At 43.6% G+C, this 72,089-nt stretch overlaps 2 protein-coding genes and 3 long non-coding RNA genes across 6 annotated transcripts in view; 2 read left to right on the top strand and 3 right to left on the bottom strand.

Annotated features, from left to right (window-relative positions):
• Positions 1-425, top strand: part of LOC306941937 (chymotrypsin-C-like) — a gene marked incomplete at both ends in the record, with an annotated part of 9,590 nt that extends 9,165 nt beyond the window's left edge. Inside the window, one exon of the mRNA XM_079527575.1 lies at positions 284-425. Coding sequence (XP_079383701.1) covers positions 284-425 — 142 coding nt within the window. The remainder of the gene's footprint in view (positions 1-283) is intronic.
• A 2,823-nt stretch (positions 426-3,248) lies between these two features.
• Positions 3,249-5,320, bottom strand: LOC306941936 (transmembrane protein 51-like; the record flags this gene model as incomplete). Its single annotated transcript, XM_079527574.1, has 3 exons — positions 3,249-3,297; positions 3,406-3,819; positions 4,917-5,320. The coding sequence occupies 3 exons, from the start codon at positions 5,318-5,320 to the stop codon at positions 3,249-3,251; spliced, it is 867 nt and encodes a 288-aa protein (XP_079383700.1).
• A 22,317-nt stretch (positions 5,321-27,637) lies between these two features.
• On the top strand, positions 27,638-31,290 carry LOC306942387. Its single transcript, XR_013792286.1, has 3 exons — positions 27,638-27,794; positions 28,240-28,358; positions 31,237-31,290. It is a non-coding gene; the product is annotated as an uncharacterized lncRNA (long non-coding RNA).
• A 12,237-nt stretch (positions 31,291-43,527) lies between these two features.
• LOC306942069 lies at positions 43,528-44,596 on the bottom strand. 2 transcript variants are annotated; one of them, XR_013792232.1, is made up of 4 exons: positions 44,426-44,596; positions 44,298-44,325; positions 44,136-44,199; positions 43,528-44,040 (listed from the first exon to the last, which is right to left on the bottom strand). It is a non-coding gene; the product is annotated as an uncharacterized lncRNA (long non-coding RNA). The 2 variants fall into 2 exon arrangements; XR_013792233.1 differs by lacking the exon at positions 44,298-44,325.
• Positions 44,597-70,693: 26,097 nt separating this feature from the next.
• LOC306941667 overlaps positions 70,694-72,089 on the bottom strand; it is a 10,284-nt gene continuing 8,888 nt past the window's right edge. Inside the window, exon 3 of the long non-coding RNA XR_013792196.1 lies at positions 70,694-72,089. This exon is cut by the window's right edge and continues 2,483 nt beyond it. This is a non-coding gene — a long non-coding RNA (uncharacterized lncRNA).

Below are 72,089 nucleotides of genomic sequence, written 5' to 3'. Positions count from 1 at the left end.
AAGGTACTCATTTTACTCGGCCTTCAACTGTTGGTTCCTACATACCGTAGCTCTAGGAAGGAGCTTAGAATGATTGACACACAGGCACCCTGTGTGTTTTACAGGAAAACTTCCTGGGAATGCCCTTAAGGCAGTCTTCTCTGCATACTCAGAGTGCATAGTACTGTGTGAGTCAGCCTGTGTGGTTCAGAGAACGGTGACGAGTGAGTGAGTAATGGTTGCCCTCCTCATTCAAGCCCAGCTGCTCAGTCAAAGAGTCTTTCTGTGGCTCATCTCACACCAGTACAAAAGCATTAACACGAGAGAAGAGCACAGACTACACTGCTGCCTTCACATCCAAGCTCCCTCTCACTACTGCAGGGCAAAGGCCTCGCACTGTTCTTGAGCCCCCTTGTTTGCTAGCAACGTCCTTCAGGCTCCCTTAAACTTCCTATGTTGACCCAATCCAAAACACAGAGAACGAACTCTGGCACGGCAACGTGTTGCTGATAAGAAATTATTTTTTTGTAACGTAATGTATCACTACAGTTTGTTGACAACTAAAACACTAATGCTGCGTTCAAGACACAGAGCTTTTTGGTTTCACGATGGAAGCGATTGCTTTCAAGTGATCAAAACATAACATGAAGGCCTGTAGGAAACCTTCCTTAAACATTACATAATAATTACAGATCCTCTGTGTTAAAATATTTTAAAAAAAATTCCACCAACCACGAAGGAGACGTTTCCACCATGTGTTTGTTGCAATCATCATGATCAGGTTGAAGAAATCAGAGCGGACAGCATTTCTGTCCTAAACTTTGGATTTAGACTTAACTGCCATTCAATACAATGCAATCTTTAGGGTTATGAACCGTCTTGAACAAGCAGCATAAGGTGAAAATTGAAAACCACGAAGGGTATTGCCATTATTGTCCTCGAACTCATCATGACATGACCACCCAAGTCTTCATCACCGTTACATTATCAAGTTGCAGGGAACCCTCTTAGACAGACACACACACACACACACACACACACACACACACACACAATGTTGGTTTCGTCCCTTCATGGAACTATTGGCGCACACATGCTGTATGCATTTGCACAGCACTACATCCACACACACACAAGCAGATATTCTCACTATGGTCCTCATTCACAAAGGAGAAATGCACCGCAGTGTAACGTATGCGTAAACAGATACTAAATATCATCGTATTTCTCTGTCCGATCACGCTGCGATTTGCTCCCGTCGTATTCAGGGAAGCTGGTGTAATCACTTAATTTGTGCGGATCGCAGAGTGTAGCCTTTCCGCATTTTTCCCAAGCGATTCGCCTGGTGTCGCCTGGTTAGAACGCCCATCCCACACCATATAAGGCAACAGGAAATATCGAAATACGTCATCATAGCCTGCACCGGGCTTTAAATTATATACAACAGCCGCGATGAGCTTGTAGAGCAGTTAATTTTGACAGGCGGGTCTCTGCATGGACAGATCTTCAAGCAAACAGCGCAAGTTTTGTATATAATTATAAACGAAACTTGCCAACTTGGCACGCATTGCTTCACTCCTTGTTAAATGTCAGAACGTTAATAAGTTAACTGATGTTACAGTTACTTTCACATAATGAGAAAGAAGTTAATTTGTATTGTTCACCACACAACCAAATGCTATATTAAAACTCGGCAATGATAAAAGGCCCTATTGATTAGTCTACTGCGGTGATTGATTCCCTGCCCTGCACTGTCGGATTTGGAAAGCAAATATATGGACATGCATGGACACAGGACATATTTTCTTTCTTTTTTTTCTTGTGGGATTTGGACTTAAGGCTATATTTCATCCGACCCAACTACGTTGTATGTTTCCTCAGCTGCAGGTAAGAGTTGGCTATTCTGTGTGGCGTCCGCATGTGATCAATATACATATTATAAATTAATACCACGACGCAAATGGAGGCAGATAGGTGCTTGCAGCAAATGCATTTAGGCCTACGTGAAACTTTAATTGGCTGAGTCTCTGTCAACATGCTGATCAGCGAGTTACAGTGGTAATAATAATCATCATCAACAGCCTTTCTTGTCTGTCTGTCCGTCATGTTTGTGAACAAGCGCGAGTGGAGGTGAGCTGGCTTAAAACTATGATATGACTGGCCGACTTTCAAACACGCTGATGCCATTCATTCAAATAGGCTAATGTGGTCTTCTATTTTTTATATAGGGCTAATCCCCCCCCACACACACACACACACGCACCGACAGTCAGACTGACTCAAAGGAGCTCCATAACGAAACAATTTAAATAGGCCTATACTGCAGACATTACTACACTAAACAACGTTGGATTCGTACAGTGCAGAATGCAGATAAGTGTATGTTCTTATTATAATTGTGAGTTTGTTTTTTAACATGCAGCGCGAGTCCGCGAGACTGCGAGAGCCGATCTACAAGCTCACAGCGCGTTGCACTGCGAGTAGAAAGCTGTCAAGTGAGCAGCGCAATCGCGCATGCTAGAAATATCCTAATAAATAAATAAAAAAGGTGTCGGGCTTGCAGGGGCAGTTTCTGTATGGCACTCTAGGCTAACCTGCCTCTAGAATGCATGCATTTAGGCATACAAGTGATACTTGGCTTTTATATAGGCTATATTTTTTTAATGTGCGACCAATGTTGGGGACACATGCCTACATATTTTATCTGAGATTTGGGGACTTTTAATTGATTCAGCATGAAGACTAAAGCCTTCTTAATAAATCTACGCAAGCCGTACACGACCATGAGAGGTGGCGCAGCTTTCAGCGGAATTTCCGACCAACCCACGTCACCGTCAAGTTCACGTTCAAGTTCATGAATTCCCACGTAATGTGGGAATCCACGTAAATGCCTGTCCGCTCACGCTCCGCTCACGTAACGTCACTTTATGAGCGTAAACGCCGTTATGAATGAGGACCATTAAACCCATCTTTGCACATCATGTTGACAGCACACAACAAAGGCTGACAGGCATGTACCCTTAGACATACAGTAGGATATGACTAGATTTGGTTCTTGCTATTATCCAATGTGCTTTCTTCTGCAACAGACAAGTACTGTACATACAAACACAGTTAGTGAGTATCCACTATCCAGTAGCTATGTTCGTCCAGCAATGCTGGCGTTATCCAAGATATCCAGTGAGATCCAAAAGGAAAACAAAAGTCTCACAAAACATGTTTGCTCTACAAGACTTCAGAGAGGCACCACCTTGTCTGTGGTGGTGGAGTCAGTGGATCTTGAGGGGCAGGAGTTTGCTGCGGCCTGCTTTCGCAGACCTGTGATGGGACACGGATGCAGCAGCTGAGGCAGCACCGGGTTGCGACACTTCAGAGAGGCACCACCTTGTCTGTGGTGGTGGAGTCAGTGGCTCTATATTGACTGACCTTCTGGCCCTTCGGTCTCGTACGGGTACCCCGTCTACTGTGAACAGGTCGTCATAGGAGGGCAGCTGGACAGAGGTGTGCGGGTTGCTCTGTCGAACTGGGTACTGGGTGCCCACTGCTTCATCATAGCTGGGCAGAGCGTAGCGCTGAGCCCGTTCCTCAGGACTGATCATAGAAAGAGATATAGTAGAGGCCGCCTGCTCCTCAGCCGCCACTCCGGGTCTTCCCTGACTCTGCAACCACTCCTGCTCCTGCTGTTTGTTCCTCATACGCATTGACAGCAGCAGCATGACCACATGCTCATGGGAGGGCAGCTGGACAGAGGTGTGCGGGTTGCTCTGTCGAACTGGGTACTGGGTGCCCACTGCTTCATCATAGCTGGGCACAGCGTAGCGCTGAGCCCGTTCCTCAGGACTGATCATAGAAAGAGATATAGTAGAGACGCATGAATATTGGCAGTACCCAATTTACAATTTAGGCATTTAGCAGACGCTCTTAATCCAGAGCGACTTACATTAAGCAAGAACAAAAAGCATACATCATCACATACATAAAAAGTAGTTATCATACTCATAGGTAAGCTAAGAACAGTGGAATATCTATATAATGGAACTATGCATGTATACTTTATAGTGCCATGTCTACATAAAATGCTATCTAAGTCTACATAAAAATGTCGGAGCTAGGGCAAGTGCTACGGGCCATGATGGAGTCTGAATAGGTGGGTTTTCAGACTACGGCGGAAGGTTGGGAGTGAGGCTGCAGTTCTGATTGTAATGGGAAGTGCATTCCATACTTTTGGAGCCAGAAGGGAGAAGAGTTAGGGATGAGCTTTGTCCCAGCGTTTTTAAGTGAAGGTACTTCCAGCTTCCCTGCGTTGGCTGATCCGAGTGCGCGGGAAGGTTTGTACGGTTCGATCAGACTTGCAAGATATGGGGGAGCCATACCTTTGGTTGCTTTGAATGCCAGCATCAGAGTTTTGTATTCTGTGCGGGCAGCGACCGGGAGCCAATGGAGGGAGCGGAGAAGGGGGGAGACATGTGAGAATTTAGGCTGGTTGAAGACCAAGCGAGCTGCAGCATTTTGGATCAGTTGGAGAGGCTTAAGTGCGCATGACGGTGACCCAAGTAACCAAGAGATCGATTCCTCATCAATTCTAAGTCAAATGCATATCGTCGCTGTTGGGTGGTAAAACCTTTCATGTTCAAAACTGTTTTTGCTACTTTTACACGTCACGCTTGCATGATGAAATGATTACAGCATTAATTTATGATTAATTTATTTATTTAGAAACATGACAAGCTGAAGTATGGAGATAAAAGGTTTCTACCCAACGATATGTGAAACTGACGATGCCATCTATCAAGGTTTGAAAACTAACTAATGCAAACAAAGCTTTAGATGCCACATATAGACCAGAACTGATACCACATAACATGCTGCTGTTATACAGTTAACTCACCGATACCAAATGTTCACATAAATAACATGCCATTAGACAGTTAACTCACGTTTCTACATCCGCCTGCTCCTCAGCCGCCACTCCGGGTCTTCCCTGACTCTGCAACCACTCCTGCTCCCGCTGTTTGTTCCTCATACGAAAACACATTGACATCAGCAGCATGACCACCCCCGAGCCCATCAACACGAAGGCCACGTACATGTAGGAGGTTTTCATGCGGTTGACAGGACCACCTCCACCTCCTCCAGGCTTGCCGCCTTCGTTCCCAGGCCCCTCGGTATGGTTGGCCACACTCCACACGATCATAATGATGCCAAGGGCCACTACTCCCACCCCCAGCGCACATAGTGCGTACTGGGAACCTGAGTTTCCGCTGTCACTATTGTTGTTGTTGTTGTTCCGGGAGCCCTCGTTTCTAGTGACGTTCGGGGGCACGTCACCGCTGGAGTGCATTTTGGTGTAGTCCCAGTCAAAGACTGTGGAGAGGGAGAGAGAGAAAGCCATGTAGAATAGTACAGGATAGGTTCAAACAAAAATAAGATAATACTGCGTGCCAACTGCTTACCAGATGTGTCGATGTTTCATGCTTATTATCGTTTTGAAGCGTCTGACAGTTGAAGAAAATAAATAACCCAACAATGTATGCCAAGATCTGTAAACTGATATACAGTCTACTCTGGCACTCCCTGCTCATCCCGCCTCTAAAAGCTAGCCGTCTCCCCCAAAGGCTTGTTTATTTATTGGAGTCCAAGGCCATGTTGTCAATGTAACTACTTGGAAATTCCTAGGTGAAGGGCGTGTTTTAAATGGTATAAAAATAATTACAGCACTTAGCCCTAGACTTGGATAACCCCGTCTATTACTCAATGTCACTCTAGACGTTATGAGTTATGGTAAAATAAAATTGCGTCTGACTAGGGCGTGGCTCCGTGGACCTCGGACTTGGTGGTCGTACACCAATCGCCTGTGATGCATCTATGATGAATACTTGGGTATAGCCTATCGGGCTATACCCAAGTATAGCCCGATAGGCTAGGTCAGCCTATCGGGCTCTGTGCATACAGTCATACTGTATCATTGTAATCCCGAGTTTCTAGAAGGTGGTATAGCCGTTTCTTATTCTGGTTCAATGCCTCATAGCTTTAATTGTGGAATGCCCTACCAAAACTTCCAGAATTCCATTCTGTGAATTACACCACATGTAAAGCAATTTGTATGTAAGTGGGTGTTGTTGGTATATTATTATTACTACTAAGCACTGGCAGACACCGATGTGTGACCGTATCCTTAGGATTGTGGGCAGTGTAGTATTTCTCAATGACATTGTGAATGAAAAATATTTTTTCTTAAACCTTTTTTGAGGGACGCTAGCCCGTCCAATACATGGCTTTTGAAGATGATGTCATATGGCATCCAATCTATGGGATTTTTTTTTGGTTTGTTTGTTTTATAGCAGTTATGACGCATGTGGCCGATATAAATACATCTTGTAAGTAATTTTGTTTCATACAAGAAACAAGCCAGGAGGCCCAAGGAAACACCATACTATGTGTAGCTACTAGCTACCATATTGGTCTTTGTGCATGGCATCTCATTTCACCATCTCCTGTGTCACAAGATAAACATCATACAAGCATGACTGTAGAAACAAACAAGCATCGTTGCGGTCCGGAGGAAACCTCATAACTCCATTTGAGGTTTTTGATTTTATTCCATAAATCAGTGCTATTGAACACCCTTTATGTCTGCATTGGACAAAACCTCTTAACTCCATTGGACCCTCAAACTGTCTGCTAAAACAGCGAACTCCACCACCTCTCTCCTTCTCATGCAAGTAATTGACAATATCTAAAGTCACAACACCAACTTTGATGAGGCAGTATTGCATCGTTTAAAAAATACAAGGTTTTATTTCCTTAAAATGATGGGAAACATAAAGTTCACTATTCATTCACCCCTTTCAGATCTGCAGTGAAGAAAGACGTCTCTCATCATACCTAACCTTGCTGAAGAATGTGTGGTATGATCCCTTATTGGTCTAACTCCACCCCCTCTGTGACAACTGGACATATAACTAACTAGCCCATTTAGGCAACCGTTTAAAAACAAAGTACCGGTATCCGTACAATCTTTTACAGCAGCAAAATGTGGCAGTGGCACCTGGGAGGCGGGAGAATGGGCACGTTGGGGCTGGAGAAGACTGGGTAGTGGCCATTAGGGAAATCTGGGCACGAGGAAAGGTAGGCAAAACTGGACTCTGGGCACTAGGGAAATATGAGCACCCACCCGGAAGAGTGGGCACCATAGAGTATATATATAATAGAGACTGAACTGGCGCGAAGCTCCGCCCCCCCAGCTATTCATGTCAGTGGAAGTTGCTCAGTGGCGTTTTGAAGCACCCGGAAGACTGCCGGAAGTACCGTCTCAGAACGTCTACTTCCGCATTTGACCACCAAATTTTGGTGGTCAAATGCGGAAGTGCAACCGAGCGCTCAATGTTAAAGCCCAGCTGCACGGGGTTTCCCGGTCATGAATCCACGGGTCCGCCTGTAGTCCCTCCTCCTACCACTAGGGAGGAGAGCTTCAACGTTGGAAAGTCTGCCTGCCCCCTTGGTGGGCACTCACTGGTGCAGTGGCGATTTTATCGACGGTGCAACAGGTGCATTGCACCGGGGCCCAGCCCCCCAAGGGGCCCATGAAGGGGAAGGAAAAAAAAGAAAAGAAACAGCTGACGCCGGGCCCCTGTTTTGTGAATGAAATAGCTGTGGCCGGTCGGTAAGGGGTTAAACGCTGAGAGAGTGTCTGGGCCCGTTTAGCAGTGGGAGGAGTAATGATAATTTGTCCAATCACCTTGATACCTGAACTGTCAATCACGAGTCGTGGAAATGAATGATGTCAGTCAGTTCCCCTTTAAAAAAAAACAAAGCGCGAATGGAATGGATGTGGAAGTTAATGTTGACACAAAAAGTGCAGCCTAGGCTAGGCTGGCTAGTGTATACTGTGCTTCTTAGCTTAGCTAGTAAAGCTAGCGCCTAGCATCATCATCATGTCTAAGAAGAACGACAAGAACAACAACAAGATTCCAACACAGTCAAAAAAGCATAAAAGTGGTAATGAAAAGAGGAAGCAAAAAGAGGAGCGCGATGAGCGTATAGCTAAAATGACAAAATTAGACAAGTTTTTTACAACACAGCAGCCTACCCAGCCCCAGGCAAACGCTAGCAGCGGTGCCTCTACAAATGAAGCGCCAGCCCCACCAGAAGCTGCCCAACTTCCCGCGGCTCCCGCCTCTCCAGGCGGCCAGGAGGAGACTCCCCCCCCGGGCTCTGCTCGTTCTTCTTCCCCGCCGGCGCCACCACCCCAGCCTCAGCGGTCGGAGTGGCCAACGAGTTCGACCCAACCGCCCCGTCCGGTAACAGGTACGGACGTCACGTCGCCTAGCTGTAAATAACAAACATAATTCTGATTATATAAAAGGTATTTATCATATTAATTTATTTTATCACCCCCGTGCCCCGTCCCACTTCTCCAGGCGGTCAGAAGGAGACAGAGTCGGCGGACTCTGTGACTGTCACTGTGCCCAGTGTACCCGCCACCAGTGAACCTGTTGCAGCAGAGCCTATTGATCCCCCCCGAATGCCCAGCACAGATCGAGGACTCTACGACATCACTCGCCGGCCTCCCGACGCCAAGACAAAAAGCTATATAATAGCAACGGGTTCATGTAGGCCTACCGGACCATTTCCCAGAGACGAAAAAAAAAGGTGTTTCTCTGAAAAATACTACACCACCACTACCAAGGCAGGTATCAAAATACCGAGATCATGGCTCTGTTATTCGCCCACGTTGGACTGTGCCTATTGTGAGCCGTGCTGGTTGTTTGCTGACCGGAGTGCACCTTTCTACAGTGATGCGTGGGTCAAAGGAGTACGGGACTGGCAACATTTATCTGACAGGATTGACTCACATGCACAATCTCAGATTCATACCGGAGCGTGTATCATATATGAAAATTGGAAGAGAAACGAGAGAATTGATGCAGATATGGAGAAAGACGTGAGAAATGCTGCCAATTACTGGAGACAGGTACTTGAGCGTATTATCAATGTTACAATCACTCTGGCCACTTGTAGCTTGTCTTTTAGAGGACACAGGGAGAAAATTGGACAGCCTAACAGCGGGAACTTTCTCAGTATAATACAGCTTTTAGCATGTTATGATCCAGTTCTAAAAGAACTTATTGCGCGACCACAAGGTTCTCTTAAATACTTGAGTCATGGCATTCAAAACGAAATAATCTACATTATTGCAAAACGGGTGCAGTGCGATATTCAAGAGGAAATAAAAAGTGCTCAATTTTTCTCTGTTATTATGGACACAACCCAGGACATTTCTAAAATAGACCAGATGAGCCAGCTTTATAGGTATGTGATTATCGAGCAGGATGAAAACAACAACGCTAAAGATATCCTGATAAAGGAGGCTTTTCTAGGTTTCGAGACAACAGAGGAAACATCAGCCCATGAGCTGCAGAAGAAAATTGTGGGTGCCATACAGCGTAACGGATTTGACTTGAGCAAATGCAGGGGCCAAGGATACGACGGCGCGGCTAACATGAGTGGAGTATATTCCGGTGTGCAGGCCAGGATCATGGAGATGGAGCCGCTTGCCAAATATGTGCACTGTGCTGCACACAACTTGAATCTGACTCTAAATGACTCTGTTAAAAATGTACCAGAGATGCGTCAATTCTATGACACTGTGGAGTGTATTTATGTATTTTTTGGCCAAAGTATTAAGAGATGGTCGCTCCTTACTGGTCTAATTTCATCTGAACGCTCAGAGCATGCTAATGTTACTCTAAAACGTCTCTGCCCCACTAGGTGGTCCTCAAGGCATGATGCCCTTAATGCCCTGAGGTACCGTTATGTAGATATCATGAAAGCTTTAGCTAAAATCAACCTCGTGGGCACAAAAAAAGAGGAACGTGATGAAGCTACAGCCTTGAAAAAGAAAATGGAAAATTTCAGCTTTATTTTCCTAGTCATACAGCAAACCAAAATACTGGAAAATGTGAATGCAGTGTCTCAAATGTTGCAAGCAAAAGATGTAGACCTGCATAAAGCAGTTGTACACCTCTCCAAAATAATTCAGACCCTCTCTGAATACCGAGAGGGCTTTGACGAGGTCAAGCGCACCGCTCAAAATGTTGCAGCAAAATGGGGAGCACAGAGCGAGTTCGTGAATACACGCAATAGAAGAGTGAAACGCCACTTTGATGAACTATGTGAAGACGAAAGGCTTGCTGATGGTGAAAGCTGCTTCAGAATACATGTCTTCAACGCCAGCCTGGACATCATTATCAGCCAGCTTTCACAGAGGTTCATTTCTATGCGTGAAACTAACGAGGTGTTCCACGCTATCCACCCGGGCACACTGAACAAAGCGCAGGATGACGCACTTCACGAGGACGCACGGCGCCTCGCGGACCACTACAGCAGGGATTTATCCTCAAGTTTCCCTGATCAACTCCTTGCATTCAGAGCCTGCTTCAAGTCTGAAATAGCAAAAGAGCCAACTGTGAAGGATATGGCTAAGATGCTTATTGTGGAAAACAGCACCATGGCAGCATCATTTACTGATGTTTGCACTGCGTTAATGTTATATCTCACCATACCTGTCACTGTAGCGAGTGCAGAGCGCTCATTCTCCAAGCTCAAGTTGATAAAGACTTATTTAAGGAGCAGCATGGGACAAGAGAGACTCAGTGGACTGACTACGCTTTCTATTGAGAACTGCAGAGCGAGGGCTTTGGACCTGAGCAGCCTCATCAATGACTTTGCTGAGTACAAGGCCCGTAAGGTGACCTTCTAGGCTTCTAATGAGTGAGTACTCTGGCAACAGCCACATCCATTCCATTCATTAATGCTGTGGTTTTGTAAGGCATATAATGAGCTGTGTTGTTCTTGATGGTTATGCTATGGACATACTGTGGAAGTGGAATATATAATCTTTGTACAAGCTTTGTTAGTGTATGCTATATTTGAATGTTTGATAGTTTGGAGACATCAGGCTGTGGTAGTTTTGTTTGGTCAGGGCAGGTTGTTTATTGATTATATGGACACTGAGTTTGGCAGCTGGTGCTGAAAGGCTGGTTTAAATGATGAGTGTGTGTGGCTCTGTTTACTCAATGCTGTACCATATGTTCTCATGCCAATAAAGCCCCTTTGAATTGAATTGAATAATTTAATTGTGTGGCCGGTCACCTCACCTGTAATGTTAGTCTATACCTATTGTGTGTGTGTGTGTGTGCGTGTGTGCGTGCGTGCGCACGCACGCACACTTGTTTATGGCGGTGGTGGGGGGCCCACAAAATATTCTCGCACCGGGGCCCACCATCAGGTACTTCCGCCACTGCACTGGTGCACTGACGGTGAGATGATTGAATAGCCTACTTTATTAACAGCAATAGGCCTACAAAGCATACATTACAAAGCGTGCGTAAAGACAGCATTTCCACTATTTTGTCTACTTCTATATCAGACTGTCAGTTATCAAGATGTCTGTGTGACCGCATCTCACTGACACCACAGACTATGGGCTCTATTTTCGTCCATGCTAAACCCCTTGGGCCCTATTTTGCGTGTCTTAAGTACCAGGTCTTATGACTTAACTTAAGACCTGGAGGCGTGGTCAATGCTGTTTGGCCACTCAGAATAGCCAAATGGCATTGATCACGCCTCCAGGTCTTAAATTAAGTAATAAGACCTGGTACTTAAGACACGCATAATAGGGCCCCTTATCTCTAAACTACTTTGCCTTGTTTTACTATTTTTTTAAAACATTTTGGAATAGTTATAATAGCCAATATACAAGCTCACAACGTGCCGATGTAGATTGGATATTTTAACTATATTCAAAAATATTTTTAAAAATAGTTAAAAAAAAACGAAAAAAAACCGAGCAAAATAGTTTAGGGATAAGGGATTTAGCATGGACGAACACAGAGCCCTATATGTTTTACTGAAAAGTAAAATAAATAATCTAAGCAGGTATTGGAGTTCCGAATTAAATTCAGTCCATTTCCAAATAAACCCACAGGGTGATGGTGTAGCCCAGGGGTTCTCAACGTTTTTGGCCGGGGACCCCCGGAAATGCTTTGGCAATGTCTCGGGACCCCCGCCCCGCCCCCTCCCGACCCCCAATATAAATTGACTGCTACAATAACCTTAAACCATTTTGGGCGGGAACCCCTTTTGGTGTTTTAAGCATTGTTATAATTTAGCTATTGAAAAATAGCAGATCTACAAGCTCATAGCGCGCCACCGAGTGGCGCGCTATGAGCTTGTAGGTCTGCTATTTTTGAAAAATCGTGAAAATAAAATAGGACAGATAGGACTGTGTGAGATGTTTGGCAAAATGTTTAGGAGTAATATAAACATGTTTGCCTTTGATGGCAATTGGATGATTTGAGGCATTTTGTTCCAAAAATGTGTTTTGCAAAAATCAACCTGTTGGTGGCGCTATAACAGGCCAATGTGAAAAGGGTGGGATATATTCCTCAGCCTAGTAAGAAAATGTGTGAAAGATTTCACGTAAATTGCATGCTGCGTTCATGATTTGAGGCTTTTGTTCCAAACGGGGCAATCTTGCAAACTGTGAAAGCCAATTATAGCCAATTAGGATGGAATATGAAATATCGGACAGATCCGACTTGAGCACATGACCATAGAGATACTGTGTAAGGATTGGTGAGATTTTTGGACAGAATCTGGAGGAGTAATATCAAAAAATGTGTTTTACAAAAGTCGGCCTTCTGGTGGCGCTATAAAAGGCAGATGCGGAAAATGCAAGTCAAAGGTTTGTCCTTGGCCTCTTGCAACGTTTCATGCAGATCGGTGCAGTTTTAGGTAAAAAATGTGAAAAGCTGCCTCATGGTGGCGCTATAACAGGCCGTTCTGGAAAATGCGGGGCAGAGGTTCATCGTTGGCATCCAAGGAGTGTGTGTGCAAAGTTTGGCATCGACCGGATTAACGGTGCCGGAGATTAGCTGTACACAGACGGACGGAAGGAAGGGCGGACGGACACACACACACACGGACGGAGTGCAAAACATACTCTCTCCCCATGCCTTCGGCCTGGTGGAGACAATAATCAACTACACTTTAGAAACAAGGCCAAATAAACTACACTTTAGAGACAAGACCAAATAATCAACTACAATTTAGAAACACGAGCAAATAAACATCTACACTTTACAAGACCAAATAAACAAGACCAAAGTCGCTTATTATAATCAGACATGGCTACACAGGCTGAATAGGCCACATGAGCATCAGCTGTTTATATCATCATTATGCATTGACTGTTTAGAAAGTAGCAGATCTACAAGCTCACAAGTCTTTTAGATGGGTCCCAGCAGGGACAGTTCTACTTCAACAACGTTAGAGTACAGTACAGAGTACAGTATTGCATCCCAGGACCCCCGGAGGGTGACACATGATTGCGTCCTTTCTCAATGTAGTGAGTCTAAGGATGCAGGCTGTTTGCATCACTGCACGACTCCACATATGTCTACAGATGTGGGAGAGTTTTTTGGAGTTTTAGCAAAAAGTGTGTTTGGAAGAAAACACACAAAATGGTGGAAAATCTAGTCAGACACAATGGTCTTAGATTTTAGATTTGACAACCCACAGTTTGACTTAGAGGCCAATATGTGCTATGAGGCCTAATTGACAAATGTGTGGAAGAGGTTCTTCCTCGGCCTACCAGGACACACACACACACACACACACACACACACACACACACACACACACACACACACACACACACACACACACACACACACACCTTTGTCTGACTCTGTCTGTGTCTCAGAATGTGCTGTACAGTAATAGAGAAGTTCTACTCTAGTATCTGAGCTGCTGATCCATATTATTTCACGATTCCCTCCATTGTCTCCATAGAAAACCAAGGGTTAATTACCTGTTGGGTTTGTGGGTGCAGTCAGTCTGAAAAGGGTTGTAGTGGTGAGCTGCAGCTATGGTCCAGGACAGCCCACTATGGTCCAGGACAGTCCAGTATGGTCCAGGACAGCCCACTATGGTCCAGGACAGTCCAGTATAGTGTCAGCATTGACTTGGAACTGCAGCCTTTATACTGTAACAATGGCAGGGTGTGGCCAATGCATGCATCCAGCCACTCATATTATGCAGGAATAACCCGTTTAACTGGATAAACCCTACCTTGGGGAAAGGACCTAACCATAACCCTCTCCCAACCAGTGTTGGGTAACTAACACTACGTAACTTAATATATTACGTAATATATTACCGGAATACGGTAACTTGTAATATAATACATTACTTAACAAAAAAATTGTAATATATTCTAAAAATCTTTCTGTATTACTGCATTACTTTCTGTATTACTTTCTGTCTGTCTGTCTCGTTGCCCGTGGCTCTGTCTTGTGACATTATGTGACAACTGCAGAAGTTAAAAAATTACGTATTTCCGCTCCCCACTAATAGTTCTCAGGTCTGGTGTTTGTCCTCTTTTTGTCGTGTTTTCAAATGGATTTGGCTAGGCGGCCGTTTGGCCTCGCCTTATTGTAGATACGCCACTGGTCTACGTAATGTATAATTTATAATTATACTAAATATTTAATTGTTCGATTTGAGCATTTAAAAAAAAGTAATATGTAATAGTAATATTAATATATTACTCTTGCTCAGACAGTAATATGTAATACAATATATTACTTGACAAATTAAGGTAATAAGTAATACGAAATATATTCCAAATATAAAGTAATATACCCAACACTGCTCCCAACCCTTAACGCACCCCTCACCAACCTTAATCCAGTCGGACCAATGCTATGTCTAACCAAAGTATGCCTCCCGAGTTAGTGAGGGTGCAGGCTTTTCTTTTGGTCCGACATACCAAAAGTCTGAACAACACCAAACACTAAACTAATCCTCATACTTATCTGCCCTCTTGGAGGATTATACTCCAGCCAGACCTTTGAGGTCTGCCGGCCAGCTGAGTTTGACTGTTCCCCCATCTAATTTAAGATCTAGAGGTGACCGTGCCTTTGCTGTTGCAGCACCCATGCTCTGGAAGACTGGAAAAGCCTCCCTTTTTATATCAAAAGTGCCCTGTCCATTGAACTGTTCAAGTCTCTTCTTAAGACTCATCTTTTGTCTATGGCTTTTGATCATTCCTGATTTGTCGTTGAACTGTTTCATTTCTTGTTGCCATGTGGGTGCAAACTGTTTTTAGATTTTATTGCGTAAAGCACTTTGGTGCTATATAAATACAGCTTGATTTGTTGGATAAACGTTTGCACCCAGAGCTAGTGTCGAAGTGTCCTTGAGCAAGACTCTGAACCCCTAATTGCTCCAGATGTGCAGGTTGGTACCTTGCATGGTTTCAGAGAGGAGTGTCAAGGGTGGGGTTGGTGCGGTTGACATCAGAAACTTTAACATTCTGGACCTGCGATGCTGGTATTGGGTGGGGGGGGGGGCTCAGTATTGGCTCCTGTGTGTGTGTGTGTGTGTGTGTGTGTGTGTGTGTGTGTGTGTGTGTGTGTGTGTGTGTGTGTGTGTGTGTGTGTGCGTACCTGCCTGCCTGCAGTGTTGATTATCGTGTAGTAAACTAATACTACTAAAAGAATTTTGTTTTTGTCAACAAATAAAAAATGGACTACGAAGAGAGGGATTAGTGGAGATCCAGTAAAACTAAAATGGTCCATTTATATAGCACCTTTATCCAAGGTGCTTTACATCAGAGGTTCCCAACCACGTGTCCGCGGGACACGTGTCACTGGTACGCGAGAGGGGGAGTCCAAGTTTATACGGTCAGAAACCAGTTAATTCTTTCACGATCCCCATCTCTTTTTAAGGGCTGAACAGCCTCACTACCCAGGAACCTCAGAAAGCACACTTTAAGTCCCACCTCATTAGAAAGTCTAGAATTTTTATCCATGTTTCTAATAAGACTCTTATTTTGGCTTTATAAACCTCTACAGGTAATATAGCTATAGACTAAATAATGAACTGGTTTCTGACCCTATGAATTGAACACCCGATAGGGTTTAATGAGCAGCTACTTTGATGTGTGCTTTATTAACTTTTTCTATTATCTTTCTTAGAATGTTAAAAATCTGAGTCTGTCTTTTTAGAGGGGTCCTAGAGACCTGCACAGGTTAGGTTTTTTGGTTTACAGTTTCTTGTTTAATAAGTACCATGCTTCTTGTAGTGGAAACAAAACTTTGTAACAGCAAAATGATGATGTCTTGTATGAGGTAAACTGAGATAACTTGAGGTGCACCCGGACCGCTATGTGTGTGACACCTAGGTCCTCTTTATAAGTGACACCTACACAGTGTTCTCTAGATTTACGCTGAAGAAGGCTCTCGGGCCGAAACGTCCTTACTGTTGTTTGCTGCTGGGGGGAAACAAAATAAAGCTTGAATCATTCCAGGAGACTACGTGAGTGCTGGTATTCTTTTTGTCTCCACCAGGCCGAAGGCATGGGGAGAGAGTATGTTTTGCACTCCGTCCGTGTGTGTGTGTGTGTGTCCGTCCGTCCGTGTGTGTGTGTGTCCGTCCGTCCTTCCGTCCGTCTGTTACCAGCTAATCTCCGGCACCGTTAACCTGGTCGATGCCAAACTTTGCACACACACTCCCTGGATGCCAACGATGAACCTCTGCCCCGCATTTTCCAGAACGGCCTGTTATAGCGCCACCATGAGGCAGCTTTTCACATTTTTTACCTAAAACTGCACCGATCTGCGTGAAACGTTGCATGCACACTCCCTAGAGGCCAAGGACAAACCTTTGACCTGCATTTTCCGCATCTGCCTTTTATAGCGCCACCAGGAGGCCGACTTTTGTAAAACACATTTTTTGATATTACTCCTCCAGATTCTGTCCAAAAATCATCACAAATCGTTACACAGTATCTCTATGGTCATGTGCTCAAGTCGGATCTGTACGATATTTCATATTCCATCCTAATTGGCTATAATTGGCTTTCACAGTTTGCAAGATTGCCCCGTTTTGAACAAAAGCCTCAAATCATGAACGCAGCATGCAATTTACGTGAAATCTTTCACACATGTTCTTACTAGGCTGAGGAATATATCCCACCCTTTTCACATTGGCCTGTTATAGCGCCACCAACAGGTTGATTTTTGCAAAACACATTTTTGGAACAAAATGCCTCAAGTCATCCAATTGCCATCAAAGGCAAACATGTTTATATTACTATATTACATCTCACACAGTCCTATCCTCCTGGTGGAGACCTGTGCCCAGAAGGGCACTTTTTCTAGTTTGTTGTTGTTTTTCCCTTAGTTTTTATATGTATTTCGTTTGCATGCACCATAAACTAAGGGACTAAGATAAGAGCATCTAGCGAGAATTCTACAGATATGAATTTCCACTTACTTGGCTTTATATCGCCGATTATTGTTGCACATGTAAACACAACAGCACATCGATCTGGTTACCCATTTTTATGTTTATCAAAAACGACTTTTCTATATTTGGAAATCACGGAGAAGTGCAGAAAGTTCAGAAATGCCGTTGTACTAGGCTAATGGGCTACAGGGCTAGAGTCGCTTCGTGGTCCCTTTTTATCCCAGACTGCTTTGCGGCCACCCAGAATGCATCTCGATAGATTTAAGATGTCAGTATCTGCGAAACGGCTTATGGCATTCAATGTATGTGTTAGGAGTGGACAATGTTTGTGTTTACACAAACCCTCAGAGCTGGACATAAGAGTCTTAGCTGTGGACCCCCATCTGACCCCCATCTGAAAATATTTGGTGCCAGGGACCCCGTACAAGGTTTTTGTTGTTAAAAATGTTTAAAACATATTCCACTTCCACATATTCCATTTCTTTCTAGATGTCACATCACAAGTCTGCCAGTTCTGGGAACAATTTAGCGAGCCTAGCTTTGCTGTAATGAGCCCAATGTAGTACTTTAAACTGGATTATAGAGGGTCTTGCACAGGAAGAAGAGGCATTGATGGCATTGAGTGCCTCTGGCCAATATTAGTAGGATTTGATGACCCCTGGGGGTCCACGGACACCACTTTGAGAACCACAGCATGATCTGATAATTGGTCGAATTAAATATTTAATTGTAACGGATTTGCCTACCTGTTTCACAACATTGGAAACGTGACTGACTTCTGAGATACACAATCTGTTTTCATTTGTAGGCCCACATTTGTCATTTTAATATTATGACCAGGGTTTTGTCAAAACAAATTCAGTGGTCTCTCACAATTTTAATTTAGACAGCTACAGTCAGCTGGTTAAAAAAAAATCCAAACGGGGTCCCCCAACAGTATACTTGAAAAACGTGTTTGCCAAACTAGTTTTTTAACCTGAAGAAATACTTTAGGGTTTAGGCCAAGGGGTGGTGGGAGGAACGGGCGTGCTCAAGCTACAGTATCTGCTGAACCTAATAAAAGAGAGGAGCTGATCTTCCACAGGGAGAACTTAAGGTGACAACATCTGTTTTGTGAAGGTAAGAATTTTTTTTTGGTCATGGGGGTCGTTATTTGTGTTTTTTCCATTACATGTAGGCTAAGTTAATGTGCTATAGCTGCACCATGGGTAAATGTTTTCATAAAAAATTTGACTACACATGCCCACATATTGAGGGATAGCCTATTAGAGCATAATATGGTCAGTGGGATAACATTGGGGGAAGCAATGGTGTTCTTGCAATTAAGGAAAGAAGTGCACAGACAACTGAATCACTTGACTGCTGATCTGTTGATCTTTTAATTTCACAGTTGTTGATTTGAGTGACTTGAGTTGCTGACACTAACCTCTTTCTGTCCGTTTTCTTATTTAGATGAAGTGGATTCTTGTGTCTGTTGCTTGCGCTCTCTTGCTCACATGGGCTGTAGGCAAGGCAGAAGCTGGTTTTAATGCCTGGCATGGCAGCAGCGGAGCTTCGACCTCAGTCGGTAGGTTAAGTGTTTGGTTTGATTTTGAAGTAATTTTACTTGTATATTATACATGGCCATATGTAGGCTATAATGAGTATTTTGTTTTTGTAATTTTCTCCTGCAGCTTGGTGTTACCATCTTCCAGATTGCAGTAAGTCAATTGCGCATAATATTCCTATATCAGTGGTTCTCAAACTTCTCAAACTCAAGCTGGAAGACCTTGACCTCCTACTTGGCCAACATCACACAGAAAGGTAAGCATTCGTTCTTCATCATTTCTCTTCAAATTTGACCTTGTAATGAATTCAGTGAAGGATCAGCTGCAGTTCCTTCACCAGTCCATGTGCATTTTGTCTACAGACCAGAGTGTAGAAATTGCTGCCGGCGTTTCCCTGGATGATCTGTTGAGTGGAGTGGATCGTACCAAGTACTACCGCTACCTCGGCTCGTTGACCACCCCCTCGTGTAACGAAGCTGTGGTTTGGACCGTGTTCAAGGATTCAATCAAAGTCAGCAAAGATCTGGTGAGTTTGATTTGACATGAATACATGCAACCGTTTTGAAATCATGACATGAGGTTCTGTATTTCACTTTTCCCTCAAATAATGGGTCGGGAGCCATCTTTGGGACACAGACCCCATTTTAAAAATAAATATTATTATAAGATAACATGAACATATGAGAAATTAAAAGAAATGTCACATTGAAAAGAATGTAACAATTACATATCTTAAAACACTTTTAAGGAGCAGTGGAAAAAAAGCAGATTGATATAATGCGATGCATTGTGATCTTAGATTTTCACTATAGATTTTGGGTACCGGAGAGACCTCTTTTGGGTCTCGGGATTAATGCATATATGCATGGGAACGCATTGGCCGCTCTGGGCTAGAAGTGGGAGTCAACCCTTCCGGGTGGGCATCGCTCCAAATGATGTGACGTAGCACGACCCGCCCCTCTAGACCAGAGACCTAACACATTAGCTCAGGCTACTGCCGTATAGTTGATGAAGTGATGTGATGTCTCCTCTGCAGATCGACCATGTTGGCGACTCCACCTCGGAGCTGATGACCAACATCTTCAGAGGCGTTCAGCCGGCCAGGCAACTTTGGAAGCCGATTAGGGCTGAACGATACGCACTATCAAAATTCTGCCTGTGGTGTTTTAATTGGATATGTCCGGAGATCATGTGTGCCGATTTCTGTGAGATTTGGACAAAATCTGTAGGAGGAGGAGCAAAAAGTGTGGTTTGAAGAAAATTCTAAAGATAAAAATAAAATAAGTATTTGACTGTAGCCAAATAACTTTGCATAAAGAATGAATTAAGCGCACAGCTAGAAGGTCCTGGGTTCGATTCCCGCTGGGGGGGGGGGGGGGGGTGTTCCCTCCTCCACGTCATCAGTGCCCATACCCAAGATGGTTGCCAGATTCAGAAACAGAGTGGATCAAAACACATTTGGCCTGGGCCGTGGCTCAGCGGTCCAGGCACCTTGGTTGGTAATCCAGTCTGGCAGTGTGCCGCGGGTTCGACTCCCGATCCCGATGGCCTTTACTGCATGTCTTCCCCCCATCTCTCTCCCCATTTCCTGTCAAGCCTCCATAAAAAAATATAAAATAAAGGCGAAAGGCGAAAGGGGTCCTTGAGAGAGTTCTAGGGGGTCCCCAGCTAAATGATAGTTTGGAAACAAATGGACCCATAAGGGTCCATTTGTACACTCTCAGAGTTAATTAACATTGCTTTTACAATATAAATTGGGGGTCCCAGAGACAGAAATGCCATCAAATGGGGGTCCATGGACTAATGCATGTCACACTGGCGGTCCTTGACACTGCTAGAGCCGTAAAAATCTATGGGGTCCCTGTCATATCTTTTCAAATGGGGGTCTGCGGGCTAATTAGTGTCAATTTGGGGGTCCTTGACATGAAAAGGTTTGGGAACCACTGGCCTATAGTGAGCTTGCAGATCAGCTATTTTCTGAGAACAGGTTGTATATCAATATATTATATCCAATATGTTTTAACTTTCATAATGTGAACAATAATTTGTCTGGACATAAAATATCATTTTTAACACATTATTACCATTGAATTCGTCATTCGTTCACATTTGTTTCACACATGAAAATATCTCGAATGTAAAATTATAGTAGACTAATAATTGACCAATTAGACTTTTCAGACAAAACAATGACTGAACTTTAATGATGACCATGATGGAACACCATCGATCCTTATGTGCATGGTAAAGCTAGACCAATCGATGACACAGTCTCACATCCACCCAACAAGTAAAGAAATAGGCAACTCATTGTCTCCACCAGGCCGAAGGCATGGGGAGAGAGTATGTTTTGCACTCCGTCCGTCCGTCCGTCCGTCCGTCCGTCCGTCCGTGTGTCCGTCCGTCCATCTGTGAACAGCTAATCTCCGGTAGCCTGGCTAATAAGCCAGACTCAAATCACACTGTCGTGTGGTATTTGAGTCTGGCGATGCTGTGTATGGATCTTGTTTCCCGGGGGGCGGGTTCAAACATTTTCTCTTTGACACAATTGGTCAGAGCTACTGTCAGTCAAAGGTCTCAAGCATTGAACGTCACTGTACCAAAGCCTGCCCATATTGCATACTGTGTCCCGATTGGCCACACCAGTTATCTGGTGTAGGAAATGGGCGTACAATTGAGCCTCTCCAGACCGTAATCCGCCGGCAGGCAATTTTTTTTTTGCCAACGGCTGATTCGGTCTGGCTTATTAGCCAGGCTAAATCTCCGGCACCGTTAACCCGGTCGATGCCAAATGTTGCACACACACTCCCTGGATGCCAACGATGTACCTCTGCCCCAAAATTTCCAGAACGGCCTGTTATAGCACCACCAGGAGGCCGCTTTGTTCAAAACAAGTTTTTGGACAGTACACCTACAGATGTTGTCCAAACATCACGCAAATTGGTACACAGTCTCTCTAGAGCCATTCAACGAAACGGGTCTTTCAGATTTCTCAGACTCCATCCTGATTGGCTAAGATTGGCTTCCAAAGTTTACAGGAGTGCTCAGTTTCAAACAAAATGCTGCAAATCATGAACACATCGTGTGATTTCCGTGAAATTGTGCACGCACATTCCCACTAGGCCGAGGAAGAAATGCCACATGAACATTTTCAACTCAGCCTAATGGTGGCGCTATAACTGGCCGAAAAGTGTTTTTACCTCTAACTGCACGGATCTGTGGATAACTTTGTATGCCAACTCCCTAGACGCCAAGGAAAAACCTTTGCCTGGAATTGCCTGCTCTTTATAGCGCCACCAGGAGGCCGACATATGTAAAACACATTTTCTAATATTACTCCTTCAGATTGTATCCAAATTTCACGCGAATCGGTACACATGCTCTCCATAGTCATGTGATCAAGACGGGTTTGTTTGATTTCTCATAATCCACCCTCATTGGCTACGATTGGCTTCTAAACTTTTCAGGAGTAGCCTGCTTTGTACCCGTTTTGTACAAATCGCCACAACTACTCAACGCAGCGTCCGATTGTGGTGAAACTGTGCATGCATATTCCCACTAGGCTTTGGAAGAAATGCCACTTGACAGTTTTCAAATCAGCCTCATGGCGGCGCTACAACAGGCCAAGCCGCGTCACACACACACACACACACACACACACACACACACACACACACACACACGTTTATATTGCTCTTAAACATTTTGCCAAACATCACACACACACATGTCCTATCCTCCTGGTGGAGACCTGTGCCCAGAAGGGCACTTTTTCTAGTCTATAGACTGTATCTTCCAGAACCGTGCACCCGTGACATTATGACGTGGAAATACTCAACCGAGTGCTTGCTTTTTCTTTCTTCTTCAAGTTATATTTCACCAACATACATGATATGAATTTATGCTCCATTTTACCGATCTAGTCACAGCTCATTCAATACCATAGTGCTCTCTTGTATCAAATCATCTACTTATAGTCATTGCCTACATGCATACCATTGTTAATAATACAGCTTCATGGGAGTGCTTCCGGGTCGCAAGATGGAGTAGACGCGCTTTGCCACGCCAAAGCTCCCGAACTTTTATAATTTACGATATAAGCCTCATTTTTATACACTCAGACTATCCAGACTGCATTGATTTGTTTCCTTATATATTTGCGTTTTTGTTTCTGGCTGAACGAGCCAAAATGTCTACAAGAAGAAAGGACAAGAGGGAAGACTCTGTAGCTGCCACCGAAATGGCTACTGTTGCTAAGCTAATTGAGGAGAAATGAAAGCTTCCCTTACTCTCGAGTTCAGAACCGGCTTTTCCTCGCTTGAGTCCAAACTCGACAACCTTCAGATAACCGTTGCTGACCAGGGTCAGCGTCTGACCTCATTGGAAGACGGCTTAAACCATTATAGCGACAAGCTGGATGAGGTTGAAGCCAGATGTGCGGCAATGGAGGAGAGCTATGCTAAGCTAAAGTCCTAAATGATAGATTTATCCTCGCGTAGCCGTAGAAATAACATAAGAATTATTGGGCTCGACGAATCGATCCAAAGTGACCAGCACTGACTTCTTTGAATTGGATCGCTGTCACTGAGCGCTGACCGCTAAGCCAACCCGCGGATCCAGGCCTAGAGCAGTGATTGCTCGTCTACACCGCTACAGAATAAAAGAGGCTATAATCCGGGAGGCCCGTAAAAAGAGAGGACAGCTGTCCTACAAAGGCAAACCGGTCCTTATCTTCGAGGACTACCCCCCCGAGGTCATGGAACAACGTTCTTCCTATCGAGATGCCATGGGCGCTTTGTACCAGCAAGGATTCAGGCCCTCGCTCCTCTACCCGTCCCGGCTCTTTATCCAGACCAAATATATTAATATATATATATTTTTTACTTCATAAATGTGCAATACGGGCGTGTGTGTGTGCATGCACATGTACAAAAATATATTTTTACAATCTTTTCTTTTCTTTAAATGTGCACTGTGGATATGTGTGTGCGTATGCGTGTGTGTGCATGTGTGCGTGTGTGTACATATATATATTATTTATTTTGTTACATTTCTTATGGGGTTAGGGTTAGGGTTAGGGTCATTGATCCTAGTAGCAATAAGATGGATAAATGTAGGGGACACATTTTGCGTATGTGTAACTGTACAGCTGAACTAGCTCGCACATCGATTATAGACTCATCATTCTAACAGGCCCCACTTTCAGGGAAGTACAGTGGGACACTTAACACTCTGCCTGTCGTTCCAGGCCGGATGTTTGGGCCTGCCGAACAGACCTTGCAGCATAGTGCACGGTGAACGAGCAGTTTGGTTCATCTGAAGGTTTCTCCTTGATTCATGTTGTGACTGATGACGGTGGTGGTTTTCGCCTGATCCTCGATCTCAGACCGACCAGCTGCCTCTGGTCATGTATGCTGGGCACAGTGGTGCTCCAGGCGGTGTCAGATTGAGAATGGTCTGCAAGCATGGCCTTGCTTAACTCTTAGAGTTAATGGGGGGGGCTGCCGGACAGCTTCCTCTGACCTGTCTCGTCTTGGACGAGTACAGTGCTGCCAGCCAGTCCCTCTGGTTGTTGGGCACACCGAAGCGACATAGACAGTTGCTTCTCTAGGGCTGCTTTCATTGCACCCTTTTACATGTTTTGTCTATAATTTCTGGGCCTCGAACCCCAGAGGCGCCACAACATAATGTTGAGGGCCTCCAGTCAGTGTCCGTGATGTACTGGGCCAGTGTGCAGTGGACATGGCCCTTGGGATGTTAGACTTTGTTCATAACATACGTCAACAGTCTATCTTCCGACCCGCTAAGGGGTCGCTCGATCCATCTACAAGCTCTTGTAGATCGTCTATTTTCGGAGTTTGACACCCACGCACAACCATGCAACATGACTTATTTTAGTTCCACTGGATCATTTCTCCACTAGTCCCTTCCTATCACTTTAGTCTAGTTTTTATTGTCTCCACCAGGCCAAAGGCATGGGGAGAGAGTATGTTTTGCACTCCGTCCGTGTGTGTGTGTGTCCGTCCGTCCGTCCTTCCGTCCGTCTGTGAACAGCTAATCTCCGGCACCGTTAACCCGGTCGATGCCAAACTTTGCACACACACTCCCTGGATGCCAACGATGAACCTCTGCCCCACATTTTCCAGAGCGGCCTGTTATAGCGCCACCATGAGGCAGCTTTTCACATTTATTACCTAAAACTGCACCGATCTGCGTGAAACATTGCATGCACACTCCCTAGAGGCCAAGGACAAACCTTTGACCTGCATTTTCCGCATCTGCCTTTTATAGCGCCACCAGGAGGCCGACTTTTGTAAAACACATTTTTTGATATTACTCCTCCAGATTCTGTCCAAAAATCTCACAAATCGTTACACAGTATCTCTATGGTCATGTGCTCAAGTCGGATCTGTCCGATATTTCATATTCCATCCTAATTGTCTATAATTGGCTTTCACAGTTTGCAACAAAAGCCTCAAATCATGAACGCAGCATGCAATTTACGTGAAATCTTTCACGCATTTTCTTACTAGGCTGAGGAATATATCCCACCCTTTTCACATTGGCCTGTTATAGCGCCACCAACAGGTTGATTTTTGCAAAACACATTTTTGGAACAAAATGCCTCAAGTCATCCAATTGCCATCAAAGGCAAACATGTTTATATTACTCCTAAACATTTTGCCAAACATCTCACACAGTCCTATCCTCCTGGTGGAGACCTGTGCCCAGAAGGGCACTTTTTCTAGTTTATTGACTAAAATTGACAATATTTACTCAGTTTTAGTCATCATAGCTTAGTTTTTATTTAGTTTTCGACAGTGAAAAAAAATTGTCGGCATTTTTTGTCAATAAACACTGGTTTATACCAACATGGGTTATAGTCTATACACCAGGCGCGCCTGAGCCATGGAGCAAACGGAGCAGCTGCGACACCAGATTAAAATGAGGGGTCGATATTGCGACCCCACTTTCCCCCCCCCCCCCCCCCCCCCCCGCCGCCACCGCCACGCTCGAAGCGCATGGTGCGCGACTGCGAGAGAGAGAGAGAGAGAGAGAGAGAGAGGAGGAGAGGGTGTTTGTCTATGTGTGTGTGAGCGCGGCACGCGCGGAGAGGCAGAGGGAGAGGGATGCTGCGTGTTAAAAAATAAATAGGCTACTAATTTGCGCATTGCATCCAATAATGCCCGGCTTGCCCACCTGTGTGAATCACTTGTGCTTGCTGCTAGTTTTCAGAAGAATTAATCCAAGGTTTGTCATATTATGTTTTAAAGTAGGCATACATTTTAGCTGGTCAGTCAGTGTGTGCAGACTCAGAGAGTGTCACGTCTGCCACACCTACCCGGTCTTCCTCCCCTTCTTTCTAAACCTATCCTCTAATTATAGGAGTGCAGACAGAGGTGCAGGAGAGGAGGCGGAGGCAACCAATCAGCACAACTATAAAGCCAGGTTCAACCCTTCATGCCCTGCCAGATTATCCGTCTCTGTTGGACCTAGTCAGTCCTGTTCTACCCGGGCTAGCAGCATCATTCTATCTCAGTGTGCTATTCTGTTATACTTACATCTATTCTCCTGTCTTCACAGTAACCTTGAACCACCCTGGAACTGGACGCTTGCCTGCCTCACCTGCCTCTGCTCACTCAGCTCTGCTCCTCATGTCAGAAGTATAATAAATCTATATTCTAAAAGACTCCAACTTGTCTGTCTCCTGTCTGTATCTGGGTTCAAGCAATCATATGACAGTATGATCTGGCCAAACTGAACCCTGCAGACATGGAGGCAGTTTCGCAAGCTATTGCTAACCAGGACACCGTTATTGGTCAACATGATCAAGCTTTGAAACAGATAATTTCTCGTTTGGAGGCACTTAGTGCCAGTGTTACTAATATTCAGGGACACCTCACCAACCAGGCTGTCGCTGAGAATAACAACGCAGCAGCTGCTGCTGCCGCGGCTGCCGCAGCTAACAATGCTCCTGTCCCTGATATTCCTCCTGCCCGTGAGATACCTGTCCCTACTCCTGAACATTATGCTGGTGATCTAGGAGCGTGTCTAGCCTTTCTAATGCAATGCTCTCTCGTTTTTGAACAGCAGCCACGAACCTATGCTGCTGATCGATCTTGTATTTGTTACCTGCTTGGCCTGTTGAAAGGATCCGCTCTCACCTGGGGCGCCGCTGTCTGGGAGGAGCAATCGCAGGTATGCCAGTCATATGCTGCGTTCACCGGTGAAATGAAGGTGTTTGATCATCCCGTACGAGGCAAGGAGGCTACTAGGCGGCTCATGTCCCTCCGCCAGGGAGCCCGTAGTGTTGCAGAGTTTGCAGTGGAGTTCCGCACTCTTGCTGCGGAGAGTGGCTGGAATAATGAGGCTCTTCAAGGTGCGTTCCATAGAGCGGTGAATGAAGACATCAAGGACGAGTTGGCATTCCGTGACGAGTACGGATCTCGACGAGTTGATCAGCTGCTCCATTCGTCTCGACAACCGCCTCCGTGAGCGCCGAAGAGAGAAAAGTTTCCGTTCTCATCGAGCAGGCTCCTCTTCCGGTGTTCCATCTCCAACTCCGTTCCAGCTTTCACCTCCGTCCAGCGCTCCGTCCCAGAGAGGCCCCGAGCCCCGCCGAGAGTCAACGAATGACTCTAGTCAGTCCGAGCCTATGGAGTTGGGTCGGGCTCACCTGTCTCCGGAGGAGAAGACTCGCCGTTTTCAGTCTAAATCATGCTTGTATTGTGGCCAGGCGGGCCACTTTATTTCCTCCTGTCCTATCCGCCCAGTAAAAGATTTGGCTCGCCAGTAAAGGGGGAGATACTGACGAGCCGAGCAGAGTGTACATCATCCTTCTCAACTTCAAGGCCTCGGGTCAATGCTGCCCTCGTGTGGCGATCCCAGTCGGTGCCCCTCTCAGCATTGATTGACTCCGGAGCTGACGAGAGCTTCATAGATCGCCAGGTAGCTATACAAATGAAGATTGATTTGATGCCTCTTGATTGTCCTTTGCAAGCTAAAGCACTAAATGGTTTACCCCTAGCCCGGGTGGATAGAAAGACTGTACCAGTTACTGTTATTTTGTCTGGAAATCACCATGAAGAGATTCAGTTGCATATTATTGACTGCCCTCAGACACCATTGGTTCTTGGTTTTCCTTGGCTCCAAATGCATAATCCTCAAATTGATTGGTCTACAGGGAGGATACGTTCCTGGAGTACAGCTTGCCATTTAAACTGTTTACACTCTGCTCAGACTCCCTCCTCCTCTGAACCTCAGCCTCCTGCAGATCCTCCTGATTTATCCTCTGTACCTGAAACTTATCACAGTCTTGCTCAAGTATTTAGCAAGGATCAAGCTCTGTCGTTACCACCTCACCGGCCCTATGATTGTTCCATCAACCTCCTAGATGGCGCTCCTCTCCCAAGCAGTCGGCTGTATAACATATCTCGGCCTGAACGAGAGGCGATGGAGAGATACATCAGGGACTCGTTGGCGGCTGGAATCATCCGACCCTCTTCATCTCCGGTGGGTGCTGGGTTTTTTTTTGTGGGTAAAAAAGACGGCTCATTAAGACCTTGCATTGATTACCGTGGTCTGAACAATATCACTGTTAAAAACAAATACCCTCTGCCGTTAATCAGTTCTGCTTTTTCTCACCTTGATGGAGCTACCATTTTCACCAAATTAGATCTGCGTAATGCCTACCACCTTGTGCGCATACGGGAAGGTGATGAATGGAAAACAGCTTTCAATACTACTCTTGGACACTTTGAATATCTGGTCATGCCATTTGGATTAACTAATGCACCTGCTGTTTTTCAGGCTCTGGTTAATGATGTGCTCCGGGACATGTTGAATCGATTTGTTTTTGTCTTTTTGGATGACATTTTGATTTTTTCTAAGAACCAGGCCGAGCACGAGCTGCATGTTTCCCAGGTTCTCCAACGCCTCCTGGAAAACAAACTATTTGTCAAGGCTGAAAAGTGTGAATTTCATGCCACTTCTATGTCATTCCTAGGTTATGTGATTGCTCCAGGTCAGTTGCAGATGGATGCTGCCAAGGTCTCTGCTGTTGCTGAGTGGCCAGCCCCCACTAACCTCAAACAGCTGCAGCGTTTTTTGGGTTTTGCCAATTTCTATAGAGTGTTTATTAAGAACTACAGCTCTATTGCAGCCCCGCTTACAGCCCTCACGTCAACTTCCATCCCCTTCCGTTGGAGCTCTGAAGCAGAAGCAGCTTTTGAGCTTAAAAAGCGTTTTGTCTCTGCTCCTGTTCTTATACACCCAGACCCAGACCTGCAGTTCATCGTGGAGGTGGACGCCTCGGACACAGGGTTGGGCGCTGTTCTTTCTCAACGCTCCCCTACTGACAATAAATTGCATCCTTGTGCTTTTCTCTCACGCAAACTTGATTCAGCAGAAAGAAATTATGGTGTTGGCATCAGGGAGCTTTTGGCAGTAAAAGAGGCACTGGAAGAGTGGCGCCATTGGCTGGAGGGTGCTGTCCACCCCTTCATTGTCTGGACTGACCATAAAAATTTGTCCTACATTCAGTCAGCAAAGCGGCTGAATTCACGTCAAGCAAGATGGGCCTTGTTTTTTGGCAGATTTAATTTTTCCCTCACTTTTCGTCCAGGCTCCCAGAATGCTAGAGCTGATGCTCTGTCCCGTCTACACACTGTGGAGGAGAGTGGTACGGATCCGGACCCCATCTTGCCACCTACGTGTATCCTTGCCGCCGACACTTGGGAGGTGGAGTCGAGGGTCCTGCAGGCTCAAACAACAGCCTGATCCTGGTACCGGTCCTCAAAATCGTCTGTTTGTCCCTGATGCTGTGCGCTCACAGGTCCTTGAATGGGGGCATTCTACCCATCTGACATGTCATCCAGGCATCAATCGGACATTGTCCTTCCTTCGTCAGAGGTTTTGGTGGCCTTCTATGGTGGATGATACCCAGTCCTTCATTGCTGCCTGTCCCACTTGTGCCCGTAATAAGACTTCTACGAGACCCAGTTCCGGCCTCCTTCGACCCCTGCCTGTTCCGAATCGTCCTTGGTCACACATCGCTGTAGACTTTGTCACTGGCCTGCCACCTTCAGGAGGAAAGACTGTTATACTGACCATCATTGACCGTTTTTCCAAGGCTGTCCATCTACTTGCTCTGCCGAAACGTCCTTCTGCTAGAGAGACTGCTGACCTCCTGGTCGACAACGTGTTCCGCCTGCATGGCCTATGTACTGACATTGTTTCCGACAGAGGCCCCCAGTTCACCTCTCATGTCTGGAAAGCCTTCTGTACAGCTCTGGGTGCTACTGCCAGCCTCTCCTCAGGCTATCATCCTCAGACGAACGGCCAGACTGAACGAGCAAATCAAGAGGTCGAGGCTGCTTTACGCTGTATGGCGTCTGCTAACCCATCCACCTTGAGTTCTCAACTGGCTTGGGTAGAATATGCCCACAATTCCTTGTCCAGTGCGTCCACTGGTATGTCTCCTTTCCTCTGTTCCCTTGGATATCTCCTTTGTTTCCTGCTCAAGAGATCGAGGTTGGAGTTCCTTCTGTCCAGGCCCTCATACGACGCTGCCGTAAGACCTGGAAGCGTGCCCGTGCTGCTCTTCTCAAGGCTGGGGAGAGGATTCGGCACCAGGCTGATCGTCATCGGACTCCAGCGCCTCAGTACGTGCCTGGTCAGATGGTGTGGCTTTTTGCAAAGGATCTACCACTCAAGGTCACCTCCAAGAAGATGGCTCCTCGTTATGTGGGTCCTTTCGAGGTCGAGTCCATCATCAACCCTTGTGCTGTTCGTCTCAAGCTCCCGGCTTCTCTTCGCGTGCATCCTACATTCCATGTTTCCCAGCTTAAACCTGTTTCCACCAGCCCACTGGCCCCTCCAACGCCAGCCCCGCCTCCTCCGAGGTTGATCGACGACCACCCGGCCTATACGGTTCGAAGACTGCTGGACGTTCGCCGCCGTGGTCGAGGGCTGCAGTATCTAGTGGATTGGGAGGGTTATGGCCCTGAGGAACGTTCTTGGGTCCCTCGAAGACTAATATTGGATCCCTCCCTTATTCGGCAGTTTCATGATGACCATCCGGACCAGCCCAGACGTGCGCCAGGTGGCGCCCGTAGAAGGAGGGGTACTGTCACGTCTGCCACACCTACCCGGTCTTCCTCCCCTTCTTTCTAAACCTATCCTCTATTTATAGGAGTGCAGACAGAGGTGCAGGAGAGGAGGCGGAGGCAACCAATCAGCACAACTATAAAGCCAGGTTCAACCCTTCATGCCCTGCCAGATCATCCGTCTCTGTTGGACCTAGTCAGTCCTGTTCTACCCGGGCTAGCAGCATCATTCTATCTCAGTGTGCTATTCTGTTATACTTACATCTATTCTCCTGTCTTCACAGTAACCTTGAACCACCCTGGAACTGGACGCTTGCCTGCCTCACCTGCCTCTGCTCACTCAGCTCTGCTCCTCATGTCAGAAGTATAATAAATCTATATTCTAAAAGACTCCAACTTGTCTGTCTCCTGTCTGTATCTGGGTTCAAGCAATCATATGACAGAGAGAGAAGCAGCACTGCTCTGCTGATTAAATTGATATGACCTAGATATGTCATATGCGCATCCGCATCTGACTGGCAACATAATTAGTTATTTGGCAACACCAGAATAAGCTTCTTTTTTTTTTTGGTGGCCATCTACAGGCCGGCCATGACTGTACTACAGCTGGAAGTTTTTTCCACAGTTGTGGAATTGAGGGTTTTTTTTTAACTCATATAATCTGCTATGATTTCTTAAATTATTATTCATGACATGAATGTGCAGTAGCCTACCAAAAAAAAGGAAATTTAAAAATATATATAATGTCACGTTATTATTTATATAAATAAAAAGTGGACTGGTTGGAGGATAAAATAAATAGTATCCTTAAACTACATTTGTGTGACTTTTTGGGTTTTTTTTTTTTTATCATCGTCTCTGCTCTGCTTTTTCTCCCTGGAAATAAAAACATCTGGGTTTCCGAGGCTACTGCTCTGCTGCTGATGCTATTTCCGGTTACCTTTACGCACGGGGCGCACGGATTTGAATTTCTCCGGTCAGCCTGAATGTGTGTGTTGTTGTTGTCAACATGGCTCAGAAGAGAATGATTTATTTGGTGGGTCCAAGCCCAAATCAAGTCTAGTTCATGAACCCTTGGCCTTCATGAGCACCAGCAGCAGTGTTCAGCAGGGAACGAGTGCTAACGTTGAGGTTGAGTCCGTTGTCGTCGGAGAAGGAGGACAATAATAAAAACAACAACAACAGCAGCAGCAGCAGCACAAGCAGCAGTGTCCATCTCACGTAGCCTACATAATGACATTCTGACACGTAACTCACGTTGGATATACAGTAAATGCCATGATGAGGGAATTAACCACCCCGGAGCGCAAGAGCACATTTGGGGTTTAAGGTAAAGCATTTACAATTTAACTATATTATTTCTCTAATAGTCACTATTGCAGTGAGAAATAATATAGTATTTACTAATTACTATGGCCGCCGTGCCAACTGAACTGCTGAATGCTGCTGCAATTTAATGTTAGATATTAGATTCTGACGGGGAGGGATCTATGATGAATGATGACGATACAACACCGGGGTCGCCGAGCCCAAGCGCGCTGCGCTGTCAGCTCGTCTGTTGTATAATAGGGCTATAATTTATATGTTTTGTTTTGATATCGGCGCCTTGCCAATGTCATGTGTAGCCTAAATAGGCCTACGCCTTTTTATGATGCATTTTGTCAGTTTGTTCATATAACTTGCGTGTGGAGAGGGAAAGTAAAAGCCACTTTTCCGTGTGAAAATGCGCAAAAACGCGCGTGCACGAGGCACATGCACGCGCATTTTTGCGCGCGCGCTTTGCGCGCGCATGAGTCCAAATCTGTGCTCCCCCACCTGGAAACAAAGTTAGGCGCCCCTGCTATACACAATTAAATCAGAAGAACAAAATGTCAATGTGTATCTTTTAATTGTGAAGGTGCGTGACCTGGAGGCCGAGGTTGAAGCCGAACAGAAACGCGGAGCAGATGCCATCAAGGGTGTCCGCAAATATGAGAGGATTTGAGAGTGAAATGTTTTAGTATTTGGTAATGTTCAGTACTTTGGTCTGTTCCACCCATATAACACAGGCACACACAGGCGACCCCTGTGAACCCTGCCACCCCAGACAGATGAGTCAATTTGTTTATCTATTTAGTGTATGTGTGTGGATATACAGGTTCCAATACCAACTTACTCACATTTTCTGACGTTAACTTATTATCCTAATTACTTGTGCAAGCAGAGCGTGCAAGTACTAGTTTCGCCCGACGATGCGTATGCACCGTCCAAGCAAATTACGTAATGACTACTGACTACTGAGCTAGCTATATCAGATATACCCTGACGTAATTTGCTGGGACGGTGCATACGCATCAAGAGTAACCACAGTATACCGCTAATCAACTTACAAATTACATATACATAGGAACATTACCTCCAATCTTCCCGACACTAAAACATATCGTCATTACGTCACCATCAAAAACCAATTACATTCTGGCATTGGGTCCTTTAATCCATATCTTTATTACGTCATCATTGAGAGCTAGTGATCATTGAGAGCTACCTATACCAGTTATACCCTGACGTCATTTGCTGGGACGGTGCATAAGCATCAAGAGTAACCACAGTATACCGCTAATAAACTTACAAATTACATATACATATACATAGGAACATTACCTCTAATCCTCCCGACACTAAAACATATCGTCATTACGTCACCATCGAAAACCAATTACATTCTGGCATTGGCTAGTTATCATTGATAGCTAGCTATACCAGTTATACCCTGACGACACCCTGGCATTGGGTCCTTTAATCCACATCTTTATTACGTCATCATTGAGAGCTAGTTATACCAGTTATACCCTGACATCAATTTTGCCATTATAATGCCAAAATTGATGTCATTTGCAAAAATGAGAAGAGATACAGTATAAATCCGAAAGCAATAGATGCAGCTATAACGAACCTTGAAACGAATGGTCCACCGGAACATGCTTGGGAAAATATTGCTCCTTGTACGGAACACGAAGAAATACTTCTACTAAACGAGGGTGAAGAGACGGAACGAGAAATAAGTCAAGAAGACCTGGATGCTAATACAAATCTTCTATCTAGAAATCATGGGAACTACACAGGGGATCTATATACAGACAAGAAGTTAGGAAAGATATATTATCTCATCAAGAATATTGTAAAATGATGAGGTCATTGAACGACGATTTCCATCGTCAATGGTGTAAAAATACAGTTCTTGCTTTAAAAGAAGGAACAAAAAGTGTCCCATATCATATCTTCCTTAGTGGATCAGGTGGGGTAGGAAAGAGTCATCTTATTAAACTGATCCATTACGACTCCATGAGATTATTCAAATCAGTTAACTACATCAAACCTGATAAAAACTATTTCTATAATTACGGCATCAATGGGAATAGCGGCTTTTAATATTAAAGCTTTATCGTTGAAATCATCGAGATTCGGAAATAGTTTCTTACCACTGAATCAAGAAAAGGTAGCATTACTAGAAAATTCCTTACAAAATCTGCAATTATTAATCATAGATGACATTTCTATGATTCTTCTCCAAGTACACAAACGATTGAGTCAAATTAAAGGCACACATGTTATTGAAAATGGATCAAAAATACATGAACCCTTTGGCAATGTGTCTATTTTAGCCGTTGGAGATCTATTCCAACTACCCCCAGTAATGCAAAAATACATCTACAACTAATGAAATGGCTAATATATGTGGTAATGGATGGGATTTATTTAAATTGTTGGAACTTGATGAAGTTATGTGACAGAAAGATGATTTGAACTTTGCTGGAATGTTGAATCGAGTCAGAGAAGGAAAAATAACAGATGAGGATATCCAACAGTTACAATCAAGATAAATAAATCCTAATGATAATTACCCAGAAGAGGCACTTCATGTCTTTGCAGAGAATACATCTGTCGATGAACACAATAACTACAAACTTGGTAAATTAAATATTATTATTTATCATATAAAGGCAGAAGATAGTAGAAATGATAAAGACACACGACTATTCGATCTGGATTACACAAAAAGGAAAGTATCACAAACAGGAGGTTTACGAAGTATACTTAATATAGCAATTGGTGCACAAGTGATGTTGACTACTAATGTAATGGTATCTGATGGATTAGTCAACGATATCAGAGGCTCTGTTGAGTATATTGACTTTCGGAACAACAGTGACTATGTTACAGTAATACTCGTTAAATTCCAAGACAAAGATGTTGGTCTTAATGCAAAGTCTAATAGTAACTACAAAACACATTACCCCGAAGCAGTTCCAATCTATAGACACGAAACCATCATTTACCATGCATGGAGGCAGAAGAACAGGATCAACAAATAGGTTTCAATTCCCATTGACATTAGCTTGGGGATTAACTATTCATAAGGTTCAAGGTTTAACTATACAATAAATTGTTGTATCTATGAAGGGCTCACATTTTAACCCAGGACAAGCCTATGCAGCATTCAGTAGAGTGAAAAGGATAAGAGATCTATATATACTTGACTTCAATCCTAAAAAGATCAAGGTGGATAAGAATGAGAGAGAGAAATGATAAGATTACGTCAATCACCTTTAGAAACAACGGCTATACGGAAGATACTTCAATTACCATTCAATAATTCATTAAAAATTGGATTGTTGAACGTTATTTAGCACATTTAGAAGATATAAACTCAGATTCCCAACTTGAAATGTTGGATCTAATAGCTTTTACTGAAACACACTTAAAGAAACATAATAACCTTACTTTTAAATTAGGAAAAATTAACATGAATTACAATATATTCAGGAATGACAAAGAATATGATACAGGTGGGGGAGTGATGTTTGTTATAAAAGAAGACATTTCCATTAAAATAATTCAAAATGAAATCAAGATATTAGAAAGAGTAGAACACGTATGTAAAAGATAAAGATCTATATATCATTCTTATGTACAGATCACCTAAAACTGACCTTTCAAAATTAAAGACATTTCTCGAAAACTTGATAAAGTATCTACCCGCTTCAACTTCTTCTATTATGATACTAGGAGATTTAAATGATGACCTGCATAGCGAGAAAGATGGAAGTATAAAGACCTTCATGTCCAGATTAGGCTTTAAACAATTGATCATAAATCCAACTACAGATTATGGAAGTATTTTAGATCATGAATATTTTAACAAATGTGAAAATATTATTACAGAAATTGAAATTAGAGACACCTATTACTCTGACCATGATTTAGTATTAATATCACTACAGTCCAAGATTAAGTAAATGTAATTATTAATTAATTATACTGTATACGTGATAACATATTTTATTTCAGTTTATATACCTTTTTTTTTTTCATCGGATATCTGTTATGATTTATTTTTCTTTGAGAAACTAAAAAGAGATCCAGGACAGTTCTAAATCGATAGAACTGTATTTTTTATAGATAGAAAGTTCTACACTACTTCATAATACTACTTTTTTACATGCAAAAAGTAGGTACGTAGCAAATAGCTAAACCTGATAATTCAATATTTCAATCGTTCTTTCAAAGAGAAGCTGAGATTTGACAGTTTGTAGCGGTCGACAGTACTTGCGCGCTCTGCTTGCGCTCTAGTAGGCCATTTATGGCCTATTTGTGTGCAACAAGCAAGTAGGCACTCGACAGAGTGCAGTTCTAGTTTAGGCCCATTTTAACTAACAATTAAACATTTGTATTACTAATTAGAATATAATTCTCATTTTTGATTGCATTTCACTGTGATATTTAATGAAGTTATCTAAAATACTCATATGATCACTATTAACCTATCTTTTTTGTATGACAATGAATATAACTTATAAAGCAAATCAAACAATTTACAATTTAGGCATTTAGCAGACGCTCTTAATCCAGAGCGACTTACATTAAGCCGTTTAGGACATAAGGACATGAACCTTCATGGATCCCACTCTGCATGTCGTGGACTGGTGCATGTTGTATTAACACTGTCACCTGTCTCATAGTTGCATGGAACAGGCCCTGTTCCATACTGGTCATGATCCCGGTCTGGGTTTTGCTGGTGCAGCCATGTCCTCCTTTTGATAGAGTAGGGTTAGTATAGCCTACAACCTCAGCACTTGAGTTAAAGTGGTCCTGGTCAAATATTAGGCTACTCAAATCCAAATGAAAGCTTTTTGTTACAATGTGACCAGTTGTGAGCTTGTAGATTTGTCAAATTATTGTTTATTGTAAGTGTACTTTTTTCCCTTCCTACAAATGTATGGAGTCAAAAGTACAATATTTGTCTTTGAAATGTAGTGGAGTAAAAGACAAAGTCACATGCATGTCCACATATGTTAATACTGTTTTTCTCCCTTCTAACAGGGGACAGGGTGCAAATGGAAAGCCTGCTTTCAGAGAGAGCTTTGGAAAGCTAGACCAGCTCAGATCCATTGTGAGAGAAGGTGAGTGAACTTGCTATAACAGACAGTGTGATGTAAATACTATAGTTGTTAAGTAGTGTAGTTTATGATCTAGTCATTTTAAGCTACAAAGAGTAATGTTTATTTATTGTTAATAGTTTGTTCTAATAATGTTCATTTGAGTCATTTTTATTTGTAATATTATATGTCCAGGTAGGCTATACCAGTTTTGGCTTTGACAGCATCTGCAGACATGGAATCCAGAAAGGAAGTCTGCAGACTTCTGCAAATGGAGAATGCAATGCAAGTAATCGTGAGCCCAAACAGAAACAACATCAGACTAGGACTGGTCTCCCCTCCACTTGTAGAGAAACTACAGTGCCTGGACTGGATTGTGGATCAGGTTAGAGCCAAGGCTACAACAATGGCTCCTACTGTCGGTCAATAAAGGCAGTGGGACAAGTCTTCTGCTACCTGAAAGCAGAACTGGCTGACGATGCTTGGGTTGCCAGAGATCCAGACCACAAGGCAAACACTCAGCTCATTGGCATTTACCATTCAAAGACGCACTCACACAACAAGGAAAGAGTGATTTCTTCCCTGAATGGTCAGGGAAACTGCAGAGTTGTGGTTGCCACAACAGCACTCGGAATGGGACTGAACTTCCCAAATATCTCCCATGTAGTAATGTACATGTATGGGCCACCAAATGACACTGAAGCAATAATACAAGAGGTTGGCAGAGCTGGTAGAAATGGTCTTCAATCACATGCAATTTTGTACAACACAAAACAGTCACTGAAAATGGATGAGGCAGTGAACAAAGTACTCAAATCAGGAAAAGAAACTTCAGAATAGCCCTGTACGGTACATTTGAAAACAATGCTCAAAGTCTAGAGCCAGGTCATCTCTGCTGTACCCATTGCCATAAGTCATGCTCATGCGGTGGACCAGGTGCTGAGCCTATGCCCATTTATGAGATCAAACAAGATGTGTGTGCACCTGTGCAATCAAGAGAAATTTGGCATGAGGATAAAACCTTAATCAAGAGTATGTTGGAGGACTACAATAAGGAATTGGTTAACAAGCCATACCTCTACACTACTCAGGCAGCCTGTACTGGATTTAGCACAGAGCTAATTGATGCTGTTTTGAACAACTGTCCACATATATTTAACTTTGACTACATTGCCAATCACCTGCCCGTTTTCAGCCACCAACATGCGGAGAGTGAGTCAGCCAGTCGGCTCCATAACAACCTGGTAATGTAACGTTATGAGTTTAGCTTCTGTGACAAACGTGTAGCTGCGTTTGCTAATGCAAACTTTTTCTTTGGTATCTAACGCTGTGTATGTTTGTATAGGCTATAAGCTTTACATTAGTCTACTGTTCCAAATTTCTGGACAGTCATGTAAATTCACACTCTTTGGCATATTTTGCGAGACACTTTTTATTTTACTCCTAATCATTAGATTTGGGTTTTTTGCCTTTTAACCTTTATTAATCATATACTGTAGGCCTTTATTTATTTTTAGGTGCCAATGTGGTGGTCGCTGTTGAACTATGAAAGAAGAGGAGGAAAACGTATGCTGCCAAGAACATCCGAAGGTAATCATTTATACTTACAGTACTTTTAGGCCTTCTAAACATTTTTATGAGTATATAAAACTTACCATAATTATGAAATGTCCCCTAGGTCAGAGCACAGATGAGCTTGGAGACCCCATACCAGAATGCATGACATTGCATCCTGGAATGGACCCCGTTTGTTTCAAATGTACACAAACTGTTAATACATTTTTCAATCAATTTCAATCAAGGCAATTGCCCGGGACATGGCGCCTTCGAGCAGGTGTGGTCTGCGGGAGTGGACCTCAGTCCGCAAAAAATGGCACGATATGAGCAGTGGGCCAAAAAAAAGTGAGCAGCCATAAATCGAGAGGCCCGGGCCACTGGTGGTGAGCCAGAAGGGATATCTGAGCTCACCCCGGAAGAGGAGAGGATCCTCCAGATAATTTCAAAGACTGCCGTGGAGGGGGTTAGGAGGGGCTCGATATGTTGGGGGAGGAGAGGTTGTCGCCTGAGGACGAATCATCTGGGAGTGGGACCCAACAGGCCATGCCTGAGGCCATCAACCCACCCTCCGCACCCAGCCGAGGCCGCTTTGTCCGGATGAGGGGTGGCATAAGGATGCGTCCACTGCAGGCACTCACTGCAGGTGCACCCACCTGCAAGTGCAGTGAGACGCTCCTTATGGGAGAGGAGAAGAAGCTGGTGCTGCTGCAGGGCATCGAAGCCCAGCTGCAACGGACCAACAGCCACCTGGAGAGGTCCAATGCTCTCCAGGAGGAGCCATCAAGAAGCGGAAGCTGGAGATAGAGGAGAAACGGCTGCTCCTGGCTGAGGCCCAGTTCATCCAGGGCGGGGCCGGAGGAGCCCTCCCGGTTCCAGTCCCACTCCCCACTGTGTTTCCCCCAGATGAAGGGTAGGTGACATGTCTAGATATATTTCTCCACAATTGAGAATCTATCCATTTCACTAATCAACCTCTCTCCATTGCAGGTGATGTGGATGACCCCCAGCATTATAGTTTGTTTGTTTGTTTTCAAGACCCTGTCCCCTTTGTATGAAAGTGTGGCGGGGTGGTATTGATTAAGGTAGCCAACTACGCCACCTGGGGAATTGCACCCCAGGAGATATTTTACTAAGAATACTAAACACCCGGAGCACGTAATGACTCCCCAACACAGATTCAGTAACAATAGAGGCAAGGCAGAAACGTGTGTAACCAATATACAAAATACTTTAAAGAATTGGTCAGCAATATATATAATTAATTAAAACATGGCATCAAGCAAGAAGACATTTCATTAATCAATATGACTGTGCAACAATAGCAATATCCAACAGGGTTAAAGTGCAAGTGACTATAAAGTGCCTAAAGTGTGGGGTGGGGGGGGGGGGGGGGGGGGGCTGGGCAGGCTCACCTGTACAGGGTGGTGGCAATACACAAAACAAAACACAACACGGCAACTCAAAATAAACCACAAAGGAAAAGTAAACTAAGGGAAAAGGGCATTACCACCAGCACTGGACGGCCTGCTCCAGCGTAGCGTATCCCCAGCACCGGACCTATAAGGAGGATAAATATATATATCAGCACATCACAGTGGGAGGTATTCTACAATGACAGTATTCTCTTCAGCCGGTCATATCTAAATCACAATGGTATAGTATACTATAGTATACGATATAAATATAAATGATATAATACACAATATACTTATATATTTATATAAGCCCAGACACTGCGGGAATACAATATAATAGAGAAATGGAATTCAACAAGAAGGGTTACAATGAACCAGGCCCAGACTCAGGCGAGCAGCAATCCAACCACTGGGACCATTCGTGGCTGTGTGATCGTTCTCAGACTCTGTGGCACATGAGAGTGGGTGGAATGGTAAATATCAGCAAAGCAGCAGGTGTAGTGCTGGCCCTGAAACGTAAACAGCCGTATTAAGATACTACTTAGTTCGCAGAGGCAAGAACACAATGGGACTCACCAGCTGTAATGAGGCCAACGCGTACTGCCGTTGTGCTTCACCGCAGCTGTAGCCAGGTAGATAAGAGGAACTGTAAACAACAAAAGCCTGTGTTTATATTCCCTGGCATCAACGACACCAAATTAATATATATGAGAAGGAGAACCACCAATAACGTACCGGGGTGGCGTTGTGCCAGTTCACCACACAGAGCTCCAGAAGGAGATATTCAATGTGTAGCCCCGAGGCTAGAAACAAAACAAGCGGTCACAGTCACATTCAAACTTTTAAGGCAGGCGCTAGAATACACAGCAATGTGGAGAAACGTACCTTCACAGATGTGTCAACTAAACGTGCTGTTCCCCGACAGAACAGCCGTTTTAGAATGACCGCCTCAATTGAAGAGGAATATCTCCCAACCGTGGAGAGCGTTCCCAAGCAGAGCGGAGGAGAGATGGACAGCTAATGTCACAAACGTCATGTGGGGAGAGGTGTTCACTGTTCAGGTGCTCTGGGAAGTGCTTGGTGACTGCAAGGTGGACGGGTGGGGAAGTCGGAACAGGTCGATGATCTCCTGTCTGGCCCGGACACCAGCCCGGTGGAGTGCTGCTCGAGGTTCACAACGTGGGACGGGGGGTGATGCTGGTGCTGCTGCTGCTGGTGGTGGTGGTGCTGGCTCATCATCATCATCCTCCACATCGGGTAACCCAGCCCGCACAGCTATGTTGCGCAACATCGCTGTCACCACAATCACCTATACGCAGGCCGCCCGCGGAGCGGTGGATGCAGCAGAACCGGGCTTTCCACCTGCCAAATACCCGCTCGATGTGGGTCCTGGTGGTTTTGTGGCTGTCGTTAAACGCCTGCTCCGCTGGTGAGGCCGGATCGTCCACCGGTGTGATGAGGTAGGTGCGGAGGGGGTAACCACTGTCACCCAAGAAAAAACTGTCGCCAAAGTCTGCCCTGGCTGCCTTCTCTCCCACTGCAGAATTCCGCCACATAAAGGCATCATGGGTGGCTCCTGGCCATCTGACCACGATGTCCATGATAAGCCCGTTGTGGTCCACCACCACCTGCACATTCATGGCATTCATAGTGCTTCTTCACACCCAGCACGGGGCCACCAGGTCTGGGTTAAGGAGAGGGACGAGGGTTCCATCCACCATGTCACCCCGGCCACTTCACTCATGGATATGAAGAATCAACTGACTGAGAGAAAACGCTATTATTACTGCTACTGAATTGGTTACATTTTCGCTAGAAACAGACTATCATATATGAGTGACTGACTGTCGTAAACGATAGCGACACCTCCCTGACAATAACGCAGAGACAGCTTGTTTATTGTTAGACAACAATGCTTATATGAAACGATTTTAATATGAGCCCATGCTAGACTGCACTACCATTACATGTGTTTTATATTTAAAATTTATTTTCTAATTCTAAGTGCTGCTAGACTGGAGTGCAATACTTGTACGTGTGTTTTATATTTAAAATGTATAATTTAAAAAAAAACTACCAAACGTGGGATCTGTCTTCACTTATTTCACTCTTGCCTCTCCCTTCCTGGCTTTTGGGTAGTGAAGCTTGTGGAGTGGAGAAATACATGTTTATTTATATTACATAGGTTTCACTCCCTAACTGATTGAAAGAATATATTCTTGCCTCTTATGCTGCAATGTCACACAAAAGTAGAAAGACAGACTAGGCCAAAATGTGTTTCAAAGGAACGCACTGCTTTTACATCTGATTATTGTGAATAGGATAATATACTTTTTAGATATGAGGTTTTCCCCTAAAATAACTAATGACTTAAAATAGCCAATCTACAAGCTACAACACGTCGTACTGCGACGTGTCGTGAGCTTGTAGATCTGCTATTTTCGGTGCGCTGCATGCTTTCATGGAAGACACGCTGGCTTCCATGGAATCCAAATGACTGAAATCAGTCATAGCGACTTCTTTTAATACAAGAATATGTAATTATGGGCATGTTTTGCTGTAAATACTGGAAACACACCTGGTTTCATCCATTTTTTTGGGTCTGTTGTTTTCTGCTTTGGGTGCAAGCACTTGGGGAATTCTGGTTCTCCACGGTGTTTGTGGTTATTGCAGACTATGGTTCATTATGGCTCTCCATTTTGCTGCTCTCAGCGCACCGGTGGTAGATGTAGCTGCCGTCCAATAAATAGCGACTTTAAGCAATGACGGCTACGGCTGTCGGATACGACAACCGGAAATGGAGCCGTGCTCGATACATAAACCTGCTCTCCGTCGCAGCCCTTTCTACTACGGCGAAACCTACACTTACACGTAGTGTCTACAACGGCTCGAATAGGGGAGTGATTTTAGTACTGTGGACGCGTTGTGTGTATGTATGAGCTCTGCTAATTACACTTTAGTCTAAACTAATTCACTGAACAGTTCACAAACTGTCCAAAAGTAAGATCTCACAATGTTGTTGAATGCAAGTGTGATACGGATTGACCTATAGCCTACTACGCCACCTGGGGAATTGCACCCCAGGAGATATTTATTAACATAACACTGACTGAACACCCGGAGCACTTAATGACTCCCCAACACAGATTTGTTTTACATTGATGAAGGCAGGCAGAGACGTGTGTATCAAAATTACAAAAGGTTTTATTAAACTCGATAGCAGCAGCAATTATGTCATTAACCAACATCAATTCATTATTATGAAGTCAATATTTAAGACATTTCAAATCAGCAGAATAAGAGTAGATGCATCAACAGGATAAAATGGGTTAATATCATCATGAGTAGCAGCACACTATATATAATACATATAGGCCACTGCTTCTTAAGGGCAATATAAAAGCAGTACACTAAAGTTCCTCCCCTATGGGGAAATAGATACTGGTGGTGTCAAACTCAAGAAACAAAACAAACCATGAATGCAAAACAAGCAAACACAGAAATAATAAAGGATAAAACATGACCACCCCAGGGTTAGGGACCCTATCGTACTAGAGCCAGTCTCCGTGTGGTGACGTGGTCGTGTCCCACCGGTCGTTGTGAACAACTGGGAGGAATGGGTGGACCCCCGAAGGAGAGGAGGTTGGGTGAATGCACCACAACAAACCACAGCAAAGCAGCAGTGGTGATGCTGGCCCTGCAAAGCACAAGCGGCCGTGTTAAACTAATACTTAAATACTAAATCCACTGAGGCAAGAACAGAGAGAGTTCAGAGAGGACAAAGAGACCTACCGCTTTAATGAGGGCGACACGCACCGTCGTGATGCCCACCGCGGCGGAGCAGACAAGAGGACAACTGTAACAACACAAGAGCCCGTGTTTATTCCTGTGGCATCAAAGACACCCAAACTAACTAACTAACATGTACTGCGGATAAGGAAGCCGTCAACATACTTGGATGGTGACGTCACCGCACGCAGGACTCCAGAAGGAGGGAACAAATGGAGTGTAGTCACAGTCAAGTTTGAGACCAATGAATAAGTGCAGATAATTATGTCAAACAGCCAGAGAGATTAACATACCTGCACCAAATATGAACAGCACACACACGCCGTAGTCTGTGTGGACACACCGGCTAACAGAGCCTGGTGTGGCAGCCACCACGAACAGCAGAGAGAGAGACAACCAGCTGACAGGAGACCAGCTGCCTTTATACTCTACTAATTAACCCACTAATCAGTGGGTGGAGGATGGCTGTGACACTGATCCATCCACCAACAAGGGTGGGATATGGGCCGTGTCATTGCACATCCATCCTGCCACACAAGCTCTGCCGCGAGCTCTGCCCTTTAAGAGAAGCGACAACTTTCAGCAAGCTTTTGCTTTCAAAACATATAGCGTTCTCGTCAACATCAGTTGATCAACTGTTTATTTTTGGCTTGTTACCAGCATAGTTTGAGTAGGCTACGTAGCTATAGGTGTGCCACAGATATCGCCATCATAACGGTTTGGTAACGTTTATTATAGTGAACATGCACGCACGCACACACGCGCACACACACACACACACACACACACACACACACACACACTCACTCTTGTCTCCACACTCTCAGTATGCGGTCCACAGTCTCGTTCAATACAGTATGCGGTATTACTTTATTTTGTTTATTATTTTTGTGTCAACTGTTGGCAGCGGCGTCAACTTTGGGAGTGCCTGAGGGCTTGGGCACTCACTGAAAAAATAATAAACCAAATAGCACCAACTGAGATTAAGGCTGAAGATCCCCTCCCCCTGGTCATTTTGTCACGTAGGCACACACCTTACGGTGTTCACAGAACAGGTATTCAAATGCTAATACGGTGGCTTTGTTCCAGTGACTGCACGGTTCATTCACACTCCGTCTCCTGCAGCAACACAACACTAACACAGTCAGCGGAGAGGCTGCTGTCTGTGTACCGTCGGCCCGTCTGTAAAGAGCCATGACTTGAGACTTGACAAACAGAGCCATCTCAGCCAAAATACAATTTAATTATTTACTGTTGATCATGCTGAAATGTTGAAACAAGATGCTGAAACAATTTAATGTGTTCGTTAATTGTTGTGATTAACTGAAAGCGCGCACCACTGTACTGTACTATAAAGTACCAAAAAAATGTTTTTTTCCCCCGCTGCGGCGCGGGGGGGGGGGGGGGGGGCAGGGAGGCGGGGCCGGGGGGCACCCACTGCAGTTATAGGAACCTGCCGCCCCTGACTGTTGGCACTGGATAAACTGTAATAAAATAATTCATTCACACACACACACACACACACACACACACACACACACACACAATAAATTCCAATACCCATACCCCACTTGTACAGTTAGGCTATGTTACTGTAACCTTTATTGCATGATATTGGGCTAAGCCTACAGACCTTGGCCTGATAGCTGTTTCCACTGTTACAACTGCACCTTAATGTTGCGGTTCATTAATGTTACTCCATCTTCTTTCAGAAACCTATAATGGAGTGGACAGATGATGCCCATGATGCAATCCTCTGCAGGGAGGTGAGATTTAGGGAGCCGTATATGCACCGAAAGGGGAGTTCAGAGAGGGGCAAAACATGGTCAGAAATCGCCACCTCTCTGAACAGTTCCACAGAAGTCGTGTTTAAGGTCACCCAGCGGGGTGTGAGGGAGAGGTTTGTCCTTATACAAACAAAATATAAAAAGAAAAACTCTGCAGATGAGAGGAGCAGTGGGACGTCGTCTGTCCTGACAGAAACAGACGTGCTCCTGGAGGAGATGACAGAGAAGGAGAAGGACATGGAGGAGGCTCGGGTACAGGCTCCAGAGTCGGAGAAGAGGAAGACCCTGGTCGACAGAGCAGCAGGTACTCCACCTAGATCTCACCCAGATGCTGCATCACTGCTAGTAGACTGATTTACAAATTGTAGGCCTACTCCAGAAATGTGAACATGGCATACTGAGACACACACAATTTATACACGAGTACAATATATAAATTATGTTTTTAATGTTTCTTTTCATTAATCTATTCCACAGCCGAGGAAGTGAGGAAGAGGGCCATGGAGACGTTGGGGGAGACCCGTAAGAGGACATGTGAAGACGAGGATGGGACGAGTGAGGAAGAGAAGGCGTCGAAATGGAAATGAAACGATCAATTATTTAAGAGAAAAAAGTGAGAGGGAGATGCAAGTAAAAGAAAGGGAATTTGAGCTGAAGAGGGAGGAGATGGAGATAAGGAGGGCAGAGGTGGAGCTCAGGAGGACCGAGCAAGGTCAGATAACGACTGTCCTCACAAATATGCAACAGCAACAGCAGATGATGACCATGTTGCTGCAGCAACAGCAGCAGCAAGGGCAGACCATGCTGAACCTCATGAGCCAGATCATGAAAAAATAGCGCCCGTTGTAGGCCTTGTAATGACTGAAATATTATTTATTTATCTTTATTTTTGTACTCTTACTGCAGAATGTTTTGTGAATATTTATTTTATCCCGTAAGTGATTTTAATTTTTCTGCTATGTTTTTGTTAAACATTTTATTTATTCGATGGGCATGAATGGTCCAATAAAAAGTCATTGCTACAATGTAACCTGTTGAGTCATTCCAGTCAAGTAAAAAACAGGTTCATGACAACATGTTGATGCTCACATTCAATATATTTTATTGTGGCATATGTTAAATGAAACAAAATTGAACAAAGAAGGCAGGGTAAAAAAGAAACAGCCTATGCAAAATAATCCTTGACATTTGGTGGGTCAAGGCCGAAAAACTGAGACGTCTGATTTAGGTAAGGCCATTTCGGAGTAGAGTCGCCACCATGTACTGCTTTCCAACATAACTGAGGCCAATTTTCATGTTCTTTTTGAAATCTATAAACTTAAAATAATTTGCAATGTCCCCGAAAATCCACTCCACAGACTTCACTCATGGCCCTGTTGAATTGCATCATGTCAGGGGTGAGCTGTGCATTGCGGAAAGGGGCCTGGAGATTTGTGCGCAGAGGGTAGGCCGGGTCCCCGTAGATGCACATCCTCTGACCTGCTGAATAGAACAAAGGTTACAGTTAGCTATACTTTTTTTTAATAAAACATATACCACCACCATATACCACATCCTTATAGTGACCTATTCAGTGCCTATGTTACATATAAAGGTTGTGAATGCAGGTATGTTACTGTGTACGAGTCTATGAGATTCAGCTATGTAATGAATTATTGTAGTAGGCCTTTGTTTGTTTCTTACTAGGGGAGACTGCATACTGCTCCAGGACAGGTAACCAGCCAGAATCTGCCAGCATCCCAGCATCATGTTTCTTTCCCTCTGAAAAGATCCAAAGGAATAACATTAGCAAAGTATATTGGTGATGATCATAATGAACATTTGCTCCAAGATGTCCATATTGTAGCCTGGCCAGCCAGCCAGCCCCTCTTAGGTCACCAACCTGGCTGGCAAGGCTATCCATGTTGGCCTATAGCCAACTGTAAATATGTGAATATGCTGAGAATATGTAAATATACTGTGTGAATACAAATAGTTATGTATGCAGACTTACCAACTGGACCATATAAGTTGGCTATCAGCCCGTTTGGTATGACCGTTGACTGGAACTTCAGGCTATGGACCCACTTGTGCCCGTTGTAGAGGACGCGCTGGTACCGGCCTGGTCTGGAGATGGCTCTCACAGTTCCATCAATGAACCCAAAACAATGATTGAGTGGGGCCCCCATCCCATGGATCCTTATTGAGTGGGGCCCCCATCCCATGGATCCTTATTGAGTGGGGCCCCCATCCCATGGATCCGGTCAGCATATGCCTGAAGAGCGGCAGGGTTCAGGATCGAGGGGTTCCACTCTGTGATTTTAGGGTGGTGTTTTTCATAAATGTACTCAAGTACAGTATTGGTTGCCATACTCAGCACAGGGACCTGACGCCCACCAAATCGTGACATCATGTCACTGTAGCGACAAGGGTATACCAACCTCTTCAGCAGCATGCATAGGCCCTCCATCCCATCCACTACGCTTCGCTGAGCACAGGTGAACTTCCCAGGAATCTTAAGTGCATCAGCCAGCACTGGTAGGTCAGCCTTTCTGACCCTGAATTCTGACAGACACTCGTCATCTGTCATGTCATGTCATCCAGACAGAACCGTGGTGTTGTGCAGGGCAGATCTAAATTACCCGAGGTGTTTAGATCGTACAATAAAATTAACTCCTCTTCTGAAATCACCTTGTCGTCAAGGGCATACAGCTCCTCTCTTGCATGTCTGAATGTGTTTGTATAGGCCATATATGCTTTGGGCTTGATTGATAAATGCAATACATGCAGTGGCGTAAATATCGACGGTGCAACCGGTGCGATGCACCGGGGCCCAGCGCCCCCAAGGGGCCCATGAAGGGGAAGAAAAAGAGAAAAAAAAGAGTCAGGACGACCGTGAAAGCCTGGTTTCAGGGGCTATCGGTCGCAGGAAGAGTAACACCAAGGATTTGTCAGTGATGTCACTGACTGCTGGTTTATAAACAGCTTCAAGTCCATACTACTTCCGTGTTGCATAACAGTGACATCACTGTCCACTCCTTGGTATTTTTTACCACCTTGTTTCAACGTGTGTGTTTGTGTTCATGCGCTGCCTGTCAGCAGCACAACATAGCTCAGCTGTAGCCTATTCTGTCATGTTCTGTAGCACTAATGAAACACTAGATGGGATTATTATGGCATGTCAGCACTATCAGAAGATGTAACCCAGGTAAAGTAATCTGTCACTCTGCAAGTTTAACTAAAGTTTTTTCCATCTGTCCAAAGTCATTTCTGATAGCCTGCAGGCTGCAGCCATGCAGTCCTACAGATACACAGATACAGAATGATTGAAAGTGAAACATGCAAATTGATTGAATATTTTACTATCAGATCGCTTTGGTACAGTTCAAAGTCGCATTTGGTACAATGAAGCGCTACGCATCATTTCACATAGCATCGCATTGCATCGCACCCCCCCACACAAAATATTTGCACCGGGGCCCACTGCCAGGTAGTTTCGACCACTGAATACATGTGAGTCATTTTGGCCACCTGTATTAGATCAGCCAATTTGTTGGCCCACATGGACACATCTGTGTAATGTGTTTGGCGTAGGCCTACTCAGACAACGAAAATAATAATAAAAATAATGCCATCATAACCATGTTTATTGAAAGAAACTGTCATACATTTACACTGATTGCTCCATCACCTTTTTCTTTCCACTGCTGTGTAATGTGTTTTGCATGCTCTGAATGAAAAGATAACACTAAACTCATATGTCATAATAACCATGTTTATTGTCTCCACCAGGCCGAAGGCATGGGGAGAGAGTATGTTTTGCACTCCGTCCGTCCGTCCGTCCGTCCGTCCGTGTGTGTCCGTCCGTCTGTGAACAGCTAATCTCCGGCACCGTTAACCCGGTCGATGTCAAATTTTGCACACACACTCCCTGGATGCCAACGATGAACCTATGCCCCAGAATTTCCAGAACGGCCTGTTATAGCGCCACCAGGATGCTGCTTTGTGCAAAACAAGTTTTTGGACAGTACACCTACAGATTTTGTCCAAACATCACGCAAATTGGTACACAGTATCTCTAGAGCCATTCAACGAAACGCGTCTTTCAGATTTCTCAGACTCTATCCTGATTGGCTAAGATTGGCTTCCAAAGTTTGCAGGAGTGCTCAGTTTCAAACAAAATGCTGCAAATCATGGACACATCGTGTGATTTCCGTGAAATTGTGCACGCACATTCCCACTAGGCCGAGGAAGAAATGCCACGTGAACATTTTCAACTCAGCCTCATGGTGGTGCTATAACTCTCCGAAAAGTGTTTTTACCTCTAACTGCACGGATCTGTGGATAACTTTGTATGCCAACTCCCTAGAGGCCAAGGAAAAACCTTTGCCTGGAATTTTTCACATCTGCTCTTTATAGCGCCACCAGGAGGCCGACATATGTAAAACACATTTTCTAATATTACTCCTTCAGATTGTATCCAAATTTCACGCAAATCGGTACACATGCTCTCCATAGTCATGTGATCAAGACGCATTTGTTTGATTTCTCATAATCCACCTTCATTGCCTACGACTGGCTTCTAAACCTTTCAGGAGTAGCCCGCTTTGTACCCGTTTTGTACAAATTGCCACAATTACTCAACGCAGCGTACGATTGCGGTGAAACTGTGCATGCATATTCCCACTAGGCTGAGGAAGAAATGCCACTTGACAGTTTTCAAATCAGCCTCATGGTGGCGCTACGACACACACACACACACACACACACACACACACACACACACACACACACACACACACACACACACACACACACACACACACACACACACACACACACACAACATCCTCCTGGTGGAGACCTGTGCCCAGAAGGGCACTTTTTCTAGTTAATACTGTTTTAGAATAACACTGATTGCTCCAGCACCTTCCTCTTTCCACTGCTGACCATGTCAAGCGCATGTAAGAAGCAATCGGCAAGTTGGCTGACGCGCGACGGGGTGTTCTCTTTGTTTATGTCTGTGTTTATCTCTTGGCCAGGGCCTCAAGCTTCTTTGTAATGCCTAAATGTAGAAAAAGAAAAACAAGCATATTTGTGTGTGTGTGTGTGTGTGTGTGTGTGTGTGTGTGTGTGTGTGTGTGTGTATATATATATATATATATATATATATACATGTGTGTGTGTGTGTGTGTGTGTGTGTGTGTGTGTGTGTGTGTGTGTGTGTGTGTGTGTAAAGGCATAGTGTTCTCATTTTGTTCATACAAAATCATTCTTAGTGAAACATACTTTTCTCGACATGCCAGACATCATAGAATTGAGTGATCTTGATGTCCTTCGGGAATTTTTGGATCTGCGTGTGACGATCTGTCACAATGCAGTCGATAGTCGCATTGTTGGCTTTCAAGAACTCCAGACTTTTCTCCAGTCCGGCCTTCTCCATGTGGTAACTGCCACCAGCTTCATTGCTCTGTTCAAAAAATAACACTGTTACAGTTTTGCTAAGGAATCTATATTATATACACAAACACAACAAAAACATCTGCAGTAACACTCGTAGTAACACTCAACTGAATCAATTGTAGATCAATGATCTTGTTTTCCCCAAGTCCATCATTGTGTAACTACCATATTTTGCAGAGTGGCCTTTGAAAGGAAATTGTAAAATTGGATCATTTTTATGCTCTATCTCTATCCGCTTGAGAGGAAAAAATATATAACGTTTATAGTATTGCATATTTTAACCTGACAAAAAATATTACCAGGGCTGTCAGCTCTCATGTCTCCGCCGAGTATGATGCCGGTCTCTGGTTGTGGCTGCGCCAGCATCTCCATCTGTGAGCTGTTCCATGTGCGCAGTATGGTTGGCTCAATGAAAGCTTTTGCATGCCGTAGGAAGGTGTTGTTGCAAAAAAAATATCTATGCTAGAAAATAACATGGTGAGATGGTACAGTGAAATGCAAAATGGATAGGGGTTGTGGCCTAATAAACAATAAATGGGGGTAATATAAAGAAGTGGTTCTCAAATTGGGGACACCTAGGGCAGTTCCAGGGTCTCCCCAGGACCCCAGCTAAATTATAGTTTGGAACCAAATGAACCCTTATTGGGTCTTTAACTCTGAGAGTGTAGAAATAGAACCAAATAGACCCTTAAGGGTCTATAACTGAGAGTGTACGCATTTGGTTCCATTTGTCCACTTTCAGAGTTAAATTAACATTGATTTTACAATATAAATCGTAAACATCTTCTTATTGAGGTCCGTGGTTTATATTTTCAAACGGGGGTCTTCTGGCTAATTAGTCAATCAGTCCTTGACATGAAAAGGTTTGAGAACCATTGATATACAGTACGACCACCTCGTAATGGACTTGTGGGTGGCCGTCCTCGGCGAGCGACAGAACATAGGCCTACGCGGATAAGTAACAACTTTCTTATGTTTACATGCAACATGTGTCGCTCGCCCCCCACTGGCCCCACATGACACAGGCTCAGCTTGCCTCGCACAAAGCGAAACTGCACAACGTGTTTGAATAAATCTACAGGATGTGTTAATGTAATTCAATGGTAGAATTAACGTCCTACATATAGTTCTAGATATACCCAGTGCAATTAAGCGGCGAACTTTATTCAACTGCACCAGAATGTTATGAATACATAAAAAAATAAAATGAAACAAGTTTTCTCCCACTTCTTAGTATTGCTTGAATCAAAACAAAGGTGCGATGCCACTACAATATCTATTACGTAGAAGGCCTCTAATGTTTACTTGCAATGATAGGTTAGATGGAAAGAAAGCTCAAACTCGGTCTGTCGCATTTCACTACAAAAAGGCACACGAATGAAAGACAGTTATGATATACTTACAGTTGAGAGACATATTGTTGGTATTTCTCCGGGTACAGTAAGCAGTCTTTTTGCTAGACCAGAGTTGTATATTCCCAAGTTCTGGAAACATTCCGGCAAAAAGTGGTTTGCACAAACATAGATGGTCTTTTTGTTCAACGGAACGTCGCGACCCTCGTTAACAAAGTCCATCCACTTATTTCTAATCACTACGTCCTTAGTTGGTGTGTAGAGATGTGTTGCAGAGATCTGTGTTGGTCTTTACAGCCGAAAACACTGCCGACATTAATGTGCTTTTGCGAAGTTTTGGCCATACTGACAATTCAGTGTGTGCGACTGGAAGCAATGGCGGCCTATGTAAACATAAACACTGGCTTGATGAGTGGCTTCTTTGAGAGGGGGTGGGTGTACCTGCATAGTTTGCATACCAATGACTTAAAGGGTGGAGACCGAGTTAAAGGACAACTTTAGTTTTTTTCAACCAAGGTTCATGTTATAGGTTGTTATTAGAGAAAGTAAAATATGAGTGTTCATTTTTTTTCATTTGCTGCTTTCTTTCGTTTTAGGGATTGTAGCTGTTTTTCACAGGGGGGCTAAATATGTATTTTTTTACAAAATTGTATAGCGATTTATTTTTTTATTATTTACTATAGTCCTACTAGACCCCAAGAAATTACATCTGGCCACAAAAGATCACGGGATCTACTGAATGTGACAAACTGACATATTGAGCCTATGACACACAGTGTCGCATCCCCCCAGTAGGCCTCCTTCACATTCAGTAGATCCTGTGATCTTTTGTGGCCAGATGTAATTTCTTGGGGTCTAGTAGGACTATAGTAAATAATCGCTATAAAATTGTGTAAAAAAAAAACATATTTAGCCCCATGCTCGAATGCCCCCGCCCCCCTGTGAAAAACTGCTAAAATCCCTAAACCGAAAGCAAGCAGCACATCTTTTACTTTCTCTAATTACAACCTAAAACATGAACCTTGGTTGAAAAAAACTAAAGTTGTCCTTTAAAGGGGGAGGACTATTCAAATTGGTCTCCGAATCTGACGTCACATTTGGAAAGAATCTGAGAGGGCCCATTCAGACACGCCCATTTAGAAAATCACAGATTTCTCAATGAAGGTCTGAGTGTCAACAAAAATACCTTTTTTGGGTGTGAAAATACACTGGGGAAGCTAAAAACACAAAAATTCTTGAAAAATGTCAAATTCATGGTGGGGCCCCTTTAAGTAAACGTATCAATACTGCAATGTAGAACTACTCTGTTACAACTAATAGTCAGTAATTCAAAATGTATTGAGTTAAAGTACAAAGTGTTGGCATTACAATGTACGTAATGTACCACCAATAACTACTAATTTTGCAGAATGTCCCATTTCAAGTGTTCAAATGTATAAACATTGTTTGAAAATATATCTACAAGATGTACATGAGCTTGTAGATCGGCTGTTTTTAAATGGACAAAATGTATATAGGGCTGAAGTGGTAAATGTTTTTGTAAAAATAATCAATCTGCAAAATAACTAAAGAGTACAATATTTGCCAAGATGTAGTGGAGTAAAACTGAAAGTATTGGAAATACTTAAAGTAGAAAAAATACCTCAATTGTAAATAAGTTACTTGCTGCTGAATTGTGAGGCTGGTAATATTTTCACACAATGACTAGTGCTGTGCATAATAAATACATTGTTTGGATAAAAATAAATCTGTTTTAATTTTGACTGACAACCAATTAATTCATACAATGAATGTAGCTTTTGAAGTACCAATGACATAAATGCCCTGCATTACTATTTCCTAGTATAAAAATATATATGAAAAATATAATTACAGTACCAAACATCTGGAGAAGTAAATGCAATTCTCAATGTACCACTGAACACAAGCACGACTAAGTGTCAGTTTAGGCAGGGAATTAACAAATGTAATTCATGAAGAATTGACATGTTATTGTTGCATGCATTTTATTAGGTCCAAGATAAGAAAACAACTCAGTTCCCTCATTTTAAAACTAGTACATCAGGAAGTGATATTTGTTGGTTAAAACATCACTACATTATTTATGATGGTAATCATTGCTACAATGAAGCAATGGTTTTCAACACTTTTCATATCAAGGCTGATTTATTGGGTACCATAAGAGAGAACAGGCAAACGATCAAAATAAAAAAAATTCTACATTCTGTAATTGTGTAGACTTCTAGTAAATTAAGTCATTGGTTCCCAAAGTGGGGTCCAGGGACCCCTAGGGGTCCTTGAGAGTTACAGGGGGTCCCCAGCTAAATAATAATTAGGAACCAAATGGACCTTTATCTGTAACTGAGTGTGTACAAATGGAACCGAATGAACCCTAACGGGTCCATTTGTACACTCTAGTCTAAATTAATTAAGATTGATTTTACAATATAAATTTGGGGTCCCAGAGATGAAATGCCATTACATGGGGGTCTGTAGACCAATGCATGTCAAACTAATAACTAGAAAAGGATCGCTGCAGGCAGCGATAAGGCCGGACGAAGCAGGAAGGCAATAAGAATAATATGCACAAGAAACATGGAAGACTAAACTTGAGAAAAAGACCATGGAATTGTGACAGTCGGTTTTTTATAGTGGGGGGCAGGTACAGGTTCTTGAAGACTCATACAGAGTTGGCGGTGCCCAGATTTGAACCCATGACTGTGTGTTGCAAAGGCAAGAGCTCTACCTACCGAGCTAACATGCAAAATCATTCAGTGTTTTTGTAGCAAGTTGCACAAGGATAACTAATAAGGTGGGTATAAAGATTTATGAATTGACTGCGTATAAACCAGAAAATATACCAGATTCGGATGAGGAGCTCAATGAGTGAAAACCAATGAAATGAGTCTGAAACAGGGATTAAAGCTTAACTGAAAAATTATTATTAAACTTCAGAGAAAATAAACAGCTTTATTCATGAAAAACAAACAAATGGGGCACACTTTAAGTTGTTGACTTGAAAAGTCCCAGTTCAGTTCCTATTCAGTTCAGGGAAAGCAGTCTCTTTCTCCAATTTGGAGAACCAGATTACCACATGTGGGTGAAGGGAGGTTCAGAGTTCCGGGTCGGCTCGCCAGGTCTGGGTACCATCTGGTACCAGAACCATGCAAGGGAATCCTTTCAGGACACAAAAAACCTGAACTGAAAGGCCAGGTGTCCAAATCAGTCTTTGTTTCAAAATCACTGTTGTACAACATCAAATAATCTATCAATTCATGAGTAAAGAACCTGATTTGATCAGGATCAAGTTCTTTATACATATTTCTCACTAAACAAATCAGTTTCTAGCATTGTTATGGCCCTTTAAACTTGGCTCAACCAAGGGCTAACATAAAAGGACACAAAGTCAGATCAAAAATTTACAAAGATATTACACATTTATTTAAAATCCTGCATTGCAAAACAGGGACTGATTGACAAGAATACTTACGACCAGCCCATCTGAAACTTAACTAATAACAGCAACAAAAAGGGAACACAACTGTTCAGTTTGGGTGTTTGGGAGACAATGAGCTGCTGGCTACAGGTCCACTTATATAGCCTGCAACTAATCAAGAACAGCTGACTAAGGGTGTGGCAGCCAGAAATCTCAGGTGATTGACAGGTGAGGCACTTTAGACCAGCAGAGGTCAGCAAAGCCACAGGCACTACAACAGAACAAAGTAAAGACAAAATTTCACAAAACGGCAATTTTCATTGGCTCATAAAACCTTCATTTATTCACTTAACGTACTATACTTTCCCATGTCCGTATAGGTCCAAAGTTCACGTGTAGAAGTTTTCGTGCATTTTGATCAAAGATCCTGGGAGGAGATGTATTTTAATTGATTTTCATATAATTCAAAATGGCGGGTGATCTAGAGGTCAGAGGTCAAAAGTAACAGCACGGAACTTGTTCGGCATGAGGAGACGCATATGTGTGTCGAGGTTTCATTGCCGACGGTCAAACGGTTCATGAGCTATGCGTGGTCAAAGTTTGCATTTTCAATATAGCGCCACCCTTTGGCCAATGGTTGTGGGCTTCGCATCCTCACCGTTTGGCATGGCTCTCTACCATATCTCCAAATTTCGCGAAAACCGACTGCACGGTTCAGCCAGAACTGCTATTTTTGGAGGAAGAAAATAAATTACAATTCCGGCAATTTTCATTGGCTCATAAAACCTTCATTTCTTCACTTAAAAAAACGTACTATACTTTCCCATGTCCGTATAGGTCCAAAGTTCACGTGTAGAAGTTTTCGTGCATTTTGATCAAAGATCCTGGGAGGAGATGCATTTTAATTGATTTTCATATAATTCAAAATGGCGGGTGATCTAGAGGTCAGAGGTCAAAAGTAACAGCACAGAACTTGTTCGGCATGAGGAGACGCATATGTGTGTCGAGGTTTCATTGCCGACGGTCAAACGGTTCATGAGCCTGGTCAAAGTTTGCATTTTCAATATAGCGCCACCCTTTGGCCAATGGTTGTGGGCTTCGCATCCTCACCGTTTGGCATGGCCCTCTACCATATCTCTAAATTTCGCGAAAACCGACTGCACGGTTCAGCCAGAACTGCTATTTTTGGCGGAAGAAAAGAAATAGTAATTTCAAAAAAGGACCAAGTTCTTTCAGAACTGCTTGGTCCTTTAATAATATTGAAACAATGAACATAGCTCAGACAATTATGTATTGAATGTATTATATCATTATTTGTCATTGTTATTTTATCTAATTGACACACTTGCATTTGTATATGCATTTTGTATATGCATTTCATAAAATGCACAGGGCAATTGTTTCTTTCTTATACACAACACATTTGGAATTAATATATAGGTATTCATTCACTTGATGTAAATTTCAGCTCACAAAGTTCAACATCTCATTGTTTTTTTTCCTTTTTTTCTTTTTTTTAAATCCAGTGTTGCATCATCAGTCTGACATCCCTGTCTTACCAACAGTAAATTAACATAGAAGTTTGGCTAAACCAAAACAGCACATCGGTGAAAAGTGTGGACAACGCTACCATTATGTGTCTTAAAAGACACCAGATAATTCACACAGGAGAGAAACCATTTGGATGTGATCAGTGTGGACAGCACTTCTCTCGTATGACCCACCTTAAAAGCCACCAGAGAATTCACACTGGGGAGAAACCCTATGGATGTGATCAGTGTGGACAACACTTCTCTGAAATGCCCAGCCTTAAAAAACACCAGATAATTCACACTGGAGAGAAACCCTATGGGTGTGATCATTGTGGACAACACTTCTCTGAAATGTCCAGTCTTAATATAAAAGGCACCAGCGAATTCACACTGGAGAGAAACCCTATGGATGTGATCAGTGTGAACACTTCTCTGAAAAGGCCATCCTTAAAGATGGAGTGCCGCAATTTTCTCCACTCTAAAACATGATCATCAGGTATTATTATAATATAATATGTTTTCGTCAGGCATGATGATAATGTAAATGACGACGTCAACGCCCTTTTTTCCAGGACTAAGACGTGACGTTGACGAACGGCACTAAAATTATTCGGGACAAGACTGACGCTGACGAGCTGAATCAGCTCTGTTTGATGACTAAAATATGACGATGTGTGTGTGTTATCGTTGACGAGACGAGGCTAGACGAAAATGTTAGTGGATTGACTAACAAAGTTTTAAATGCATGAACCGCCAATAATGTCACAAATGCTGCTCTCACTGCTATCCTCCTCTCCTTTCCTTGTTGGTCACGACCATCACCTTACATGCATGCATGCACGCGCACACACACACACACACACACACACACACACACACACACACACACACACACACACACACACACACACACACACACACACACACACACACACTCTCACACAGTCAGGAACACACACACAAGCCGACTTCCACTAACTTCCACAAATCCACACACAGAGTCAGTTGACCATCATGGCATTGAGGCTGTGGGCGCCGCCATCATGGCGGCGCCCACAGCCTCAATGCCGGGGCTTGGTCGTCGAAAACGACAAGATTGTGGGCATATTTTAAATATAATGTCACAGAGAATAAAACAGAGTGCCTCGTACCGGGAGACGGGGACAAACCATGTGGCTTCAAGTTAGTTGGGAAGAATACCACCAACTTAAAGCGACACCTCAAGGCTCTCCACAAAGAGATATATGCGACGGTAAGTTTGCAAACTTTGCAACACGTCCTGTTAACGAAGCATAGCTGTATGCATGCACAATGCTAGCATGTTAATATTATGAATAAAACGTTCATGCTTGTGTGACTTCTTGACTGGGAAAGACCTGTTGCTGTTACGTTCGGTTCCCTTCCCTAATGTGTCTCTGGAATCTGGATAAACAGCAGCAGCACACGTGTCTGCTGTAACATTAGCAGCATATGTTTAGCGGTCGTCTATTTGTGTTCATGTTAAATCGCCACGTTGCGATATGTTATGCTTATGATTATGAACATCATCAGCTTCACTTTGTTAATTATTGAATTATTAGTAGAGTCTGCCAGCTTTTAGGCTAAAGCCAAAGCCACAAGGGCAGGTCAGTGACATCACACAGCCCCATGCAGTCAAACTGTAGACTGTCTTCCGTATCAAGGTGACGTTCAAATCCAGTTGACTGTGTGTTGGCGTCTATATCTCGCGTCAAAACAATTTAACATTATGTGTATATGAATAGGCTAGTTGTATTGTTATTATCAATAATTTGAATCTTTAAACTGAGATAGTTTAGGATAACTGTTAGCACAATCATATCTTAAATAAAATTATATATTGTATGATGATACTAAGCTGCACAGTCATCATAACATATATAATTTAAGATATGATGACACAATCATCATAATACTAATACTGTTAGCACAATCATATCTGAGCACAGTCCTATCTGTCTTCACCATCTGTAGGCATTTACAGGAGATCTACTGTACTCTAGATTAATGTACTCTTCGTTGTATGTTTCCCAGAAACCAGAGCACCCAAACTCAAACCTGGTCGTGCAACAAGAGATGGAGCACAGTCCATCCAAGCAGCCTTCGCTGCAGGCTCAAAATATGCCATGGACTCAAAGGAACAGCTTGTGAAAGAACAAGCTCTCGCCCTCTGGACAGGACGCACAGGCCTACCTGCATCAACGATTGAAGATTTCGTGATTATGATGCAGACTGTTGATAAGAAGGTGACCGTTCCAAAACGTACAAAAATTAACAATTTGGTTGAGAAGATTTACAATGAGGAGAAAATAAAATACAAAGGGAGACTTGCGACAGCACAAAAAGTAACAATTGGGCTGGACATATGGTCCAAAAAAGGGCTAACCGCATCATTCCTTGCAATTCGTGCGTGCTTTTATTGCACTCAGGAAAAGAAAGCACGGCACATAATGCTAAGACTAGCTCAGATCAGCCACCCACACACTGCAGTGTCCATACAAACATGTGTTGACAGATACACCGAAGACTGGGGAATACCTCAAAACAAGATTATGACAGTCATAACTGACAACGGAAGCAACATGGTTGCAGCGTTCAAAACTATTGAACAGCAGGAGGCCAGTTGCAACAGCAGCAGCAGCTCAGAGGATGAATCCATGGAGAGTGACACCAGAGAAGTCTCTGAGGTGGTTGGAGAAGAGCAGAGGTAAATTATTTCAGTTTAGAAGAAGCAGATTAGATTGTCACATTCAGCTATGATTGTTTATATTCACTTTTAGCAATACATGTGTGTGCATACTTTGTTTATTGTATTACACAGTGTTTCTAATTTTCAAATTTTACTGAATTTACTACAGAATAGTAATACATTATTTCTTTTTCTGTGTTCTTGTCTTTTCTATCTAGGTATTGAGCCATCGAGAGGACCCCCTGCGTTGTGCACACACTGCAACTTGTGGTGAACATGATCCAGAAAGAAGCAAGTGTCAAACGACTACTGGACAAAGTCAAAGTGGTTGTCAAGCTCTTCCGCAAGTCATCGGTGGCAACAGAGAAGCTGCTGATGGAGTGTCAACTAACTCTGGTCAAAGACTGCCCAACAAGATGGTCCAGCACATACCTGATGATATCCCGCTTTCTCCAAATCAAGGACTCAGTTGCTAGGGTTGCTGAGGGGATGAGTTGGGACTATCTACAGCCAAGTGAGTTGCAGAAGCTGACTGCTATTAAATAATTACTCCTCCCCTTCGCTGACCACACCAAGATGCTCCAGAGCATCACACAGTCTTTGTCGCTTGTGGTGCCTGCCCTCCTGGACCTGCAGGCTCACCTGTCTGACTTCCCCCATGCTGAGGGTTCTGGCTTCAAGGACCTTGCCTCCCTGGCAAAGAAGATGAAGGCAAACATGGACCAGCGGTTCAGCTGCTTTCTTGATCACACCAACTCCAAGTTCTCACCCCTCGCTGTTGCTGCATGCTTCCTTGACCCGACGGTCGACCCCAGAAGCACTCCTTGAAAACGATGACGACGAAATTCAGGAGCTTCTAAGCAAAGCAGATTACATTGCTCATTTGGTGCCACCTGTAATAAAGGAGGAGCCTGAGGATGAGGAGCGAGAGGAGAGAGAAGAGGGAGCAGGACCACAGAGAAAGAAGTAAATCTAAAAAATGCCTGCCAAAAACAACACTGTAATATAAGGAGGAAGAACTTTTTCAAAAAAGTGTACAGTATTTGTTAAAATTATGTTTTATGTGGACACGCCCACCAGTTCATTAAGTATGCGTGAGTTTAACCTTAGCACCACCCACCTAATCCAGTCCCTCCGCCTCAAAATAACAAAAAGAAACTAGACAGAAATAAATGGTAAATGGTAAATGGTGCATTTATATAGCGCCTTTATCCAAGGCGCTTTACATAGATTGTGCATTACATTCACCCATTCACACACACATACATACACCGATTGCGGCGGAAGCCATGCAAGGTACCAACCAGCACATCGGGAGCAATTTTGGGGTTCAGTGTCTTGCCCAAGGACACTTCGACATGTAGACAGGAGGAGCCGGGATTCGAACCGCCGACCCATGGATCATTGGACGACCTGCTCTACCTCTTGAGCCACAGTCGCCCCATGTACACTGTACAGTACATGCACAACGCGAAACCATCACCACCCCACCCCTTATCCATCAATGAAACCATCACCACCCCAACCCTTATCCATCAATGAAACCATCACCACCCCAACCCTTATCCATCAATGAAACCATCACCACCCCAACCCTTATCCATCAATGAAACCATCACCACCCCAACCCTTATCCATCAATATCTATTATAGGGCCACTTAATGCGGCCCGCAGGTTAATATCAGAATACTGATATATTATTGATTTCAGCTGTTTACAATCATGCAAGCATGACCTTCTTTAATTACTTCAGTCTATATTAGTAGCTTAATGACTAATACTAGTTTTTTTATGTCCAATGTATTTGCATTTAAGTTCATAAAGTTAACATAAGAACATATAAATAGAAATGTTAGGGACTAGTGGATAAGAGATCCAGTAGGGCCTATAAGTAATTTTACACTTGGCTGCATGCTGAAAATTGCTGATCTACAAGCTCTGCGTCGCGTTGTGAGCTATTATTAAATAGGGATTAGTTGCAAATGGTATAATTGCTTGGCTGCTTGCAAGACAATGACATTCATTTAGCATCACTGCACACATTTTACTACAATGTGTGTGTATTCCTTCAACCTGACATTCCCATTAAACTAGGCTATGTATAATTTATATAGCTTACATCCCCTTACTTGGAAATGGAAGCTATAGTATATTAGAGTTTTTCATATAATTCAAAATGGTGGGTGATGTAAAGGTCAGAGGTCAAAAGTCAGAACTCGAAAGTTGTTCGGCATGAGGAGACATATGTGTATCAAAGTTGCATTGCCAACGGTCAAGCGCTTCATGAGCTATGCACATTCAAAGTTTGCATTTTAAATTGAGTGCTATAGCGCCACCCTTTGGCCAATGGCCATGGGCTTCGCATGGTCACCGTTTGGCATGGCCCTCTACCAGATTCCCGTGTTTCGTGAAAAACGATTTTTGGCGGAAGGAGGAGGAGAAGAAGAAGGAGGTGAAGAAAAAAACACAAAAACAATAAGTGACCATTGATTGATTGATTGATTGAAAATGTTATTAACAGTTTGCAGAATTACAGTACATTTCAAGCTCAAACTCAATACAAAGGCTGTTAACTGTGAGTGGACGACCCAATTAAGCATTACACTTGTTTACAACAGGGTCCACCATGTTCAATTCATCAAAACATTTAGAGACATACAAATAGACACTACTATATAGACAAAGAACAGAACAGGAATTCATCATGACCAAAGTCACTTTGTGACTTCTTGGTCCCTTAATAAACAGGCCTTCCAAACATATAAAGGTTAATGTCTGAAACACGGTATAACAGGTTAATACCTGAAACAGTGTTATACAACAGAGAAATAATCTACCAAAGACAAATGTCCAGACTTTTTGTGCCATGTTTATATAAGTTTTACATAGCAAAAGATAATGAAGATCAAGAAACTAAATTGTGGGGGACTTTAATCAGTCATGTTGATACTCAGGTTATGTGATTCCACTGATTTCATCATCATAATAACCTTTATTTAAACTCGGAGTACAATTGAGGGGCAGGCCCTCATTTTCAATGTAGCCGAAATACAAAACACAAAATCAACAACATACACTAAATACAGCAATATCAAATATATGAATTGTAAAACAGAAAGTGTCCAAAGCTAAAATAACTATAATAGATAGATGAGAATCAATTAAAACAGTTACATTGTTGAGTAAAAGTGCTAGAAATCATTTCCCTGAATTGACCTAGGGAAGGCAGTGATCTGATTTTTAGGGATTTTTGGAGTTCGTTCCAATCAAATGGGAGCACTGACAGAAAAAGCTGATTTACCTAGCTCTGAGTTAGCAAAAGGAACCTTGAAGGTCAGGAAGTCACTCAAAATAATGTCTCCATAGTCCAGAACCGAGAGAAATGTGGCTTCAATGATTGTTTTTTTACAGGATGCCGGAAAACATGCTTTGTTCCTATAGAAAAAAACATTTTTTGTCTCAGTTTGGTGACAAGATTTTCAATGTGGAATTTAAAAGACAATTTCTCATCCAGCCAGATGCCAAGGTACTTGTATTCTGATACTCTTTCAATTGAAGAGCCATTGGAAGATATTAAAAATACATTTTCAGGTCTGGTGGTTCTAGCCCTGGTGAAAAGCATGAACTTAGTTTTGCTTGTATTTAGGACAAGCCTGAGCTCAAACAGGGCAACCTGGAGAGTATTAAATGCCAGCTGCAGCTTACTGGTGGCAAGCTGGGCTGTGTCAGCAACACAATATAAGACTGTGTCGTCTGCATAAAGGTGGGCATGACAGTAATTTAAAGAAGACATAATGTTGTTAATATATAATGTGAAGAGCACAGGACCTAAGATTGAGCCCTGGGGGACCCCCATGGAGACTGGACGAAACTCAGATTGGGAGCTCCCGGACTTCACTGATTGATGTCTGTCATGTAAATAACTGTGAAACCATTCAGAAGATGTATTACTAAAACCAATGTTGTGTAATTTTTGTAAGAGTAAAGTGTGATGTACAGTGTCGAACGCTTTCGATAAGTCCACAAAGAGGGCGGCGCAATGTAATTTGTTGTCCAAAGCAGTTAAAATGTTATTTGTAACTAGAGTGACAGCAGTTATAGTACTATTTAGTATCTACCACTTGTCATTGTCATCCTGGATTAGAATGATTGATCATTCAATTGTCTGTGTGTTATATCGTGAGTCAACTCAAATGGATTAATGTGGGAAATGTGCATTTATTACAATTCAAATAACCACTTCTTCCCTGTATGATTCCTCATTATCTTCAGACGTGCATTTTGACCCAATAATTTGCCCCTAACTACCACTAAAGGGTTTCCTCCTGTACGACTCATGTGTCTATGGGATTTTCCCCTGTATGAGTCTTCATGTGTTTTTTTAGAGTACATTTCTGAGCAAAGCCTTTACCACACAAGTGACAAGTAAATGGTTTTTCCCCTGTGTGAGTCCTCATGTGTTGTTTTAGAGTACCACTCTCAGACCAGCCTTTACCACACACATTACAAGTAAATGGCCTTTCCCCTGTATGAGTCCTCATGTGTATATTTAGAGTACCTTTCTGAGCACAGCTTTTACCACACACGTTGCAAGTAAATGGCTTTTCCCCTGTGTGAGTCCTCATGTGTGTTTTTAGTCCACTACTAAAACTACAGCCTTTACCACACACATTACAAGTAAACGGCTTCTCCCCTGTATGAATCCTCATGTGTGATTTTAGATGACTACTACTACTACAGCCTTTACCACACACATTACAAGTAAACGGCCTTTCCCCTGTATGAGTCCTCATGTGTTTTTTTAGAGCACCACTCTCAGCACAACCTTTACCACACAAGTGACAAGTAAATGGTTTTTCCCCTGTGTGAGTCCTCATGTGTGCTTTTAGATTAACATCTAGAGTACAGCCTTTGCCACAAACTTCACATGTAAAGGGCCTTTCCCCTGTATGAGACATAATGTGTGTTTTTAGATTAACTTTCTGAGTGAAGCCTTTACCACACACGTTACAAGTAAAGGGTAGATTACCGGGCTTTTCCCCTGTATGAGTCCTCATGTGTTGTTTTAGAGCACCACTCTGAGTACAGCTTATACCACACACATTACAAGTAAATGGCCTTTCCCCTGTATGAGTCCTCATGTGTTTTTTCAGAGTACCTTTCTGAGCACAGCCTTTACCACACAAGTGACAAGTAAATGGTTTTTCCCCTGTGTGAGTCCTCATGTGTTGTTTTAGAGTACCACTCTCAGACCAGCCTTTACCACACACATTACAAGTAAACGGCTTCTCCCCTGTATGAATCCTCATGTGTGATTTTAGATGACTACTATGACTACAGCCTTTACCACACACATTACAAGTAAACAGCCTTTCCCCTGTATGAGTCCTCATGTGTTTTTGTAGAGCACAACTCTCAGCACAACCTTTACCACACAAGTGACAAGTAAATGGTTTTTCCCCTGTGTGAGTCCTCATGTGTGCTTTTAGATGAACATCTAGAGTACAGCCTTTGCCACAAACTCCACATGTAAAGGGCCTTTCCCCTGTATGAGACATCATGTGTGTTTTTAGATTAACTTTCTGAGCACAGCCTTTACCACACACTTTACAAGTAAATGTTTTTTCCCCTGTGTGAGTCCTCATGTGTGTTTTTAGACGACCACTATGACTACAGCCTTTACCACACACATTACAAGTAAACGGCTTCTCCCCTGTATGCGTCCTCATGTGTGTTTTTTTATTACTGGGCTTTTCCCCTGTATGAGACATCATGTGTGTTTTTAGATTAACTTTCTGAGTGAAGCCTTTACCGCACACGTTACAAGTAAAGGGTAGATTACCGGGCTTTTCCCCTGTATGAGTCCTCATGTGTTTTTTTAGAGCACCACTCTCAGCACAACCTTTACCACACAAGTGACAAGTAAATGTTTTTTCCCCTGTGTGAGTCCTCATGTGTTGTTTTAGAGCACCACTCTGAGTACAGCTTATACCACACACGCTACAAGTAAATGGCTTTTCCCCTGTATGAGTCCTCATGTGCCTTTTTAGAGCACCAATTTGACAAAATCCTTTGCCACAGACTTCACAAGTAAAGGGCCTTTCCCCTGTATGAGTCATCATGTGCGTTTTTAGACTACAAATTTGTCTAAATCCTTTGCCACAGACTTTGCAAGTAAAGCGCTTTTCCCCCATATGAATCCTTGTGTGCATTGTCATATCTCTATTGCTATTAAAACATTTTCCACACTCTGTACAACTAAAGCTTTTCTTCCCTGTGTGACTCCTCATGGAGTGAGTTTGTTTTGATGATTGCAGGTCCTTGGACAGCTTGTTGCTAAAAGACAATCTTTCTCCTTCCACATTTTGTTTGTGTGATTTCATTGTGTTTAAAGTTGACCGACCTTCACTGGTCTCCTCCCAATTATCAGTGTCTTCAGTGTCAGATTCAGAACTGTGTGAAGAGAGAAGCTGGTCGTCACTAGTTTGTTGTGATGTTCCACAGTCCTCTACATCAGCTTGTGTTTTCATGTGTTGAGTTGAGGTGCTGGCTACAAGTTCTGTCTCTGTGTTTTCATCATCATCTTCACTTTTCACTGCTAGTAATGTCAACATTGACCCACAAGCCTCTTCTGGTCTTAGACGTAGCTCCTCTTGTTGGATCTGTGGAGGTTGTGGTTCCTCCTGGACCATACTGGAACTCCTTTCCTGTTCAGTGAAAACCTCCTCTTCATACACAAGGAGGTACGGGACATCTAGAAAAAATACACAAAGAGAGAAAACCATTTCATGTTTGAACTTTGCATTTTTCCATGCAGTGTTTCCGGTTGTATAGCTTTGGTAGTTGGAGGAACTTCATCTTCACCATTTCTAAACCACAAGTCATAATTTATCAAAGACAGTTGTCAGGGCTTGACTTTACATTTGTGTTACATTTTCCTTAACATTGTAGCAACAATGTGTTAATATTAAATACCTATATAATACTGTAGTAGTAAGGTAAGAGGTACATTGGGCATGCAGATTATTGATCTATCTCTCTCTCGCTCATCTCCCTAACCCAACCTGCTGTGAGAATGTGTGTGTGTGTGTGTGTGTGTGTGTGTGTGTGTGTGTGTGTGTGTGTGTGTGTGTGTGTGTGTGTGTGTGTGTGTGTGTGTGTGTGTGTGGGTGGGTGGGAGCGTGGCTGGGCCAAGAAAGGGGTCTATTATGGCACCGGTTGCAGGAAGCTTTTATTCGGATATTTGACAGTGTGTCATATACATCATAGTGTGGAGGCAGTGGTGTCTCCAGATCTTAAAATGACACTTATCTTTAGTTGATGCATGATTTGCATAAATGATTGCGAACCCAGTGAACGATTACTATGTAACCTGGGCTTAACTGTCTGTCTGTCTGTCACGCTGACACCACCCGCCCGCTACCAGAGGGCGCAGCTGTGTCACACACAAAAAAACGCACGCACGCACACGCACAGTAGAAAACTTAAAAAAAACAAACAGGAAGGTGTGAGACATAAGAGTGAACAATACAAATTAATTTACAGCTGTTATGAAAGCAAACCTGGGCTTCCATAGCACCTCAACAGTGCCACTGGCTGATCACCTCCATGCCACGCCCAATTGATGAAATGATTTGTTCAAAAGCAGCCCAGACCAAGTATTAACTGCATACATTAATATACTTTTCAGATGGTCGACAGTTCTCGTTTAAAAATATATATATTTTTAGTGGTCTTGTAAAATATTCTAATTCATTGAGATAGGATTTTTTGATTTTCATGAGCTGTACGCCATAATCATCAAGATTAAAACACAATACTTCACACAATGAATTGAGAATATATGAAAGTTTCACTTTTTGAAAGAACGAAAATACATCGCATGGATGCAACTGGGATACAGTATATCCTCAGTCATATATCGGGTCTCGGGTCTTGCGAACATCATACCCCTCACTCGGGGTACTGACTTACACCCCAGTAGCTACCCTCGATCAGACCCACTAGGGAAAGACCAGGGCCACACAATCCGTTGGAACCACTCCGGAACTACTATGACGGGACTGAGAGGTACAATTCTGGCATGTGGAGGGACTAGGCTCTGTGGGTTGACTCCTGTCCGGGCCCCTTCTACGTCTCACCAGGTCCACTCCTGCTCTCACCAGGAGTACAGCTAGGACCTGTGCGTTGCACCAGTGGTGGATTCTTGAGCCGCAATGGTTCTGCAGGCTCCACCTGGGCAACGGTAGCACTGCAGGCTCCACTTGCGGCCTATGCCAGGATCCTTTTTTTGGACTTCAGCTCTGCCTTCAACACTATCATACCACAGCAGCTGGTGGAGAAGCTGAGGGTGTTGAAGGTGGACACTGGTACCTGTAACTGGATCCTGGATTTCCTGACACAGCGGAGGCAAACAGTCAGAGTAGGCAACAAAGCATCCAAGGCCATTGAAGTGAACACAGGATCTCCTCAGGGGTGCGTACTGAGCCCCCTATTGTTCACTCTGCTTACACATGACTGCAGGGCCAGGTTCAGAAGCAACCACATAATAAAGTTTGCTGATGACACCACCGTGGTCGGCCTCATAACAAAGGGGGATGAAGCTGCCTACAGTTGGCAGCTTGGTGCAAGGCGCACAATCTTTCCCTCAACACCAAAAAGACCAAGGAAATGATTGTCGACTTCAGGACGAGAACCAGGCCACAACACCATCCTATGACCATCGATGGCTCAGACGTAGAGAGGGTAGCAAGCACTACATTCTTGGGAGTGCTGCTGACGGACAACCTGGCCCCGAGCAGCAACACCACTGCCATCATTAAAAAGGCCCAGCAGCGTCTCTACCCCCTCCGTCAGCTGAAGAGAGTCGACCTGCCTGTCCCAGCCCTGACCATGTTCTATAGAGGCACCATTGAAAGCATTCTCACCTACTGTTTTACCTCCTGGTATGGAAACAGCACAGCTGAGGAGAGAAAACAGCTGGACAGGACGGTGAGAACAGCTAGTAAGATCATTGGTGCCTCGCTGCCCTCCCTGGCAGACATATACAAGCAGAGGTGCATGAGGAGAGCAACTGGCATCATTGAGGATGCCACCCACCCCTCTCACAGCCTGATCTCCCTTATGCCATCTGGGAAACGGTACAGGAGCATTAGTGCCAGGACGGAAAGGATGCGGAGCAGCTTCTTTCCCCAGGCAATCAGACTCTTGAACTCTAGTATCCCTGGCAGATAGGCCATGAACTGATGACATGAACTCTATGTTCAGTTCTTAAATGTTTTTCTTATTCTATTTATCTTTTTTATGGACTCCTGTAGTTTTTTAGGACTTATTTATATTCATTATTGTCTTGCACTTGATATATTTATTATTGTATGAGCCTGTGCTGTCTTTTAACTAGGAGAAACGTAATTTCGTTTTTTTCTGCTGCTGCAGTTGGAAAGAATGACAAATAAAGCAATCTTGATCTTGAATCTTGAATGGCCCTCCTAAAGGCCTCACCAAAGGTTTTTGTGCTTCCTCCTCACGGAGGATGCAGGCTGGGGCGCTAACCCATACTGCTCCCGGGGTGCCGTCTACACCGGCTGTCATCCGTCTCTCCGGTGGTCACCAGACTACACCTGGTTGTAACAGACTATTCCTATGAGTCGAGAAATGATAGTTACCTTGTGGGGGTCCCCGGGGGGTCTCCGGAACATCCAGACCACCAGGAACATGCCCAGGGGGCTCGCCCGGTTCCGGCGAGCCGCCCCGCGTCCGAAACGGTCGAGAAAAGACAGAGTTACCGTGTGGGGGTCCCCGGGGTCCCTGGAACATCCAGACGCTCAAGAATGCGGCAAGGGGGCCGGTCCGTTTCCGGCGAGCCGCCCCACGTCCGAAACAGCCAAGAAATGACAGTTACCGTGTGGGGGTCCCTGGAACATCCAGACGCCCAGGAATGTACAGTATTTGTTAAAATTATGTTTTATGTGGACACGCCCACCAGTTCATTAAGTATGCGTGAGTTTAACCTTAGCACCACCCACCTAATCCAGTCCCTCCGCCTCCTACTTTAAGACCACCCACCTGTCCTAGTCCCTCCCCCTCCTTACAAAAAGACTGCCCATGGCTCTGCCCAATTGTTTACAAAATGGCAGCGGGATGGCAGATTGGTGACATTCAGCCATATATGTTTGAACCAGATTCTGTTTCAGATGAAGGACAAGTAAGTAAGTAAGTACATTTTATTTATAAAGCACCTTTATTAACAAGGTTACAAAGTGCTGTAGAATGAACACAATAAAATCAATCAAATTAAAACAGGACAGTGTAATGATACAAGGAAGAATAGAGTACAACAAGCAATAAGAACATAATCAAGGTCAAATAACGTCGGGAAAATGTTTCCGAAATAAAAAACGTTTTGACAAGGAGGTAATGCCCTCTTCATTGGTGGGGGGCCATCCTCTGTAATGGGGGTGGCCGTAGCCACTCCCAACTGTTTTATTGGGGAATAAAAAATAAAAAAAACTAGACAAACATCCAACGGTATAACAGGTTAATACCTGAAACAGTGTTACAACAGAGAAATAATCTACCAAGTTGTACATAGCAAAAGATAATGAAGATCAAGAAACTAAATTGTGGGGGACTTTAATCAGTCATGTTGATACTCAGGTTATGTGATTCCACTGATTTAGTATCTACCACTTGTCATTGTCATCCTGGATTAGAATGATTAATCATTCAATTGTCTGTGTGTGTCTGTGTATCGTGTGTCAACTCAAATGGATTAATGGGGGAAATGTGTGTCTGTGTGATCATTCAATTGTCTGTGTGTGTCTGTGTATCATGTGTCAACTCAAATGGATTAATGGGGGAAATGTGCATGTATTACAATTCAAATAACCACTTCTTCCCTGTATGATCCCTCATTATCTTCAGACGTGCATTTTGACCCAATAATTTGCCCCTAACTACAACTAAAGGGTTTCCTCCTGTACGACTCATGTGTCTATGGGATTTTCCCCTGTATGAGTCCTCATGTGTTTTTTCAGAGTACCTTTTTGAGCACAGCCTTTACCACACAAGTGACAAGTAAATGGTTTTTCCCCTGTGTGAGTCCTCATGTGTTGTTTTAGAGTACCACTCTCAGACCAGCCTTTACCACACACATTACAAGTAAATGGCCTTTCCCCTGTATGAGTCCTCATGTGTTTTTTCAGAGTACCTTTCTGAGCACAGCCTTTACCACACACTTTACAAGTAAATGTTTTTTCCCCTGTGTGAGTCCTCATGTGTGATTTTAGATGACTACTACAACTACAGCCTTTACCACACACATTACAAGTAAACAGCCTTTCCCCTGTATGAGTCCTCATGCGTGTTTGTTTATTACTGGGCTTTTCCCCTGTATGAATCCTCATGTGTTTTTTAGAGTACCTTTCTGAGCAAAGCCTTTACCACACAAGTGACAAGTAAATGTTTTTTCCCGTGTGAGTCCTCATGTTTTTTTAGAGTACCTTTCTGAGCAAAGCCTTTACCACACAAGTGACAAGTAAATGTTTTTTCCCCTGTGTGAGTCCTCATGTGTGTTTTTAGATGACTACTAAGACTACAGCCTTTACCACACACATTACAAGTAAACGGCTTCTCCCCTGTGTGATTCCTCATGTGTGTTTTTAGACGACTACTAAGACTACAGCCTTTACCACACACATT

The sequence above is a fragment of the Electrona antarctica genome (genome assembly GCF_951216825.1).
Source record: "Electrona antarctica genome assembly, chromosome: 18".
NCBI classification, from domain to species: Eukaryota; Metazoa; Chordata; class Actinopteri; order Myctophiformes; family Myctophidae; genus Electrona; species Electrona antarctica.
This window is presented reverse-complemented; position numbering and strand designations above follow the sequence as displayed.